This window comes from Chiloscyllium plagiosum, unplaced genomic scaffold, assembly GCF_037043375.1.
Source record: "Chiloscyllium plagiosum isolate Xiang-an unplaced genomic scaffold, Cpla_swu_hap1 HiC_scaffold_40, whole genome shotgun sequence".
Taxonomy (NCBI): domain Eukaryota; kingdom Metazoa; phylum Chordata; class Chondrichthyes; order Orectolobiformes; family Hemiscylliidae; genus Chiloscyllium; species Chiloscyllium plagiosum.
Genome location: NW_028270178.1, coordinates 29,042,991 through 29,115,079, shown reverse-complemented (window position 1 = coordinate 29,115,079; position 72,089 = coordinate 29,042,991). Strand labels below are relative to the sequence as shown.

The 72,089-nt window shown below is 44.0% G+C and overlaps 2 pseudogenes; both read left to right on the top strand.

The window, feature by feature from the left end:
• Positions 1 to 36,272: 36,272 nt before the first annotated feature.
• Positions 36,273 to 42,710, top strand: LOC148138431 (putative G protein-coupled receptor 139; annotated as a pseudogene).
• Positions 42,711 to 43,419: 709 nt separating this feature from the next.
• LOC148138430 (uncharacterized) lies at positions 43,420 to 47,812 on the top strand (annotated as a pseudogene).
• Positions 47,813 to 72,089: the final 24,277 nt, after the last annotated feature.

The window sequence follows — 72,089 nt, the reverse complement described above, 5'->3', positions numbered from 1 at the left end:
CCCAGTCCAGTGCTCAGTAAGTCAAGGATTAATTGTATTTATCGTGCAGAGCACTGGATCACACAGCACTCGACATCAGTGAGGAGTACCCTTTGGGGAATTAAAAACAGAACTTCAAGAGAAGAACAAAAAAAACTCCAAAAAGCAGCGAATGACGGAATGCTCATGCTACAAAACACTCTGCCGTCTCAAAAAAATACTGAAAGAACTGCGGATGCTGGAAATCAGAAACAGAACTGGAAATTTCTGGAAAATGTCAGCAGGCCTGGTGACATCTGTGGAGAGAAATCACAGTAAACCCGTTACTGGATCTGAAACATTAACTCTGATTTCTCTCCACAGATGCTGCCAGACCTGCTGACCTTTCCCAGCAGTATCTGTTTTGTTGTTGTTATTGTTGTTGACTGAGTTTTCTGTATTGCATTAACCTCTGGCACTATGGCAGTCATGTTCTCTCATTCTTACAGTCTTATCGGCTAGCATATGAAATTCATTTGATATTTTTCTACCCAACGTTCCAACATTAACATTTTCCCCCAGGTGAACTATTGTGAAATTGAAGAAACAGGACATTATTGCATCAAATATTTTGATCCACTGTGTCACTTCCCTGAGGTAAAACATGGTGTGCCATCTAGACTACACCTCCTCCACCCCACCTCATATAAAAATGTCAGCCCTTGTTCTCAAATCCTCCGCCTCCACCACATCTGTTCCCAGGATGATCAATTTCACCTCAGAAAGAGCCAGATGGCCTCCTTCTTCCACGATCGTAACTTCCCTTTCCAGCGCATCTCCTCCACTTCACGCACCACTGCCTTTGAACCCCACCCTTCCCAACGCAACAAGACCAGAACCCTCTGGTCCTTAACTTCCACCCCAGCAACCTCCGCATACAACGCATCATCCTCTGCATTTCCGCCATATCCAAACAGACCCCATAACCAGAGATATATTCACTACCCACCACTATCAGTGTTCCAAAAAGACCGTTCTCTCAGCGACTGCCTCATCAGGTCCACACTCCCCACCAGCTCACACCACACTCCTGGCACCTTTCCCTGCCACTGTAGGAAGTACAAAAACTGTGCCCACACCACTCCCCTCACTTCCATCAACTGTCCTAAGGGATCCTTCCATATCTGCCAGAAGTTTACTTGCACCTATACCAATGTCATCGACTCACTCCGTTGCACCCGGTGTGGTCTCCTTTCCATTGGGGAGATAGGACGCCTTCTTGCAGATCATTTCAGAGAACATTTATGAGACACGTGCACCCCACCAACCCCAGTGCCCTGTGGCTGAACACTTCAATTCCCCCCCCCCGACTGCATCAAGGACATGCAGGTCCTGCAGCTCCTCCACTACCAAATCGTTACCATCCGATGCTTGGAGGAGGAACGACTCATATTCAACCTTGGGACCCTGTCACCACATGAGATAAATGTAGATTCCAACAGCTTACTCATTTCCCCTCCACCGACATTACCCCAGTCCCAAGTCTCGAACATGGCACCGCCCTCCAAACCTATCAACCTCCCCCTCACCTTCATCCATCTACCGATTTCTCAGCCAACTTTCCCCAAACCCCATGCCCTCCCATTTATCTCTCAGCCCTGCCTCACAAGCCTCATTTCTGATGAATGGCATATCCCCGAAATGTCGATTCTCCTACTCCTCAGATACTGCCTGACCTGCTGTGGTTTTTGAGCACTACACTGTCGACTGTGCCAGCTATGCCCCAGCCAGCAGTATTGATGCAGAAGCCCTGACATTTACAATGTGCTGTGGGAGTGAACATCTCAGTGTTATCGTTACTGTAAACATTTATGAACATCTAGGCGCTGGAGGGTTGTTTTTCATACTGTGACCAGTGGAGTGCCATAAGGATCAGTGGTGTATCCACTACTTTTCATCATTTAAATAAATGATTTGGATGCGAGCTTAAGAGATACAGTTAGTAAGTTTGCAGATGACACCAAAATTAGAGGTGTAGTGGATAGCGAAAAACGTTACCTTAGGATCTTGACCAGATGGGCTAATGGACTGAGAAGTGGCAGATGGGGTTTAATTCAGATAAATGCTGCATTTAGGAAAACAAATCTTAGCAGGAATTATACACTTAATGGTACGGTCCTAGGGAGTGTTGCTGAGCAAAGTGACCTTGGAGTGTAGGTTCATAGCTCCTTGAAAGTGGAGTCGCAGGTGGATAGGAAAGTGGGGAAGGCGTTTGGTGTGCTTTCCTTTATTGGTCAGAGTGTTGAGTAAAGGAGTTGGCGGGGGGGGGGGGGGGGTGTCATGTTGCGGCTGTGCAGGATATTGGTTAGGCCGCTGTTGGACTGTTGCGTGCAATTTCCTATCCGAAAGATGTTTTGAAATGTGAAGGGGTTCAGAGATGATTTGCAAGGATGTTGCCGGGGTTGGAGGATTTAAGCTATTGGGAGAGGCTGAACAGGCTGGGGCTGTTTTCCCTGGAGCGTTGGAGGCTGAGGGGTGACCTTATAGAGGTTTACAACATTATGAGGGGCATGGATAGGATAAATAGGCAAAGTCTTTTCCCTGGGGTGGGGGAGTCCAGAATTGGAGGGCATAGGTTTAGGGTGAGAGGGGAAAGATAAAACTGACCTAAGGGGAAACCTTTTCACACAAAGGGTGGTACATGCATGGAATGAGCTGCCAGAGGATGAGGCTGTACAATTACTACATTTTCGAGGCATTTGGATGGCTATATGAAAAGGAAGGGTTTGGAGGGATATGGGCCGGGTGCTGGCTGGTGGGACTAGATTGGGTTGGGATATCTAGTCGGCATGGACAGGTTGGACCGAATGGTCTGTTTCCATGCTGTACACCTCTATGACTCTATGACTCTATGACTCTAAGTTCGAGTTGGCAATAACAAGTCCCTTCAATACTAACTCACTCCCACCCTCAACTCAATTTGCATTCCTCGATAGCCACAAAACATTCTGGGTTTACATAGCACCTAAATGTGACCTCCAATAAACCACCCCACCTTGTAAACCACAATCACTGTTTGGACAGACATCCCATGTGACAATTCGTGCAATGATGTCCCATTCTATTGGGCAAAGAACGTCATGCAAACCAGGGTCTACAGGCAGTACAACGCACATGTCTTTTTGACAATTAAAGTATTTAACAACACACATCACAATTCATATTCTCTTACCAGTGTGCTACTGATGGACATGTATCAACTGGTGACCCAGATATATTATCCAACTCAACAAGTCCCCGAGTCCTGAACATCAGGTCAACTGAAAATCCCAACAGAAGGGCTAACTGTCAGTCCATATGGCCGGATGTTTTTGATCCCGATTGGACCCTCAGAGCAACACAACAATATAAATATCATAAATTACACATCAATCACCCCAAACCAACTTGTCTTTCATCAGTGAAAAATCCTGGTGAACTACCCAGTCACCACCGTTCTGAGCTCAGTGGACCAGGTAGAAGAACAGAGATTTCACAAAGTTGACGGGGCACTGCACTCCATGGTGTAACACTATAGCCTCATGGTGAATCAGTTTTAAAATATATTCTGAGGATTCATTTGTCAGTATCAACAAAATAGCAATAACAAGAAGCAAAATAATAGTAAAACGCATCCATATTGGTAACCAAAGACTAAATAACAATCCCAAAGAAATGTAAATGGGAGCCCCTTCACATGGACAGTATTGTTCCAGGAACATCAAAGGGTAACAGCAACAAAGGACAATATGGGAAATGTCCTGTTGGACAAAGTTGTTTGATCCTCTGTGTAGAGGTGCTCCCACGATACCCCAGATCTCAGTTTTTAAACTAATAAACTCCACACCACAGTACTGTCCAACGTTTACAAGTGGCACAACTCACTCATTTTTCTGTCAATCAAATAGTTCAACATTACGCATCATAATTAGAATCCTGTACTCAATGCCTCTCCCAGTGACCTGTCCTCTCAAATATAATGCTCCCATACATCCACTGACTGAAAAAAAGACAAGATGGTCAAAGTTGTTCATGGTAACATTCACTTCTCACTCTGTAATGACTTGCTCAACTCAAACGTTGTATTTGGGCTCCGATCTGGAGCGAGCTGCCTGAGCAAGACCCACCAACACAATCCCATCACCTCAATGAATGGGAAACATCAGGTATCACTAACAGGTGCTGAAAATATGTTGCTGGAAAAGCGCAGCAGGTCAGGCAGCATCCAGGGACCAGGAGAATCGACGTTTTGGGCATAAGCCCTTCTTCAGGCTTATGCCCGAAATGTCGATTCTCCTGTTCCCTGGATGCTGCCTGACCTGCTGCGCTTTTCCAGCAACACATTTTCAGCTCTGATCTCCAGCATCTGCAGACCTCACTTTCTCCTCCATCACTAACAGGTGGGTTGTTACAAAAGCCAACTGACAAATACTAAGCTTTGAACTCCCACAGAGAGAGTGTGGTCTTGTTAAACACTTTCTAGACCAGCCAAACCCCATCACTGTGGCATCAGGGCAAACCCATTCTGCACAGTATAGAGATACAGACAATGCTGCACATTACTGGTGAACCTCTTAATCAAACAACTATTGTCAGTAGACTCAGTAAGTGAGGATACTGGCATCTGGCATCAGTATTTGCCTTGCTAAATGGAAATAAAATGATTAAGAGCCAAAGTGTGGAAATAGACTGATTTAATGCAGAAATGTATACAACTTAAGTTGCTACAAGACTTACCAGGAATACCAACAACAACAAGGAAGGTGTAGTATACTTTGGCGACCTTTTGTTCTGGGCGATGCATTTTGTTGTTTGTGAAACAATCTCTCTCTGCTGCTGGCAAACTGTCGGAATAAGAGAATCCTTTCGAAATTGGAACTGACACAGATCCAGTGATGCTTTCTTTATACTGCATGTCATCTCCACTGGGAAACTGTGATTATATCTTCAAATGTTTTTATATTATTTCGAACGAACAAATTATGGCAACAGGTTTATTTTAATGATGTGGCAGTTTTCAGATTTCCCTCTGGAATTGAATGCCCCAAAGACTGGATTAATCTGATCCTCTTAGGCATCAAAGTTCAATTCAATTTGTCTTCAAACAAAAAAAAACTTTTATTCTTTCACATGGCATAAATATCTAAATATCTTCTGATATTCTTTTCAGTGATGCCCTTCATTTTGCTGAGGTTATTCAGTCATTCAGTCCCTCATGCTGTCGAGCTCCTTGAGAGCTGTTCTACTGCACCCTGTTATCCAATTGTTGTTCTTCTTCATTCAGTTTTACAACTCATTTGGGAAAGTCTATCTGTGAACGATTACTCTAATACAGAACTTGATGCTGATACTGATCACAACAAGAATTGGAACTAATACTCAGACAAATACGAGAAAAGAAACTAATTCAAAACCTTACCTACAGAATTATAGAATGACAGAATCACATAGAAAAGAAGAAACTGGGCGGTCCATCATGTTTGTCCCACCAAAATTATACTGAATCTACATTCATCCCATTTTCCAACACTTAGCCCAGAGCCTTGAATGTTAGACATTTCAAGGTTTCATTTAGTATTGTTTAAAGGTTGTGAGGTTTCCCGTCTCAACTACCCTCCTGGTCAGTGTATTGCATGCCACTTCCATCCTCAAGGTGAGAAGAGTTTTCCTCATGTCCCCTCCTAAGGCTTTCAGCTTAAAATTATGCGGCCTTGTTATTGGCCCTTCGACAAAGGGGAATCAACTACTGTTTAACCGCATTGTCCTTGTTCTTCCTGGTGTTATACACCCTGATTCCTGCTCTAAGGAAAACAACCTGAGCTTATGGGCCACCCTCTTCACAGCTGCATTGCGACATCCCCAGCAACATTCAGGGAGAATCTCCTATGCACTCCTTCCAGTCCAATCACATCCATCCTCTGGTGCAGTGACCAGAACTGCACACATTTCTCCAAATCTCGCCAAAACAAAGTCCTGATTGATTCAGTTGTTTTGAAGTGGGAACCAAGACGGTAGATGAGGGCTGTGCAATAACTATTGTCTACATGGACTTTAGCAAGATCTTTGACAAGGTATCGCCTGGGGAAGTTGTTGAGTAAGGTTAAATCTCATGGGATTCAGGAGAGCTAGTGAACTGAATCCAAAATTGGCTTGATAGTAGAAAGTGTTATGAAGGTGTAGAGGTACTGTACAAGCTAGCAAAACTGCCTGATACAGCACAAAGTGTTCTGAACAACGTGACAATGTAACACGTGGTTGGTACAAATAGAGCAGCCAGAGTGCCATGAGACAAAAGAAAATTCAAATTCAGCCAATCAGTTTAAAGTACGCTCCAAGATACCAAACTCCATTCAAATTTGAATTTCGCATTTTGGTAATATGATAACCAATGGAAACGATCTGATGTTTTAGGATATACAACCAGACACTTTTGAACACTTGAGAGAGAACTGCCATAGAGACTGTTACCTCAAGAGCTATCTGAAAGGTATCTGTCTGGGAAAGGTGTTTGCACAGCAGAACATCGAGGCTGATCTGGAAAGAATCTGCAGAGGAAAATCTACAAAGGAGATGCAGCAAAGCTGACTGGGTTTGTAACATGTTTTTTTTTTGTAAATCTTAATTGGGATTTTTTTGTCGGACTAGTATTGTAGAGTGTGAACTAAAAGATAGGTTTAAGAGAAAAGTGTTAATATTCTCTGTTGGACTTAAAGAATAAAATTGTTAAAGTTTACTCTAAATAATGACCTCTTGGATAGTTCTTTGCCTCTTGAATTTTAACAGATTACAGCACAAGGTGAATCTTTTCTGTGTTGAAGAGGGGTTTGACCCATGCCATAACAGTTTAGGGGCTATCATCTGCAATTTGAATAGGTTTAGACAGATCCACTCTGACATTTGGACAGATTTGAATAGATTCGGGGTACTAGAAAGCCCAGTAAATTGAAATACTTGCAGGTTAGTGTCCAACATCTTTAAATTAAGCGTACATGACACAATTTGTTTAATTTAGGAGACTTGTGGTTAGTTAAATTGAAAGCGAGAGAAATGGCTCTTAAAATTGCCAAATAGAATCTTGGATTTGAAGATGATTCTCAAATTTGCCAAGAAAGTTTAGACAGAAAGAAAAAGGCCATACTTGTGGAATTAGCGAAGACATTAGATTTGGGTTTGACCCTGTCAGCTTAATCCTGTCAAAGCCAGATAGGTCCAGCAGGAGTTGGAGGCCATACTCAATGAGGATATCATCGAACCAAGCCACAGCGAGTGGCGTTCTCTGATTGTCTTAGTTCCAAATCCGTATGGGACTCAATAATTTTGCATGGATTATCGGGAAGCCAATGCCATTACAAAATTGGACTCAAACGCTATTGCAAGATTGGAGGACTGTATCGAAAAGGTCAGACAAGCCAATTACATAACCAATGGACTTACTGAGTGGTTACTGGCAGGTACTTATATCAGAGAAGGTGAAAGACATTTCTGCGTTTGTAACACCAATTGGGCTATATCAATTCAAAGTGATGACCTTTGGAATGAAGAACACTCCCACCACATTCCAAAGACTCATGAATAGAGTTGTGGCTTGGTTAAATAACTATGCAGTCTATTTGGACAATGTAGCAATCTTTAATAAGCCCTGGAAAGATCACATGGAGCAGTTGGCAGAGCTGTTTGAATGACTACTAGAAGCAAAATAGGTAATAAACGTAAACAAAACTGAATTTGCGAAAGCAGAGGTGACATTCTTGGGACATTCTTGAGGTGACAGTCATGGAAGGTTCATCACACGGAACACCAAAACGAAAGCCATCAAGGATTTTCCTTGACCAACCTCGAAGAAAGAGGTTCTTCGATTTCTGGGGCTAAGCAGATTATATCGAAAATTTGTTCCAAACTTCAGCAGTGTAGTGGCACCGTTCACCAATTTTCTGAAGAAGAACACAGAGTTTCGGTGGACAGAACAATGCCAGGAAGCATCCGACCATCTGAATGTAATATTAACCAGTTTTTGCTACACCAAACTTTTCAAACACCTTCAAAGTTGCCATCGATCCTAATGACATAGGATTTGGAGATGAATTGCTACAGGATGATGTGAATTGGATTGACCTGCCAGTTGGTTACTTTTTGAAGAAACTCAGCATCCACCAGAGGAAATACTCCACAATTGAAAAATAAGAATTAAGTTTGGTACTGGCCTTACAACATTTTAATATGTAAGCCACAAATAAAGTGTCAGAGGCAGTTGTGTTCACGGATCATCATCCTCTTAGATTCTTGTAATGCTTTAAAGACAAAAGTATGAGACTATTTCACTGGAGTATTATGCTACAGACTTTCAATTTACAAATCAGACATGTTGTGGTTCGTAAGATGCATTATAGCGAATTTAGCGAATAAAGTATAGAGGAAGCAGTTAATAAGAATTTAGATTAAAGTCATATGTATGTTATGGTAACGTGGTTAAGGATTAGAGGGGAAAGAATGAAGCCACCTTTCATTATGATGGCTCATTTTACTTAAGGGGGATGATGTTATGAAGATGTAGGTGTGTGCTGTACACTTGAGAGAAATAGGAAGCTGGCAAAGACGGACTGAAAGCGCAAAGTGTGCAGAACAATTTAAAAATGGACCATTTGCTTGAAACAAATAGCTGGAGTTGTGTTGCCAGGGAACAAAAACAAATTCAAATTCAAACAATCATCTTAAATTATGCCAATCAAAATCCAATTGAATTTGAATTTTACTGTTTGTGATGACATCAAATCAATGAATGATCTGATGCTTAGGGGCATAAAACCACATATTTTGCACAGTTGGGGGAGAACTGCAAAGAGCACCCACAAGTGAAGACTGCAAACTGAATAACTCTTTGAAAGGTACCTGTCCATAATAAACGTTGTGCAGCAGAAGACCGAAGAAAAGATGACCCAGGAAAATACAAAGGAAATTACAGATGAACTACGGATCATTCGGGAGGCTGAGGGGGTAGTAGAGAGGAGTTACCGGGAGTTGGTCACTCCTAAGGCTCAGGACAAGGATAGATGGGTTACAGTTAGGGGGAGGAAAGGGGACAGACAGACAGTGCAGAGATCCCCTGTGGGCATTCCTCTCAACAATAAGTATACCGTTTTGGATACTGCTGGGGGTGGGGGGGTGGGTGTGGATGACCTACCAGAGGGAAGCCATAGTGATCAGTTCTCTGGCACTGATCCTGACACTGTGACAAAGAAGGGAAGGGGGCAGAATAGAAAAGTACTCGTGGTAGGGGACTCGATAGTTAGGGGAATCAACAGGAGATTTTGTGGTCAGTATCTGGATTTCCGGAAGGTATGTTGCCTCCCTGGTGCCAAGGTCCGGGACGTCTTCAATCGGGTGTATAAGGTTCTAAAAGGGGAGGGCGAACAGCCAGAAATCATGTTACATATTGGCACTAATGATATAGCCAGGAAAAGGATCGAGGATATAAAAAGTGATTTCAGGGAGTTAGGATGGAAGTTGCAACGCAGGACGTCGTGTTCTCTAGTTTACTACCGGTGCCACAAGATAGCGAGGTGAGGAACAGGGAGCGGGCGCAGCTTAACATGTGGCTGTGCAGCTGGTGTAGGAGGGAGGGATTCAGATATGTAGATAATTGGGATGCCTTCTGGGGAAGGTGGGACCTGTACTAGAAGGATGGGTTGCATTTGGTCTGGAAGGGGACCAATGTCCTGGGTGGAAGGTTTGCTCATGTAGTTCGTGAGGGATTAAACTAGTATGGCAGGAGGGTGGGAACCTGAGCTGTATACCGGAGGTGAGAGTTGATGCAGATGAGGCAATAGCAAGAGGTAGACCAGCTAGTGGGAAGGATTTTTCTGGGAAGGAACCAAGGCATTAGTTAAAATGTGTTTGCTTTAACGCAAGGAGTATCAGGAATAAAAGTGATGAACTTAGATCATGGGTCAGTACTTGGTGTTATGATGTTGTGGCCATATTAGAGACATGGGTTTCTCAGGGGCAGGAATAGTTGCTGGATGTTCCAGGGTTTAGACAATTTAAAAAGAATTGGGAGGGGGGAAAAGAGGAGGAGGTGTAGCACGACTAACCAGAGAGGGTATCACAGCTACAGAAGCTTCCATTGTTGAGGAAGATATGCCTACCGAGTCAGTATGGGTGGAAATTAGGAACAGCAAAGGAGCAGTCATCTCGTTAGGGGTTTACTACAGCCCCCCCCCCCCCCCCCCCCCCAATAGCAGCAGGGAGATGGTTGGCAGATTTTGGAAAAGTGTGGACGTTGTAGGCTTGTTGTAATGGGTGACGTTAACTTTCCCAATATTGATTTGAACCTCGTTCGAGCAAAAGATTTGAATGGAGCTGTTTTTGTAAGGTGTGTTTCAGGAGGGTTTCCTAACTCAGTACGTTGACAGGCCGACGAGGGGAGAGGCCATTCCAGACTTGGTGCTCGGAAACGTGCCGGGGCAGGTATCAGATCTTGTGGTGGGAGAGCATTTTGGTGATAGTGACCACAACTGCCTCACATTCTACATTCCTATGGGGAAGGAGAGGATTAGTCAAAATGAGTGAATATTTAATTGGGGAAGAGGAAATTATGATGCGATTAGACATGAGTTAGGAAGCATGGATTGGGAGCAATTGTTCCATGGTAAATGCACTATAGACACGTGGGGACTGTTTAAGGAACAGTTGTTGCAAGTGATGAATACATATGTCCCTCTGAGACAGGCAAGAAGTTGTAACATAAAGGAACCTTGGATGATGAGAGCGGTGGAGCTTCTCGTCAAAAGGAATAAGGTAGCTAACAAAAGGTGGAGGAAGTTAGGGTCAAGCTCAGCTCTAGAGGATTACAGGCAGGCGAGGAAGGAGCTCAAAAATGGTCTGAGGAGAGCCAGGAGGGGGCACGAGAAAGGCTTGGCAGAACGGATTAGGGAGAACACAAAGGCATTTTACACTTATGTGAGGAATAAGAGAATGGTCAAAGAAAGAGTAGGGCCGATCAGGGATAGCATAGGGAATTTGTGTGTGGAGTCTGAGGAGGTCGGGGAAGCCCTAAATGAGTTTTTTGCTTCTGTCTTTATGACAGAAACGAACTTTGTAGTGAATGAAGCCTTTGAAGAGCAGGTGTGCATGCTGGAATGGATAGAGATAGAGGAAGCTGATGTGCTGAAAATTTTGTCAAAGATTAAGACTGACACGTCGCCAGGCCCAGACCAGATTGGCCTCGTCTGCTTTGGGAAATGAGAAATGCAATTGCTTGCGAAGATCTTTGCATCCTCGTTCTCCACTGGAGTCGTACCTGAGGACTGGAGAGAGGCAAATGTAATTCCTCTCTTCAAGAAAGAAAATAGGGAAATCCCCGGCAATTACAGACCAGTAAGTCTCACGTGTGTCATCTGCAAGATGTTAGAAAGGATTCTGAGGGAGAGGATTTATGACCATTTGGAAGAGCATGGCTTGATAAAATGCAGTCATGCCTCACAAAACTTATTGAGTTCTTTGAGGATGTGACTAGAAATGTTGATGAGGGTAGAGCTGCGGATGTGGTGCATATGGACTTCAGCAAGGCATTTGATAGGGTTCCCCATGGTAGGCTCATTCAGAAGGTCAGGAGGAATGGGATACAGGGGAACTTAGCTGTCTGGATACAGAATTGGCTGGCCAACAGAAGACAGCGAGTGGTAGTAGAAGGAAAATATTCTGCCTGGACGTCTGTGGTAAATGGGGTTCCACAGGGATCTGTCCTTGGGCCTCTACTGTTTGTAATTTTTATTGATGACTTGGATAAGGGGATTGAAGGATGGGTCAGCATGTTTGCAGATGACACAAAGGTTGTTGGTGTCGTTGACAGTATAGAGGGCTGTTGTAGGCTGCAGCGGGACATTGACAGGATGCAGAGATGGGCTGAGAGGTGGCAGATGGAGTTCAACCTGAATAAAGGCGAGGTGATGCATTTTGGAAGGTCGAAGTTGAAAGCTGAGTACAGGATTAAGGATAAAATTCTTGGGACTGTGGAGGAACAGGATCTTGGTGTACAGGTACATAGATCCCTTAAAATGGCCACCCAAATGGACACGGTTGTTAAGAAAGCATATGTGTTTTGGCTTTCATTAACAGGGGGATTGAGTTTAAGAGTCCTTAATCGTGTTGCAGCTCTATAAAACTTTGGTTCGACCACACTTGGAATATTGCGTTCAGTTCTGGTCGCCCCATTGTCGAAAAGATGTGGATGCTTTCGAGAAAGTTCAGAGGAGGTTTACCAGGATGCTGCCTGGTCTGGAGGGCTTATCTTATGAAGAGAGGTTGACTGAGATCGGACTTTTTTCATTGGCGAAAAGGAGGAGGAGAGCGGACCTAATTGAGGTATACAAGATAATGAGAGGCATAGATAGAGTCGACAGCCAGAGACTATTTCCCAGGGCAGAAATGATTAACACGAGGGGTCATAGTTTTCAGCTGGTTGAAGGAAAGTATAGAGGGGATGTCAGAGGTGGGTTCTTTATACAGGGAGTTGTGAGAGTATGGAAAGCGTTGCCAGCAGCAGTTGTGGAAGCAAGGTCATTGGGGACATTTAATAGACTACTGGACATGCATATGGTCACAGAAACTTGAGGGTGCATACATGAGGATCAATGGTCGACACAACATCGTGGGCTGAAGGGCCTGTTCTGTGCTGTACTGTTCTATGTTCTATGTACAGAGGAAAATCTACAATGATGGCTGGTTTTGAATCATGATTTCTTTTGTAAATCTTAATTGAGTTTTATTTTTACTGGACCAGTATTGGAGAGTGGAGATAAAAGTTAGGTTTAAGAGAAAAGAGTTGGAAATAGCTGTTGTTTTAATGTTCTCCATTGGACTTAATAAATAAAAATGTTAGATTATACTTTAAATAGTTAATCTGGGGTAAATCTTTGCCTTTCAAATTTCAACAGTTTATGGCACGAGGTGAGCTTCTCTGTGTGTCGGGTTTAAATTTGAAGAGTGGTTTTCCCCATATCATAACAACTTATCATTTTCAACCCTGTCTCATGTTCATTGATCCATAGGTTTGATGCCACAGGGAATTTGGTGGCACCGGGATCACTAATTGGCAATCCAATTGTCTTGAGTCACAGGCTCTTCACAGAGTCATAGATTTCATGGAGGTTGATAACATGGAAATGGGCTCTTCAGTCTAACTCCTCTGTGCCCCTTTCTCTTAGACTTTCCTGTCCTGGGGAAAAGCTGTTGGCTATCAACTTTCTCCCTGCCTCTCATGATTTTACTCGATTAATATTTCGAATGATTGACCTCTGATTTGGGGATAAGTGACTTGTTTGTGTTGGAGTTTAGATGAGTTAAGGATATCCTGATCAAAGTACATAAGGTCGCGAATGAATGTGACATGGTGGATGGGCAATGGATATTTCTCTTTGTGGGTGAGTTTAGACTGGGGGCATGGTTCTAAAATTAGTGGAGGGTGAGGGGGAGGTGGAGGGTCACCCTTTTTGGACAGAGATGAGAATTTTGTTTTTAGGGCTGTGTAACTTTGGAACTGGCTGTCGCAGAAAGTGATAGGCATGGGGACAAAGAATATTTATAAGTAGCAGGTAGATTTATTCCCTTGCATATCACGAATCTAAGGTTACTCTGGGTAGATGGGAATGTGTAGCTGTAAATGTCAACTCACCAGCTATAATCTTCCCAAGTGGTTTAGTAGGTTCCAGTGAGCAAGTGACCTATTTCAGTTCCAGGTTCATGTGTTTCTGTGTAATAACTCCATATCAGAATCTTTATTATTATGCTTTATAGCGTAAATGTTGAACACGCTTGCATTGCACGCGCGCGCGTGTGTGTCTGTGTGTGTCTGTGTGTGTGTGAAAGAGAGATAGAGTGTTTCTAATTGTGTTCCTGAGTATGTTGATGTGAGACTGTGCCTGTCTGCCTTGCATGTGTCCATCTGAGTGCCAAGTCTGAGAGTAGATGATCCCATGGTGTAACTGTCTATAAACCCCAACCTGTCTCTGCCCCAGTAATAATTCACAAAATATACAGAACCCCGCATACTCACTCTCACGGTCTCTCACACTCGATACCAAACACCCACTGACCTCACAGTATCTTACACGGTCACCGACTCTGACAGACCCATGTACTCTCTCAAACTAAATTTTCCGCTCTCAGTCTCTCACACGTTGCAGCAAGCACCCTCACACTGACCCCCTCACTCTTAGTCAGTCACTCTCATTAAGTCACACTGTGCACTGCAAGCACACACAGACACACACACCATGCACATTCATGTCCTTGCACACTCAGTCATTCACACAGGTGTAGTCACATGCTGTTACACACTGTCACAAAACCTTGTGCAGAGGCACATTGTCACACATTCACACAATTTCATCTGTTCTACCATAAGGTTAAATACCTTGCCTGAAGGGTCAATTACAAGGGGCAGACTGTTAAAGTGAGAGGCAGGAGGTTTCAAAGTGAATTTGAGGATTTGTTTCCCATCAGAGAGTGGCGGGAACCTGGAATTCACAGTGTGAGAGGGTAATTGAGACGGGAAGCTCAATTAAAAAGCACCTGGATGAGCACATGTTATATTCAAGGCTCTCGGCCTAGTGTGGAAAGTGGGATTAGTGTCGGGATGAGTTTTTTTGGTGGCAGAATTGATGGGTAGAGTGGCCTCTCCTGTACGGTATTAATCGATGATTCTGTGATATCACCTTCCCAACATTCCCAACAGGATGGAAGCAAACAAAAATTCACTGCAAATTTCCTTGTTTGGTTCTCTCCATTCTGTTTTGTTAGATTCCTGGTTCGAAACATGAACAGCTTCCATTATCTGGGAAGGGAATCTTGAGCCTGACCAAGCTAGGTGATTTTTTTGTGTTAATCTGACACACAGGGATTACAACATAAATATAAAGAGGTTAGGATTAGTGTTAGAGTTAGGGGTAGGATTAGCATTAGGATTAGGGTTCAAGTTACGGTCAGGATAGGGCTAGAGTTAGGGTTCAGGTTAGGGTCAGGATTAGGGTTAGGATTAGGGTTGGGGTCAGGATCAGGGTTAGGGGTAGGGTTAGAATTCAGATTAAGGTTCGGTTTAAGGTTAGGGTTCGAGTCAGGATTAGGATTAGGGTTGGGGTAGTGTTGGGGTTCGTATTCAGATTGGGGTTAAGGTTAGGGTTAGGGTCAGGATTAGGGTTAGGGTTAGGGTTAGCGTAAACAACTCACATTGCTCTGACTTTCTCTGTGTCTTTTCCCCTCACTGTGATATGACACTCCATTGATTGGCAGCTGCAGTGATACATGGTTACTGTCAGGATATAACATAGCATAGAAACAGAGGATAAGCAGATGTAAAGGACTGAGGATGTCTGTGTAAAATGAGAGCAGTGAGGGACCATGATGCATCAGTTGATAAAATAGCTGAAAGGTAAGTGCCCTGTCAATTGGTTATCACTGAGCCAATTACAGTTGGACTACAGCATGATGCAATCTCTATCATGGTAGATGTGGGGCTATAGTGATGGGGTGGTGTGGCTGGGTTTAGATGGGATGCCGTTTGGAGGGTTAGGTTAGATTCAATGGTCTCCTTTGTCAATCTAGCGATTGTATGATTTAAATTTGGCAGACAGAATGAATAATACTTCATAAAGAGTATCCACAAGAATAGTAACTGAACAGAATTTCACACCGGATTTCCAGCATCTGAAATAATTTATTTGTATCAGAACCAGTTTTGTAACTTTCTTCATATCCAGAGGCTTCGAATGATCAAATGGAGGATCAATGGTGGGTATTCTACTCCTGGTGGCAGAAGGTATAGTGCAACAAAACCCTTACAACAACCACGGACTCTACTTCAAAGCTCAGCTCCTGCCCTTGGTCTTTACCCTTTGTCTTATGTAGGTTTCTATTAGGTTACTGCCCATGTTCTAAGACCCCACTTCCCTTTGCCTGCTGCTCATTGACACGTCTGTAGCATCGGTCCTCTGACTGATTTCCAGCTTTTGCTTATCCTTCAGATCTATTCGCCATGACCTCTGTCTCGGCAATTATTTCTGGGTGTGCTGTTGCCTCGTTACAATAACTTGTTGTCATTTTACAAGTCTTCTTGTCAAAACAAAATGCTTCCCTGATTGAATCACAATTACTTTATTTTCTACACTGCTACCTGCATTCCCCAACACCCTCAGGCTCCCACTCCCCTCCTCAGCAGCACTGATTCACTTGGCTCTCAAAGGGCCACTGGAGACATTTATAAATATTGTCTCATCGATTCATGGAGTCTTAGAATACTACAACATGGAGACAGGTCCTTTGGCCCAAACTGGTCCATGCTGAACAAAACGTCCGTCTATGCTAACCCTATTTCCCCTCCACTTGGCCCATATCCTTCGAATCTTTTCCTATCTATGTATTTGTCCAAATATACCCACCTCAACCACTTCTCCTGGCATCTCATTCCATATCTGTACCACCTTCTGTGTGAAAAAGTTGCCCCTCAGGTTCCCTTTTATTCTTTCCCTTCACACCCTAAACTGATGCCCTCTAGTCCTCGATTCCCCAACTCGGGGAAAAAAATGAGTGCATTCACCCTATCCAAGCCTCTCACGATCTTCTACACCTCAGTAAGATTCCCCCTCAGTCTCCTACGCTATAAAGAAAAAAATAGTCCTAGCTTGTCCAATATCTCTGTATAACTCAGACCATTGTGTCCCGGCAACATCCTTGCAAATTTCTTTCTCACTCTTACTAGTTTAGTAACATTCTTCCTAAAGCAACCTGACCAAAACTGACCACAATACTCCACGTGCGACCTCACCACCATCCTATAATAAATATTTCTACAGTTAATCTTCAGACAGAAATGCTGATGCATTGATCCATCATTGCGTGTTCTAGTGGGTAAAGGCTGGGAACTTGACAACATCCCAGCAATGGGACAGATGACATGTGCTCCAGAACATTCTGTACCCCTGGGCAAGCAGTTCCTCCTGAGCTACAGCACTGACATCTAACTGAGAGAGTCGAAATGTACACAAGTATGTGCTGTTCATAAAACACAGGACAAAGCTAACCCGGTGAATTCCCAACCCATCAATATGATATCGATCATGAAAATGTGAATTAAAACTTCATCAACAGTGCTATAATGCAGCACCTACATACTAACAACCTGCTCAGTGACACCACTCAGCTCCTGACCTCATTCAAGTCTTAATCCAAACACGGACAGACAGAGCTGAATTTCAGAGGTGGGGTGAGGCTGACTTTACTTCACATCAAGGCTGTGTTTGGCCTGGTGTGGCTTCAAGGAGCTCGAGCAAAACGGGAGACAATGGAAATCGGGGGAAACTCACCACTGGGTGGATTCATCCCTGGCAGAAAAGAAGGAAGTTGTGCTTCTTTGAGGTCAGTCATCACAGCTGCAGGACATCTCTGCAGGAGTTCCTCAAAGAAATGTCTTAGGCCTGAGCATCTTCAGTAATTTTATCAATTCCTTCCGTCATCGGGTCAGACATGGGGATATTAACTAAAGATTGTGCTGTGTTCAGCAGCATTTGCGACTACTCAGGTACTGAAGCACTCCTTATCCAAAAGCAGTGAGACCTGGAAATTATGCAGGCTTGGGGTGAAAAGTGACAAATAAGATACATGACTCATAAATGCCAGAAAATGATTAACTTTAACAACAGAGAATCAAACAATCACCCTTTGATGTTCTCTGGGGTCACCGTTGCTGATTCCTCCACTATCACCATCATGAGATTACCATCGACGAGAAACTGAACTGGACTATCCATTTAAATACAGTGGTGATAAGATAGGGCAGAAGCTAGGAATACTGCAGGGAATAACTCATTCCTGACTTCCATCTGTCCGGCATCCGCAGGGACCAAGTCAGAAGTGTGGTGGAACACTCCCTTTTTGCCGAGATGAGAGAGGCAGCAACACCATCCGGGATAAAACAGTTCACTTGATGGTCACCCAAACCATCTTACTTCCAACACTGACTCTCAGTAGCAGCAATATGTACCAACTACCAGATGCATTGCAGAAACTCACCAAAGTTCCTCAAACAAAACCTTCCAAACCCACAATCATCAAGAAGGACACGAGCTGCAGATACATGGGATCACCATGCACTAAAAATTCCCTCCAAATCCATCATCATCCTGATTTGGAAATATATCACCATTCTGTCAGTATTTCTGCTTTACAGCCCTTCATTAGAGGCAAAACGACATTGACATCTCCACCTCCTGTTAGCCCAGACCTGAGGAAGGGTTACATCTGAAACATCGACTTCTCCACTTCCGGATGCTACCTGGCTTGCTGTGTTCTTCCAGCCCCTTCGGCAAAAGTGAGGACTGCAGATGCTGCAGATAACAGTCAAGATTGGAGTGGTTCTGGAAAATCACAACAGGTCAGGCAGTATTCAAGGAGCAGGAACATCGACGTTTCATGAACTAGCCCTTCATCAGGAAATCCTTGTGTTCCTAATGGAGGGCTCCTGCCGAAATGTCGATTTTTCTGCGCCTCAGATGCTGCCTGACCTGCTGAGCTTTTCCAGACTCTAATCTTCTACCCTCCTGCCTGTCTATTTGAAAGCCCTTCATAATAGGATTGCAAGTCTATGTACAACACAAAGACAACTACATTTGAAGAAAGCAGCTCACCAACATATTGTCAACAGCCATTAGATATGAGCAATAAATGTTGGTCCAGCCAGAGATGCCCATAAATGGATTAGAATTCATTAAACATGTTGTCCAATCATGACTCATGGTGGACACTGGGTTTAAGGTTTTGTGAGTCTAAGCCGGTTGGATGCAGGCAGTCTCTTGCTTGTTGTGCAGAGCTGAAGAGATATGCTGTTTGGAACAATCTGTCAGTCTTTCAGAGGCACGACCTACAGACAGAGCATCACACAGACACTGAGATTCATATCCCAGATTACTCTCATGTGAGATAGATAGAACCAATTTAATATGTCCTTTTAGCTAGAATATTTGGAAACATAATACAATGATTGCCATGAAAACAATCTGGTGTGAAATATTCGTATTTGGGGGAAAAATAATTGGATATTTTCAAAGTGCTTGATCGAAACAATAATTTGATCCTGGAAGCGATATCCTGACTCATAATTTGGGCTCTATGTTTTAATTTGATTTCTGTCTTAACATTAATTGAACGAAGCAAATGGGTGTATTTGTTTATTGGACATGCAAGTGGCTATGATCAAAGGATTTATGATCTTCAATAATGACACTTTCCTCTTAATGATCAATACGATATTGAAAACATTTTCATAAAATTTCAAGTTTGAGTCACACTCAATAATGTTAGTTGGAATTATGCTGACCATCAATGTAGATACACAATTCTTTTTGGACACTGGGAGCTGACATGCACTGGATATTGTTGATGTGGCATTCAATGCAAGATGCCTTGTAATCCACCACTTTTCTAACACCTTCAATAAGGATCTCTTCAAAGACGAGGATTATGAAACTTACATGCCACACTAGATGTCATCAACATGGATGAATTTATATGACATGGTCATTGGCAGCTCATTTGTACAAATGGTGAAAATTACACTGAGTCTTTTATTAGTCCATTGGCCAATCTGCTCCATGCACTTCCTCCTTGTTCAAGGGTGAGTCGAAATTGTCTGTTGTGATGAAACGTTTGAATAACTGTCCAGATCCAGTTTGGGAGCGAGCTGGAGATATTTGGGAGCTAGTCCCTCTTTAGTGGAGGTGTCAGTGTTGTCCAGCAAGACTATATTTAGATTCAGGCCTTTTCAATCGTATCTTTGATGTAAATGGCATTGCAAAGATCATGTATTTACTCATCTGAACATGAATCAGCTGTTTACTGTGGTTATTGAACTAAGCAATAATAAGCTGGTTACTAAAGGTACTAAATTTAGCAATAATTAGGTGTGCATTCTGATTACTAAAGTGAATCATTTTTAACTGAAAAAAAAACATTTAGTTTAGTTTGATTGTAAAATCCAAAGAAATAAAGTGAGGTTAACTCTTTGTTGTTTAAAACTTAAACCGGACCTGCAGTATGTTTTTTACAGATTAATCCAGCAACAATTGAACATAGTCACGCTCACAGAATCTCCCTTTCCAGACAATGCCCCAGACAGCACTATGATCATCTCAGGGCAGGCCCTTCCCCACTAGCAGGACAGAGCCAGAGAAGGAGCAGCCCTGTGGAATGCAGTCAAGGGGGTGAGGGTACACAGGAAGTGCTCAGTATTGATGCCTGTCCCCATGAAGCTTCGTGGCATTAGGTTAAGCAGAGACACAGCAACATTCTGCTGATTATCAATTGCCACATCCCTTGAGTTTCCCTGTTTGAACACCACATTGAAGGTAGAAAGGACAGAGAATGGGTTATGTGTGGGTGGCTTCAGTGTCCATCACCAAATCAGGCTCAGCAGCACCACCTGCTGACTGACCTGGGACAATACAAAAGGCATTGTCACCAATCTGCCTGCCACACATTTTATAGACACTGCATCATGTAGTGTGACACTGTTTTTGTGTGAAATGGGGCAGACTTCAACAGATCGACCAGCTCATGACGAGGTGTCCATGAAGTTCAGTGGGCCATCCGCAACATTAGTATTATACCTTGCATACACAATCATAGACTATCTGCCTGATATATCTGACTGGAAAGTTTAACTTACGGGGCAAGATTGGATAGCCTGATTTTTGTTTACTCTTGTGTATCAGAGACTGAGGAAAGAATTCATAGAGGTTCATAAAATCATGAGGGACATGGATAGGGTGAACAGATAAGGTCTTCCCCAGGAAAACCGAGCCCAAACCTAAAGGGCATGGATTTACACTGAGAGGGGAAAGATTTCAATGCGACCTGAAGGGCAATTCCTTCATGCAGAGGGTGATGCATGCGTGGAACAAAGTCATTTGGATGGATAGATGAATAGGAAGGGTTTGGAGGGATATGGGTCAGGGGCAGTGGGTGGGACCAGTTTAATTTGGGAGTATGTTCAGCTTGAACTGGATGCATCGAAGGTCTGTTTCCATGCTGTATGACCATATGACTCTATGGTGGAAGCTGGTACAGTTACAACATTGAAAATACATCTGGGTGAGTATACGAATAGGAAGTCTTCAGACTGGTTCAATTAAGATTACAACAGGACATACAAACAGCAGCACTGAAAACTAATATTAGAGGTTCCAACCTGGTGAAACTACAAAACATAACGACATTTGCATGTAAAAAGTGACGGACAGTGCTTACTGATCACATAACCAATAAGACTCGGCTTTCTCCCCAATGATGTTGCAAGACCTGCTGTGTTCCATCAGTAATTTCTGTTTTTACATTCCACCTAAATTCTGCAGGTTTAAATTCTGGCACATTTAGTCATAATTCATAGTTTGATTTTCCCTTTTGTACCAAGGAGTGTTTATGGGGATTGTTGCAAGTATTGGAACAGTATCATTAAGTTGGGATGATCTGAGTTTTCCAATACTTTAATTTATTCTGTATTCTGTTCTCTTTTGTCTGTGTTTTATTTGTTAATCTTATAAATAAATTCAGTTTTGTTTCAAACCAAGTGGTGAGGCCAGCTGCATGTCTCGTGGAATATCTGCTATGCACCTGCAACACTAAAATTATAGGACAAGCCAAACAGAGAACAGCGAGGGAATTCCTAGAGGCATGGCACTCATCCACAGATTCTATAAACAAACACATCGACCTGGACCCAATATATCGGCCATTGCAGCGGACAGCTGGAATTGACAACCGGAAGCGGCAGAGACAATCCACTCTAAATGCCGGAGGAAACAACACAGACGCGCTTCACAGGAGGTTCCTAAGCACTGAGGATGTCACCGAGACAGGGGACAAAACGTCTGCAACACAAATTCCCGGCTCGGCAAACAGAACCACAACAGATATGTCCTTGGAAGAACTATTACCAGAAAAGGTGTTAGTAACGGGAACTCGCAGTTAGACAAGAAGCACTCAATTATGCGAAGTGAAGTTAGACTGTCCAGTGTAGAGTGGCGAAATCGTGATAGGAATACTGGACAAACTCTCAGCTCCAGGAATTCAAGTTTGAACTTGCTAATGACGCAGCTGGTTCACAGGTAGGAGTGCTACCTACTGTGGTTGAAAAGCCAGTAGACACCCAGGCAACTGAACTATTGCAGGAAACATATCCTGGAATTTTTCCTGACGAGCTCACAGTCAGCAGTTGAAACAGGAGAGATCAAAAAGGCACCAATAAGAGAGTTGAAGTGAAATTGGCAGAGCCCCTGTTTGATCAGGTGGCTGAGACAAATCAGACAAATGACATGAGAGACATCTTTACTCAGATAAATTAACTGATTTACAGCAAAAAAAGAAACTTTAAAGCAATTGCATCAAAAGGGTTTCACAAACAAAAAAATCTAACTAAGTCCCTGAACATTACTGTCTTAAAAATGAGCAGAAATTGGCAGATGTTCATCAAGTCATATTGCCAGTGGGTTATAGAATGGAGGTGTTGCAAGTGGCGCATGAGCTACCACAAGGGGGCATTTAGGAGTGAGGAAACCACAAGCTAAAATACAAAACCATTTTGACTGGCCCAGACTGCACAAGGATGCAGATTAATTTTACCAGGCATGTCATACATGTCAAGTAATTGAAAACCACAGGCATTAATAAACCTGCACCTTTAATACCTATTGTTGCATTTGGGGAAAAGAAAGAGCGAAGGAGTGGAGAGAGAAAAGCAGGGGAGAGCGTGAGGGAGACAGGGTGGCAGACAAGGAGGGAGAGCGAGAGACACAGGGTGAGAGAGATGTGTGCGGAGAGGGAGCAAGCGGAGGGACAGAGAAAATGGGAGAGAGGGGCGTGGAGAGAGAGAGGTAAAGAGAGAGATAGGACAGAGAGAGAGGGAGGTGGAGGTTGACAGAGAGGGGAGTGAGAGAAGGGATGAAACAGAGTGGGACAGAAAGACGGGAGAGAAAGAGTGTGGTGGAGGAAAGGGGAGAGAGTGGTAGAGATAAAATGGGGAGATAGAGAGAAAGGGGTCACTGAGAAAGAGAAGAAGAGAAAAGAGTGTGGTAGGGAGAGAAAGAGAGAGAGAGCGAGGTGGAGTGAAAGACAACGCCAGCCAGAATTAGGGAGAACAGCAAGAGACAGGCAAGGGTGAGAGATGTTGGAGAGAGATATTGAGAGAGATTGAGGGAGAGACGGGGTGATAGAGAGATTGTAGCAGACAGAGAGAGAGAGAGGGTGAGACAGAGAGAGATGTGGGGCAGACAGAAAGCAAGAGGGGTGGACTGCAGCTGTTCGAGAAGGTGCTTCACCACCACCTTCTCAAGGGGAACAAGGAATGGGCAATAAATGCTGAGCCCAGACAGCGTTGCCCACATCCCACAAATGGATCAATAACAGAAAGGGGCACAGGGGAAGTCAACAAACTACCAAGCTGTTGGTTGAGATCAACAGTGGGAAAACTAATGGAATCCAAAGCATGAGAGAAGTTCAATATACACGTCGTGAAAAATAAGTTTATACTGGACGGCCAAATGGGCTGAATGGTCTCCTTTTGTTCCTAGTGCTTATGTTCTTATGGTCACTTCACAGGAACATCAGTTAGCTCTGCTTTCTCTCCCCACAAATGCTGCCAGACCTGCTGAGATTCTCCAACTATTTCTTTTTTTTTGTATATTACTTTGAGGTGTTACATTCGATCGTGACATTGAAACAATTTATCAGTTTCATTACTTTCATATCCTCTCTGGGGGCTCACCGATTTATCAAAGTACATCTTACAAACGCGACCCCACAGAGGGGGATAATTTGAAAGACACGCCGTATGAACATTACCCACGCTTATGAACAGCAACTTCACATTGTCCTGCATTGTGGTGCAATTGGGAATGGAATCCAGAATGGAACACATTCACTGCCTGGGGACTGTCTGTCTTTTAAGAGCTGAATACTACAAAACACCAAACTCTAGAATAGTTCAATAAATGTTCACTGTTAAATAATTATCGAGTGAAGGGCACTACTGAAGCAATATGAAATCTGGAACTTTGTTTGAAGGTGTTTGAGTGAACAACATCATTACTGGCAGAATATACCTTCCATTGTCTGTTGTTTCGATGTTATGATTCGATTGTACACTGACGTTTCGGAGACCAATTTATTCAATACCAGGAGAGATTTATTTTCAGATCATTCTTCAGTGATTAACATACCCCTGCAAAACAACATCAGCCTGTCCTGCTGAAGGTGCAATTTAAAGTCGAGAAATGTGAGACATATCAGTGGGAAAATGGAAAGACTGGGTTTTGGCGTGTTAAATGTTGACAAGTTGTGAACATTTGCAACATCGAATTGGAAAAAGAACAGCAAGGCAGGTGTGAATTTCTGTTCGCTGCAGAGATTTCCAAATCAGGTCAGCCACGTTCCCTGGCCAGTCTACACTCTCAGACCAGTGACATTGTTCCCCTGTGGTGAGGGCAGTTTTCTGACTGGATATTGCAACATGAAAGTACTAACTGTAACAATGTTTGCTACCTCCCATCATATCATTTACTTTGTTGTCTGTATGATGTGAATTAGATTTAAAACAGTCACTAATGGCATGTAAAGTGGTGAATTGTGGCAGAGTGATAGAATCTCTCCCTCTAGCCTTCGAGGGCCGGGACTCCATCCCGTATGCTCCAGAAATGTGGAGAGTCACCGAATGTTAGAGATGTGCAGCACAGAAACTGACCTTTCGATCCAGATAATCGAAATTAATCTAGTCCCACTCAGTCGAATTTGGCCAATATCCCTCTAAACCCGTCCTATTCCGATACCCATTCAGATGACTTTTATAAAGTGTAATGTACCCGCCTTCCCCACTTCCTCTGACACCTTGTTCCATACATGAACACTCTCTGGGTAAAAACGTTGCCCCTCAGTTCCCTTTTATATTTTCCCCTCCCACCTTAAAGATGTGCCCTCTAGTTTTGGACGCCCTTACTTTGGGAAAAAGACGTTGGCTCTTCATCTGCTCCATGCTCCTCATGGTTTAATAAGTCTCTATAAGGCTCCCCTTCAGCATCCAGTACTCCAGAGAAAATCGCCTACAACCAATTCAGGCTCTCCCTATTGCTCAAACCCACCAGACCTGGCAACATGCGAGTAAATCTTTTCTGAACTCTTTCAAGTTTCATAACATCCTTCCTATAGAAGGGAGAACAGAATTGAATGTCGTATTCCAAAAGTGGCCTAACCAATGTCCTGGACAGCTGCAACATGACGTTCCAACTCTTGTATTCAATACAATTATTCAATACAATAAAGGCAAGGGTGCCAAATGACTTCTTCACTATCCTGTCTACCTTTGACTTCATTTTCAAGGAACTATGAAGCTGCACGCCAAAATCTCTTTATTTGGCATCCCTCCCCAGGACCTTATCATTAAATGTATAAGTTCTCCCCTGATTTACCTTACAAAAATGGATCACCTCACATCTATCCGAATTAAACTCCAAATGCCACTCCTCAGTCCAACGGTACATCTGATCAAAGTCCATTGGAATCTGAGGCAAAATTGTTCACTGTCAGGTTCACGTCCAATTTTGGTATCATTTGCAAATGTACTAAGCATCCCTCTGATGATGACATCCAAGTCACAAAAGGGTTTGCAGGAGCAGGAGTGCATAGGTACACATGGACTGGGGCATCGATGGACAGGTTTAGAGAACATCTCATTAAGAACACTAGCTCCTGCATCTTGTTCATTCTGACAGAGACTGCGAGAGCAATGATGTGTTCTCATTGATACTTCATGAAGAACGCTGTCTCCAGGATCTTGTTCAAGTAACAGAATCTGTGAGAGCAATGAGATGCTCTGTATGGGGTTAGAGAGGGTTGTGGGAGAAAGCAGCAGGTCAATGGTTTAGCCCAGGGCTGTCTCAGTCTGACCCTATCCATTCCCCTACCCCCAGTGGACCCAGATTTGGAATGCACACAGACACAAAGCTACAGTTTCAAATACAGAGCAGCCACAACACACGGTTACAACACGAATTCACATATGACATTTGCACAAATTAACACAAGGTCTTTGCACAAATTAATGCAAATTTGTCCCAAAAATTAACACAAGATGTTTGAACAAATGTTTATTCCGCAATTGAACACTATATTATGACACCCTGCTCTGTTTGAAAAACATCTCCTTCTATTTTCAGTATGAGTCTCAGAGATAATGAACAATGTGCCTTTCTACTGTATAACAAAGTCAAGCTACTATACTGAGACTTGGTGGGTCGTATTGGATTGGCTTGATACGGCTTTGACCTCTTTACTACCACTCGTCATAATTCTGTTGCTCAATGCTCGGACAGTCCGACACATTTTAATGCCCAGTCGACTCAAGAAGAGACTGAAGGGTGAGATCAAAAGAGGGAATCATGGAGATCCGGAGATGGAGAGCAGAAGGAAGGCTGTGAGTTTTCTCTTGACCATCTCTGGGAGCTTCATCCTCCTGTGGTCAATCTTTGTTGTAATTTTTTTTTTATATTACGTCATTCAAGGAAACAATACTGTTGATTTCCCACCTTTTCAGCGTCACTTCAGGAAAGTTGGTCACATGCTGCAGCTCCTAAGTTGTTGCACAAACACATTTATTCACGCAGCAACATTGTCTGGGTTCAGAGCGAAGATCAGTTACACAGTAAAATACCTGGTTACACGATTTCTTTGCCTTTTGAATAAATAAAACTTCACAGTAAGACCCACAAGAGGGTCCCATCGTTTCCAGATGATGGCATGTTTGTTTTTATAAATTCTCTCATGGGATGTGGGCATCACTGACTGGGTCAGTGTTTATGGCCAATTCATAGTCGCACCTTCACAATGTTAGTGATGAGCTGCCTTCTTGAACTGCTTCAGTCCATGTGCTGTAGGTAGACCCACAATGTTGTGAAGAATGGCAATCCACGGGTTTGACCACGTCAGGACAGTGAAAGGATTGGAGGGGAACTTGCAGAGGATAGTGTTTCCATGTATCTGCTGCCCTTGTCTTTCTAGATAGAAATGGCCACAGGTTTGGAAGGTGCTGTCTGATGATGTTTAGTGAATTTCTGCAGTGCACCTTGTAGAGAGTACACACTTGTGTTACTGTGTCTCGGTGGTGGAGGAAGTGGATGTTTGTGGATGTGGTTGCTTTGTCCTGAATGGTGTTGAGCTTCTTGAGTGTTGTTGGAGTTGCATCCATCCAGGCAAACGGGGAGTATTCTCTCACATTCCTGACAGAGATTCCTTATCCCAGTGCAGGAAGAGAGTTAAATTGGGAAACTGAAGATTTCCCATCGCAGTACAATCCAAAGGAATTCTCCAGGGAAATGTAATATCCTACTGGGAAATTCCTATCAGATTGCAGCGATCTGTAAGTCTCAATCACAATCAGATCCATCAGAAGTTTCTGATGAAATTAAACTGAATAGTTAAACAGAAATTTTTCCACTATTAAAGATATGGCCACACAGCTCTGTAACAATTCAACAGACCGCCTACTTGCGGAGCGTTTCAGAGAACACCTCTGGGACACCTGGACCAACCAACCCAACCACCCTGTGGCTCAACACTTCAACTCCCCCTCCCACTCCACCAAGGATATGCAGGTCTTTGGACCCCTCCATCACCAGACCACAACAACACAACAGTTGGAGGAAGAGCGCCTCATCTTCCGCCTAGGAACCCTCCAACCACAAGGGATGAACTTGGATTTCACCAGCTTCCTCATTTCCCCTCCCCCCACCTTGTCTCAGTCAAATCCATCGAATTCAGCACCGCATTCCTAACCTGCAATCTTCTTCCTGACCTCTCCGCCCCCACCCCAGTCTGACCTATCACCCTCACCTTGACCTCTTTCCACCTATGACATTTCCGACGCCTCTCCCCCAAGTCCCTCCTCCCTACTTTTTATCTTAGCCTGCTGGACAAACTTTCCTCATTCCTGAAGAAGGGCTTGTGCCCGAAACATCGATTCTCCTGTTCCCTGGATGCTGCCTGACCTGCTGCGCTTTTCCAGCAACACATTTTCAACAATTCAACAGACCCAAAACTAACGTCACAAAAGCCATCTATGAATTCTTTTGATGTTAGAAATTGTGGCAGGTGATTACATGACGTTATCAGAACCCACCGAATCCAACAAATATAACAAATGGCTGAGTTCCCTATTTTTCAGCATCAAGCTGTTCTATTCTAATAGGATGCCACTGCAATGCCGTATAATCAGACATCTCCTGTGATGGGAGCAGAGTCAAAATAGTACGACTGAACTCCCTCGTGGTGAAAGTGATACAATTCCACGTTCTGCTGGCCTCCCCACACCATTGCATGGCTGTGGTGAAGGGTGAAACTGTCAAGGAATCAGTCAGAGAGGGAGAGATGGAGGGCAGCAGCTCACAGCACCATCCAAACTGACAGCACAATAAACACACAGGCACACACAAGACTGGTGTTGAAAGGGTCATAGTTGGACTGAGGTGGAACATGCTCATGTGGAGAAATGTTGGGCTCTCTCTGGAATGTGGAAATGATTTGACTTTGAGCAGTATTCCTGACAGTACACATATTAAAGGAGAATTGGCTTAGGTCAGTTGGGTATATTATTGGTTTGCAGAGTAGTGGAATGCTAACAGCGTGAGTTTAATTCCCATCATCGTTTTGAGGTTACCATGAAGGACTCTCCCTCTCAACTTCTCTTCCCTCGTCTGAGATCTCGTGGCCCTCAGGTTAAATCACCATCAGTCACTTCTCCCGAATGAGAGAGCAGCCCCTATGATCTGGTAAGATTATGGTGACACAACAGCACATTAAGTAAAGTGTTTCCACTGCAGTTGTATCCAGGCACCTCAAAAAAGAATTTTTAATGTTTTCTGATATACTCTCACGAATTTCAAGTGAAAAATGAGGACATTGGAACAGCACTGGGCACGTTAACGTCCTTCTCCTAATACCTCTGGTTCAACATCGCAAAGAAATGGGCAAATCTGCTCCGTGTCTCTAAAGGCATTCTTTGAACAACAAAACAAATATTTAATGTAGAGATTCCCAGACTTCGATGCTGTCTCTGAAAGAAATCTGCTGCTTGTGCAGTGGAATGGGCAGCCCAGCAGAGGTAGCATTGTATCCCTTTGAACAATAGGGGGGTGGACAGAGATGGAAGAGAGAAGGTGTGGAGAGGGAGGGGATTCACCCTCTAAAACAACAGAGACCCCATTAGACAGAGACACATTGACACATTCCCAGGTTGAAGCAAACACCAGGAGCTGGGTCGGTCCCTCATGGGAAAGTGGGAGTATGAGAAACCATCGACAAAGCTGGGACCAACTGGAATACTGAAGATCACCCTTTCAGTCTGTCCATGTCTTAACCACAGTTTGTCTCTGTCTGACTTTTCCCCTTCCGTCTCTCATTCTCTGTCCCTCTCTCTCTCTCACTCTGTCCTTCTCTCTGCCTATCTTTCTGTCTCTCGCTGTGTCTTTTTCTCTGTCCTTCTATCTCCCTCACTTTCTGTCCTTCTCTCTCCTCCCCATCACGCGTCCTTCTCTCTCTCTCTGACTTCTCTCTGTCCTTCTCTCTCCCTGTCCCTCTTTCTCTATTCCCATTCTCTCTCTCTTTATCTCTCTCACTCTCCTTTTCTCCCTCTTTAACCCTTTCAGACCTGAAAGTGCCGACAATATTTTGCATCACCCAACAACATTTTGCGCCCCATTTTCACTTACATCCCAAATTTATGGCCTTCTCCAAAGGTATTGCCTTCCCAAATATTGGCCTCACCAAATATGCCTCCCCCAAATATTTTACTCTCCCAATGTTGTGCTGAACCCCATTCCCTGGGGCAGAGGTAAATGAGTCTGTGTGAATTGACTGCCCTGTGACTGACCACTTCACTGCACAGCAAGGTCCCAGTCTGCAGCCATCTCTGGCCACACACTCAATGAGATTGAAGATAAATGAGACAGTGTGTGATTGCAGTACAAGCACTGTGCTCATGAAACTATAAAAGGATATTTAGGTCTTCTTTAAATGGGGAAAACAGAAGGGGACGGTGCTCAAAGTAGGCAAGTGGGGATTCACTAAAATCGTGTTGTTTATGACTTCAACACATCAAGGATCATAGAAGTTTGACATTTGTTTGATCAGAAGAAAATTGACCACATATCAGTTTTATGTTTCAGTGCAGATTTACAATAATCTGATGCCTTTTCCTCATTATCCGACTTCAATCCCAAGTAAAGTCTGGGAACACATCATTTATCCTTCCAAATCTTCCCTGAATGAGCAGCTTAACTTCTTGTGATTTGTCGTCTTTCCAATTTCCCTTCCAAGCTCTCGCTGCTGATGGCCATTTTGAAATCCAAATCTCCTTCAGTTCCTTACTCAATGTTGGTCACTGGGGGAGTGTCTGCTTGATTCTCTCGCATCTTCCATACAGTAGTGGTCAGTCTCGTTTTTGGGTTGGTGCATGCTGGGTACATTCTCCCTTTATTTTCTCCCCTCCCATATCTGGTTGCTCTGTATCTAAATCATCCACTCCCCGAATTAGATTCCAGTTTATACTGAGTTATGGACGAAATCACATTGATGATCTGAGCGAGTTTACGTCTTGTATAACACACCGGGGAGTGAGTATCAGGCTAAAATCTAATTGAGGGATAAGGGGAGTAATATACAGACTAACATATACGAGAGTGGTACCTGAGGAACGTTTCGGGGAGATGTCAGAGATAGATTCTTTACACAGAGAGTGGTGGGTGCGTGTGGCAGTCCCAAAATTTCCTTACCACCCCTTCCCCTCCCTGTCATTGTTCCCCTCCCTGCCACCAACCAGATCCATTCCTCCCATTGACCAATGAGGTCGTAGCCTCCGACTGTCTTCAACTACCCCTACTTCACTACCCTGTCCCAGCTTTCTCCTTTATATGCAGCTCCCCCACACTCAAATCCAGTCCTAAAGAAAGGTTATATCTTTGGGCGGCACGGTGGCACAGTGGCTAGCACTGCTGCCTCACAGTGCCAGAGATCCGGGTTCATTTCCCGCCTCAGGCGACTCTCTGTGTGGAGTTTTCACGTTCTCCCTGTGCCTGCGTGGGTTTCCTCCCACAATCCAAAAATGTGCAGGTTAGGTGAATTGGCCATGCTAAATTGCCCGTAGTGTTCAGTGAAGGGGTAAATGTAGGGGAATGGGTCTGGGTGGGTTACGCTTCGGCGGGTCGGGGTGGACTTGTTGGGCAGAAGGGCCTGTTTCCACACTGTAAGTAATCTAGTCTAATTTTAAACATCGACTACTCCACCTGTCGATGCGACCTGTGTTCTTTCAGCCTCCTGCCTGTCTACAGCATGGTAGTTGAGTCAGATACATGAAGGAGATTTAAGTGACTCTTGGATAGGCACATGGATGACGACAAAATTAAGGGATAGTCGGCTAGTTTGACCTTCTAGTAGGATAAAAGGTCGGCACAACATTGAGGGCCGAAGTGTCTGTACTGTTCTGTGTTCTCTGTAACCCAATCCTGCGGCTGTGGTATTCTCTGTATAAATGCTCGTGATTACGTCGATTAGAATCCAGTCAATATCTCACTCCCGGATATCTGTTATTCTATATCTAAACTACCCTGAAACCCTCGATTAGATTCCAAAATGTATCTCACTCCCGGCATCTATTATTCTATACACAACCTACCCTGAACCCTTCCATTAGATTTTAGTCTGTAGCTCACTCCCACTATCTCATTCTATAAATAAACTACTCTGAACCCTTCGATTAGGTTCCTGCCTGTATCTGGCTCTCTGTATCTGTTATTCTATGCATAAGATACCCTGAACCCTTTGATTTGATTCCAGTCAGTATCTCACTCCTGGGTATCTGCTATTCTATATATAAACTATCCTGAAGCTTTTGATTAGATTCCAGCCTATAACTCACTCCTGAGTGTCCGTTATTTTATAAATAAATGCTCCAATCCCATAGATAAAATTCCAATCTGTAACCTATTTTTCATTTACCTGTTACTCCACACATAACACCAGCCCCTGAAACTTTCCATTAGATTCCAGCCGATACCTTATTCTTGAGTATCTGTGGTTCCAAAGATAAACGCCCGAAACACCTCAGTTACATTTCAGTCTGTATCTCACTTCCCAGTATTGTTTACTAAGTTATGAACCACATCATATCCTTCCACGATACTTTTATCCGAAACTCACTCCCTGGTACCTATTACTCTGTATATTAATCCCCAATCCATCAAGTAGATTTCAGACTGAAACTCCCTCCGCGGTGTCTTACAATACATAAACTCACTGCGACCATCGATGAGATTCCAGTCACTAATTCAATATAAACTAAATGGTTGAATATTAAATTGGGAGCAGAAACACAGAAAGTAGAATTTCACTGAAAGTAGAATTTCACTTCTGCCTCATTTTGTTGCCCCAAAAAATATTAGTTTCTTGGAGTGCAGTGGTTTAAGAAGACCTCTGATGTGAGATGGATGTGCAGAGGGATTGCACATCCATGGTGAAGAGGAGGCAGCTAGGACCAAGGAAGAAAAATCTACAAAGTTTGCAACTAACTGAAAGCTTCAGAAGAATCATGGATATGAATGCTTTTTCAATTGTTTTCCATTTCAGTAAGTCACAGCACTCCCATGCAATAATTTCCCACTGTACCTCGCATCTTTATTTTCTGCCATGACCTTTGATGTGTCAATTTATTTTTAAGAAATGAAGCTTTTTCACCATCATCATTGGCACATGTTCCACCCTCAAATAAATGCAATAAAATCACAAAACAATGTTGACTCTGCCAGATTATCTTGACCTCCTCCATGTGGCCTGTTGAATAATATCTTCCCACAGTTTCACTTTGACATGTTAAGCTAACTGGTGTATGCTTTCTGCCTCCTGACTGCCTTTTAAATACAGGACTTCCAATTGCGATCTTCCTATAGACTGGGACTGAATCATGAATCATCAGGAAGAGCATTAGTTTGAAGAAATCATAGTAAGACTCTTTCACTCGCAGGGTAGCGGTTTCCCCATTCTCCATCAGAATGGATTTTTTTTGAGGAGATTAATGATTCTGACAGGTGTATTACCAAAGCAATGGAAGTGAATCTGCATTGTTGCAAACATGTTAGTTTTGAAATTTGCTGAATTCCCTTGCAGATATGCTCATGCCCGTTCCCGTACAAAAACCACACACCCACAAACACGCACACAGATGCACATACACAGAGACGCACACAGACAGACAGATGCACACGCACACACCCACACACTGACAGGCATACACACACAGTCGCGCACACACAAACAGATGTGCGTGCACACACACAGACAGACATGCACACATGCTCATGCGTTCGCACAGAAAAACACAAGTGTGTGCACACACAGACACCCGCACATGTGCATAGACACGCAAACACACATACACACACACACACACACACACACACACACACACACACACACACACACACACACACACACACACACACACACACACACACACACACACACACACACACACACACACACACACACACACACACACACACACACACACACACTCGCAATCCAAGGGAGAAAATATTCCAAGTGTTTACATACCAATTTATTTATACATTTGCCTGAACTTTTTTTAGCAATCAAATTCTTGGCTGTCTGTTAAATGTTATATCCAGACGTATTTCATCAATTAATTAAGGGGACCTGGTTTCGATGGCTGGACAAGAGTTTATTGCCCTTGATAATGTCGTGGGAATTGCTTTCCTCTGCCCCTGCACTCCTGACAGTGTAGGAACAGTCAGTGGTGTGCTGGGGAAGTAAAGACGGATTGTCCAGGATTTTGACAGAGGGACACCGAAGGAGTCACCCTAGTTCCAGAGAGCTGTTATAGAGTCATATAGATGTACAGCACAGAAACAGACCCTTCGGTCCAACTAATACATTCCGGCCAGATATCCCAACCCAATCTAGTCCCATCTGCCAGCACCTGGCCCATATCCCTCTCAACCCTTCCTATTCATACACCCATCCAGATGCCTTTTAGATGATGCAATTGTACTAGCCTCCGCCACTTCCTCTAGCAGCACATTTCACACACATCTCACCCTGTGAGTGAAAAAGTTGCCCCTTAAGTCTCTTTTATATCTTTTCCCTCTCACACTAAACCTACGCCCTTTAGTTCTGGACTCCCCTATCCCATGGAAAATTCTTTTCATTGCGATGGCGGAATCCAGAACTAGAGGGCATAGGTTAAGCTGTTCTGTCACACAAAGAGAGAGAGAGAGAGAGAGAACTGGCGGTGAGTTTAAATTGAGGATCACGTCGCCTGTCTGCATCTCACACCAGCCGTCCAGCCAATTGTGCTAACTGACCCCCTGCAGCAGTGTTGGCTTGACGGCTGGTTTGTGATATAGAGTGATACCAACAGCACAGGTTCAATTCCCACACAGACTGAGATCACCAGGAAGGTCCCACTTTCTCAATTACACCGTTCCCGTGGAGTACAATGATCCTCAGGTTAAAATAATGACCAGTCATGTCTCATTGATGAGAAAGTAACTCTACGGTCCTCTGGGACTATGTGGATTTTACTGAATGAATACATATCCAAGTCAGGACGGTGAGTGGATTGGAAGGGAAAATACAGGTCGTGGTGTGCCCATGCATCTACTGCCCTTGTCTTTAGGAAAGCAGTGGTCTTGAATTTGGAAGATGCTTTCTAAGGTGCACTGCTGAACATCTGCAGCCTACGTTGTCAACGAGACACAATGCTGCGACTGAACACCAGTGTTGGATTCACTGCATGTTTGTAAATGTGGTGCAAATCAACCTGATTACTTAGTCTTAAAACAAAGTCCTGGAAAACTCAGTAGACATGATATAACCATGAAGAGTGAAAGAGAATGAATGTTTCTGGTGGAATTAATGACTTCTCTCCAGAACTGTTCTGCAGAACAGTTACATTGAACTCAAAAGTTTAACTCTTTATTTCTGTCTATAGATGCTGCCAGGTTTGCTGAAAATCTCCAGCACTTCATGTTTCCATGTTACATTTCAAGTGTACGCAACATAGTGTTTTTATATGATTGCTTGCTCATGCTTGTATCCCATTTGGTGAGGATTGTTGGGTATACACGTGTCCAGACAAGTGGGGAGTAGTCCATCACTTTCCCAATGAGAGCCATGTAGATGGGTGCTGGAAAAGCACAGCAGTTCAGTCAGCATCTGAGGAGCAGGAAAATCGACGTTTCAGGTAAAAGCGCTTCATCAGGAATAGAGGCAGAGTGCCTGTAGGGTGGAGAGATGAATGAGAGGGGGGTGGGGGTGGGGAGAATGTAGCATAGAGTACAATAGGTGAATGGGGGTGGGGATGGAGGTGATAGGTCAGAGTGTAGGGTGGGAGAGGGCAGCAAAGTGTACAATGGGTGAATGCGGTTGGGTTTAAGGTGATAGGTCAGAGAGGAGGATGGAGTGGATAGGTGGAAAGGAAGATAGGCAGTAGGACAAGTCTTGGGGACGGCTGAGCTGGAAGTTTGGAACTGGGGTGAGGTGGGGAAGGGGAAATAAGGAAACTGGTCAAGTCCACATTGATGCCCTAGGGTTGAAGTGTTCCGAGGCAGAAGATGAGGCGTTCTTTCTCCAGGCGTCAGGTGGTGAGGGAGCGGCGGTGAAGGAGGCCCAGGACCTCCATGACCTCCATTTCCCAAATGTGCTGTAAAACTGAATTAACAAGAACAGCACTGGGATAGCAGTGTGCAGTAGATCAGCTCTCAAGAATCTGTACAATATGAGGGATTGAATGACTGAATAACCGCAACAATATGAAGATCAATCACTTAAAATAATATCAAAAGGTATTTGATTGAGACTGGTAGTGAGTGAAATAGTATTGCTATTTGACGACAAGTTGAAAGTCACATTTGTCACCTTATAGGATCCGATTAATCCAGTCTTTGGGGGAACCAAGTACAGATTTAAATTTCAATGATATCATATCATTAAAATAAGCCTGTTGTCACAATTTGTTTGCTTTTTTTAAAAAAAAATGAAGATGTAATCACAGATTCCCAGTGGAAATATTACACAATATAAAGTGTCTGGAACTGTGTCAGCTCCAACTTCGAGAGAATTCACCAATTCCAAGAGATTGACAGCAGCAGGGAGGGAGAGGTTGTTTCACAAACAACACAATGAATCTGACAAGGGAAATGGTCGCTAAAGTATATTACACCATCTTTGCTATTGTTGGTGTTCCTGGTAAGTCTTCTTACAATTTAGTTTGTATAAATCTCTGCATTACATCAGACTCTTTTCAGCTTAATGACTAATAATTATTTTATTTCCACTCAGTAAGACAAATCCCGATGCCTGATAATAGTGTTCTCACTGTGTTTAAAACAAACAGTTTGTCAATTATGAGGCTCCTCAGTAGTGTCCAGTATTGTCTGTTTCTCTATACTGTGCAGAATTTCCTGAGGTCACATTGATTGGGTTTGGCTGAGCACGGGCCCAGGCTGGTCGAGAAAGTGTTTAGCAAAACCACTCTCTCTCTCTGTGGGAGTTCAAAGCCTGCTATTGGTCAGAAGGGTTTTGTAACAACTCACCTCTTAGTGATACCTGGTGTTTTCCATTCCTTGATCTGAAGGGATTATGTTGATGGGTTTTGCACAGGTCGCTCGCTCCAAATGGGAGCCCAGATTCATCAGGTGGGTAACGGGTGCATTGCGCAGGTCATTATGGAATGATAAACAAAGGGCAGATGACCTTAATGATCTTGTGTGCTTTCCTTAGTCAGTGGATGTGTGGAGGAATGATTTTGAGGGCAGGTAATTATGTTAATATGAGTTCCAAGTGTGTGATAGAAATGTAGATAGTTAACATTTCTAAACTAACTCTGTGGTGTAATTCCTCAACTGAGAAAATAAAATCTCTATCTGTAGTTCATACACACTTGACATTATCCAGAGATAGATTAGATAGTAGTGGACTGTTTATCAAGATTTCCAGAAATCATTCTGAATGAAGATATTCCTGATCATGGAGTTGTACTGAGTGGGGATTAACCTCTTATTACTGTTGCCTCATGTTTCTCAGAGTATGTGTCATTGTAGAATTGTACTGAGTATGGATAACCGCTCAGATGTGAACTTCTGACCAAGTATTGTTGCATTTCTCGGGTATCTGTAAACACAGCATTGCTGTCAGTGTGTGGCACGAAGGGAGGAATATCCATGACCTTAATTGTAAATATTATTGGGAATATCTTTCAGTGGAGAGAGCTGTATAAAATGTGGGTCAATAACATGAAGGCAACATCCGATTCCCGTGGCAATGTGATGCAGTGAGCAGCTTTCTGTAAAATTCTAACTGGGTCTGGGACCTTAGCAAAAGGAGGACAACAAGCCCAGTCTCCAAGTGTTACTGGGAATAGCTGTCAAAATACAATTACACTGAGAATGAGTTACCAACTATTCGGAAACAATTCACCCCAGTGGTCTTGCAAAAGAAGGAGTATCTCTGAGGTTAGAATATAACTCACGGGGAACTGAATGAAAGGGAATACTTGAATGTAATTATAATTAGGAACATAATTTGTCTGAAACCATGCGATGCTTCTTTTATGCTACATTTCTCATTTCACATTTCTGGTCTGTTCACTGATTGAGCTATCAACGTAGTTTGGAAATATGAAGGCGTACAAGTGGGAAAATCTTTGGTTGGTACATTTGATACTTAGTTTGCAGTGTTCTATTGGAGATGAATAGTTGTGACCTCTTGCAAAAAATGAAAATAAGCAAATCACAGTGTGAATTCAATCAGTTGCTCCAAGGACATATAATGTTTCCGCAAATAATATTTTTGGGAGCGATTAATCTTCCAGCAATGTTAGGATAGACTCTGGGACATGACTATTCTCATTGATTATCCATATGTTAATGAGGATGGATATCACCTCGGCTGGTTACCACTATTTCACCTCTGTGTCTGATTAGATCTATTGTTTATTAGATCTACAATAAACTGTAGATCTAGCCACAGTTAATGTTACAGTGATCGCTGCTTCACGATTCATGTTCTCCTTGGGAGGATGAGGATTTGATGAGGGCCATGCAAAAATCAGTCATAAGGCAATGCAGAAAAATAAAGAAAATGTGCATGAATACGTTGTTTCATCAAATAACTGACTAGTACCTGCAATATTATGACTGTGGTGAATAATTGTGTTGGACAGCATTACAGAGAATTAACAGTGCAGCATACAGAACATGTTACATTAAATACAGAAACTGTGAATGAGACATTGACCTGATTCGGTTATACCCACCATCCGTACACACTATGTCAATAACAGAGCTCACATAAGTCATTTCCAGAACTGTGAGAGCTTTTCTGTTCTTTTTTGTGCTAATGACAAACAGGCTGACTCTGAAGGGTATCCAACCTCAATCACACATTGTACAGTTTTGTTCCATCGCCTCTGACATTCCAGTACAACCACATGTTCACTCTAAATCGTGACGAACTCAGGATTGTCTTGCATTTACAGAAACATTGATTACCTGTTCCTCAATTACATTTGCCTACTTTTATAGTTATATTTTAATGACTGAAAAGAAATATTCAGCTCTTAAGCATATTAATTATGAACCCATATTCACAAGAGCAAGGCCTCAACGACCTGAACTCAGTGAGATTACAGCTTGTTTCGGTTTCAATTCTGAATGCAGGACGGGATGGTATGGCTGATGAAGGTCAATAACCTCAGCCATGGGACATCTCTGCAGGAATTCTTCAGGATTGTATCCTCGACCACAGATTAAAAAAATGCCTCATCTCATCCATTCCCTCCATAATCATTTCTGAAGTAAAGAGGTTTGCACATGGTCATGCAATATGCAGCACCATTTACAACTCCTTAGGTAATGAAGACATCTGTATCCATATACAGTGACATAACACCGAATTTTGGCTGACAATTGGAAAGTAACATTACCGTCCCACAAGTACCAGCTAACAACTGTCTCGAAAAATGAGAATGTACCAATCTCCCATTAGCTTACTATGTCGTTACCGTCACTGAATGCATGACCTGGGCCAACCATGGACAAGAAAATGAACTTGTCTGGCCATAAAATTGTTATATATCAGACATATATTATACATGAATCCTGTAGTAATACGCTGCCCGCCTCCCTCTCCAATCCATCTCCTACGTCCAGAAAGCCGAGCTCAGGGATGGGATGGAATGCTCTCTCATGGATCTGGCTGAGTGCATCATTCACAGAACTCCTTATTGGTTGTTTGTAATGCATAATCACCACATTTCGTCCTCACACTCTTCACCATCCATGACCAAAAATGGGTACCACCTACAAGATGCAAACGAGGAACTCCCCAACTCTCTTTCAACAGCACCTCATAAACACATGACCCATGGCCAAGGGCTGCAGGTGATCAGAAACACTGTCCCATACAAGTTCTCTCTCAAAACAGATTTCATTCCGACTTGGAAATGCAGTATATGGTTGTATCATCACTATTGCCGGGTAATATTTATGGAACTCCCTTCTGAAAACTCTGTGGAATTTCCTGCATCCCTGGCATTACAGATATTCAAAAAGCCAGATATCCAACAGCATCAAAATGGCGATTAGAGCTGGGCAATCAACACTGGCCTGGCCAAAACTTACATTGCATGAGCACATTTAAAAATGATCACGATTACTATCTCTTCAAGAAAACATCTGTGAATCCAAAGGGGATTTGTGTCGATGGGAATTTCCTGTACAATAAAGGACAGGAGAATCATTCAAAGTGAAAGGTTGGATGCTTTGTGCTGAGGTATTGCTAAATTCAGAGCGTCTATTATCCCAGAGGACAGTTCGTGTTATGTCTCAATTGGTTGATTCCAATGGGTTACTGAACTCTTGTGAGTATCAAAGCCAAGAGACAAATCCTTTTCCCTCAGTTGTCTGTGCTGGCACCTGGCCTATGTGTTACTGTGATGAATCGAGTGAACGATCTCTTATCTTCAAAAGTGGATCGATTTTGGGAGTTGCATGTTTGTCACAATAAACTTAGATTCGGAATATTCATTTCAATGGGATGCTGTAAAAAGGGGAGGAGTTGTCTATACTGGAGAGTTAGGTATGTGTGGGGAACTCCATTTCCTGTTATATATTCAATGCATGTGGGTGTCACTGCCTCAGCCAGTAATGACCGCCCATCCCTAATTGCCCAGACAGCACGGAAGAGTCACCAGTTTGTCATGTGTTTGGAGTCATCTATAGGCCAGTCCATGTTAGGATGAAAGATTATCTTCAAATGGAGATGTATTTTGTTTTCATGACAATTGACAACAGTTTAATGTCACCATTAAACTGTTACGTCCAGATTTTGATTGAACTCAAATTTCATTGTCTGCCACAGCAGACATTGAGGCGAGAGAGTGATGCTGGAAAAGCACAGCAGGTCAGGCAGTATCCGAGGAGCAGGAGAATCGACGTTTCAGGCATCAACCCTTCATCAGTAATGCTGTACTTTTCTCCCACCACACTCTCGACTCTGATCTTCTGCATTTGCAGTCCTCACTTTCTTCTCTCATCTCCCTAAATGCTTGACATTGGACTGAATCCACAAAAAAACAGTCTCTGATACCAAGCAATCATGCAATGTATGGGTCGCCAGAACAAGCTGGGATACAATTCCGGTGACCTCCATAGAGGTTGCTGCTTACACTATGGGGATTGCTAGCCCCAGCTTCTGCTCTGAGTCTGGGAGGGGAAACTCTGTTCACAAGGCGAACTGCAGGAGCCTGGAAATCAGGCAGGAAGCTTTGCGTCATCTCATGATTTCCAAACTGGAAATTTGCAATGACCAAAGTTGCATCAATTCAGATTTTGCTTGAGTGGGGGCAGTGGTATAAAATCATTAACATTGTGGGAGGAGTCTATATGAACTATTAACATTCTTCTGATTGCAGTGGGTACCCAACTTGGGACATGGTGGTTGGATTCCATGCTGAAAACTTCCATGTTTCAGATTGTCGTTACTTTCGATACTGTACAAGTGGGATTGTGGGGGTGGGGTGGAAATGTGAAGGGTGGCAGTTCGATGACCAGTCATTTCTTCATTCACGTTGTAGAGAGCATCCATTCCCGAACACTGGAAAGATTCCCTGCCCTGTACCATAGTTATACAGTGTGAATGTGCAATCCTGGAAGCAATCTGAGCTTTGGAGACTCCACAACGAAGTGCAGGAAGTTTGGAATCAATGTCCGTCTTCTGTATCTGCCATTGCTCCTGGGTGATTTTGTTTGGACTTTGTGGTCTTAAGAGCATCTCCAGCGAGTCAGAGTCACCTGCAAATCAGAAGAAATTAATTGTTTAGATCAGAGTGGTGCTGGAAAAGCACAGCAGATCAGGCAGCATCCGAGGTGCAGGAAAATGGATGATTTGGGCAAAAGCCCTTCATCAGGAATAGAGGCAGGGAGCCTCTGGGAGTCTTTTGCCTAGAAGAAATTAATTACTGACCATTTCAAAAATATTGAGAATGTATCATGTTCCTGGGAGTTATTTGATCCTCATGTAATTCCCTACAAATTAAAAAGTGAAAATAATCCATTTGACAGTGAGAACTGTAATGGTTCAGGTGATCTGACATACAAACATCTTTGTGTTAAAACCATCTGGCACGGAGAATATTCGATCAGTTAACTTCAAATCTTTTTTTCTTTCTCTTGCAGTTAGTCTAGCGGCGATTGTGTTCTTGTCTGGTGACAAGTGTGGACTTTCGACATGCACCACTCGCTATCTGGTCGCGATGGCTGTATCTGATCTACTGTTCATTATTTTTGAGGTCATACTTATTCAGTTTAAATACTATTATTATCCACGGTGTTTCCTGGACATCACTCCTGTTTGTAGTGTAAACTGGGTCCTGACTGACTTCACAGTTGATTGTTCTGTCTGGTTCACTGTTGCTTTTTCTTTTGATCGATTTGTCGCCATTTGTTTTCATCAGATGAAATCTCAATATTGTACAGAGAAAACTGCGAAGAGAGTTCTGGCAACTATCTGTATTTTTTTTTTCTGTAAAGAACATTCCCAACTATTTTCGACTTGAACCTGGAAGGATCATCGACAATGTTCCGTGGTATTGTTACACCAGTTACGATTACTTTAATGATCATTTGTGGGTGACTTATAGATATATTGAATCATTTATAACACCACTTCTTCCATTCATTTTGATTCTCTTTCTCAATGTTCTGACAGTCAGACACATCTTTGAGGCCAATAAGGCGCGTAAGGGACTGAGGGGTCAGACAAAAACAGAGAATGACCCAGAGATAGTGAGCAGAAATAAATCTGTGACTTTACTGTTTGCTATCTCTGCCAGCTTCATACTGCTCTGGTTGGTGTATATTATATATTTATATGGTATTGGTTATTACGTGGATGATTTTTATCTCTTTGAAAAAGTTGCATATAAACTGCGGAACCTCAGTTGCTGCACCAATGCAGTGATTTATGTGGTGACACAGAATAGTTTCAGAGACCAGTTAAAGAATGCAGTGAAATATCCAGCTATAAAAATAATTCAATTGGTGAATAAATCCAAGTAACTGAGTGACAACATTCGCTGTAGCAGCTAATGGAATGAGGAGTCTACATGAAAAATGGCCCGAAAGGAGAAGGAGGAGCAGTAGCATGAAAACACTCCTTTTCTCAGGGGCAAGGACTTACTCCATCTGAGGAACAACATGAGATACCCTGCAGGAGTGAAGCCAGAGTAAAGGAGCAACCGTTACAAAGGAGCAATAGTCAGGAGAAAGCTGAACAACAAAAGCATAACCAAAAGTGGAATTATGTGTGCCTTCCAAAAAAGTCGTCCCTAGTATTCAGTTCACAGCAAGTGACAAGGATACAATAAACAGAACTGGAGGAAAGGATCAGCCTTCATTGCAGGGTGAACAGCAATGACAGGCTCCTGTCCACTCTTCCTCATGGAATACTCAGGTCTGTATAAAAGTAAAAAAAAAGAGAAGTTTGACCTCCATCTGGAGTTTCATTCAGCTGCCCCCGGTTTAATGCTAATATCACTCCCTTTCTTTATTTGTTTTTTTTTCCACCAATCAGCTGCTGTGTTGATGGAGAACCCAAGGCCCAATCAGAGGTCTCGGGGGTAGTTGGGAACTGAAGCTCGGGAATGGGATGTGGGGGATGAGCCGATATCCTCCGTGCTTCTATGAAAAGGTTGTGTGGCTCTCACTGACTCCACCCAACTCAAGGGGAATTCACTCTGAATGAAGCCTGTTCGTTTGTGGCTTCATAATGGAGTATGAGATTAGTTCAACCCACATCACCTCCAAGATGGCTGTTTCCATCTGTCAACCAGCTCCTAAACACATCCATTGCCTCACAGCTCATCATCGCAGAAACAGTCATTCATTCCATTGTGTCCATGTGTAACACAGCTCCTAAACCCATCTCCCTGCCTCACAGCTCATCATCGGGGAAACAGTCATTCATTCCAATGTTTACATCTGTAAACCAGATCCTAAACCAAGCCCACTGTCTCACAGCTTATCATCGGGTAAGCAGTCATTCAGTCCGTTGCCTCCATCTGTAACACAGCTCCTAAACCCATCCCCTGCCTCACAGCTCATCAGCAGGGAAACGGTCATTCATTCCATTGTTTTCATATGTAACACAGATCCTAAACCAATTCCCGTGCCAATTTTGGTTTCCTTCCTATCGGAAAGATGTTGTGAAACTTGAAAGGGTTCAGAAAAGATTTACAAGGATGTCACCAGGGTTGGAGGATTTGAGTTGAAAAATGTGGTGCTGGAAAAACACAGCAAGCCATGTAGCATCCGAGGAGCAGGAGAATCGACGTTTCGGGCATTCAGCTTTGTCCTGAATTTCTTCAGTCATGTCCTGAAACAGACTCGCTACCACAGCCACATCTCCTTCCTCAGCACCTGCCTACGGAACCGACTGACCCCTCATGGACTCTTTTCAAAAGATTCCTGAAGAAGGGCTTATGTCTGAAGCGTTAATTCACCTGCTCTTCGGATGCTTCCTGGCCTGCTGTGTTTTTCCAGCACTACATTTTTCAACTCTGGTACTCCAACATCTCTGGTACTCCAGCATCCTCACTTCTCCTTGGAGGATTTGAGCTATAGGGAGAGGCTGAACAGACTGGACCAGTTTTCCCTGAAGCGCCGAGGCTGAGGGATGACCTTACAGAGGTTTACAAAACCATGAGGGGCATAGATAGGATAAATAGAGTCTTTTCCCTGGGGTGGAATAGTCCAGAACTAGAGGACATAGGTTTAGGGTGAGAGGGGAAAGGTATCAAAGAGACCAAGGGACAACATTTTCAAACAGAGGGTGGCATGTGAATGGAATGAGCTGCCAGAGGAAATGGTGGAGGCTCGTACAATCACAACATTTAAGAGGAATTTGGATCGGGAAAAGAATGGGAAGGGTTTGGAGGGATATGGGCTGGGTGCTGGAATTTGGGACTAATTCGGTTGGGATATCTGGTCGGCATGGACGGGTTGGACCGAAAAATCTGTTTCCATGCTGTACACCTCGATGACTCTATAAATCTATGATTATACACTGACTACAGTGACCTATACAGGCATGTTGTCCTCCACATTCTCAATTTTAACTTCTCATTCATCTATTCAAAATGTTCCAAAGTCATCCATTGATTTACTTGATTTTTTGGAGTGGTTTAAATCATGTTTTGTAAAATCTCTATGAAAGTGTTAAATATTCTGCAGTAGTGTAATATTTCCAGCTGGTGTGATAGTCAAAGATATGACAGATTTCATAGAATTTCGGTTTCGAGTCATATAGTCAAAGAGATATACACCACGGAAACAAGCCCTTTGGTCCAAAACAGTCCATGCCGACCAGATATCCTATCCTACTTGAGGCTCTTTTGCCAGCATTTGTTTCATATCCCTTTGAATCCTTCATGTTCATATACCCACCCAAGTGTCTTTTAAATGTTGGAATTATATCACCTTCCACCATTTCCTCTGGCAGCTCATTCCATACACACACCACCCTCTGTGTAAAAACGTTGCCCGGTAGATCCCTTTTAAATTTTTCCCCTCACCCTAAACCTATGCCCTCCAGTTCTGGTCTTCCTCCACCCAAGAGAAATTACCTTGCATATTCACCCTATCTATACCCCTCAGGATTTTCTAAATCTCTATAAGGTCACCTTCAGCCTCTGACATTCCAGGGAAAACAGCCCCAGCCTATTCAGCCTCTCCTTATAGCTCAAATCTTCCAACCATGGCAACACACTTAGAAGTCTTTTCTGAACCCTTTCACGTTTCACAATGTTCTTCCGAAAGGAAGGATATTAGAATTGCAAGAAATATCCCAAATAATGCCCTAACCAATGTCCTGTACAGACGCAACATGATCTCCCAACTTCTGTACTCAGACCAAAAAAGGAAAGCATACCAAAGGTCTTTTTTACTATCCTATTTACCTGCAACTCCTCCTTCTAGGAACTGTGAACCTGCACTCCAAGGTGTCTTTGTTCAGCAACACTCCCGAGAACTCAACATTAAGTGTAGAAGTCCTGCTTTGATTTGTTTTTTTTTTAATGCAGCACCTTGCTTTATCGAAATTAAACTCCACTCCTCAGTCTATTGGCCCACCTGATTAAGATTCCATTGTAATCTGAGGCAAACTTCTTTGCTGTCCACTACAACTCTAAGTTTGGTGTCAGCTGCAAAATTACTAACTATAGCTCCAAAGTTCAGGCTTATTTATGATGAAGGGCTTTTGCACAGAACGTCGATTCTCCAGCTCCTCGGATGCTGCCTGACCTGCTGTGTTTTGCAGCATCACACTCTCAACTCCTATGTTCACATCCAAATCATGCAAGGCCAGAATGAAATGGCAGGGAAGAATGCCAGAAACAACACTAACTCTGACAATGGGAACAATCTTGCGCGACTGAGCTGTGTTCGCTTCTGGATCCCAACTCTCAGTTCTTCCGATTACCCAGCTCCCTCTCTGAATTATAATACTCCTTGAAATTTACCTCCTCGACCAAATTATTGCCAAATGACCTAATATCACCTTCTGTGGGTCAGTGTAAGTTGCCATGATATACGTTTTTTTAAGTACATTTCCAGAGACAGAGTTTTATACTGTGGAAACAGGCCCTTTGGTCCAACTCATCCATGCCAACCAGATATCCTGATTTGATCTGATATCTTTTGCCAGCAGTCGGCCCATATCCCTGGAAACCCTTTTTGAAATATACACCCATCCAAATGTTTTTAAATGCTGTAATTGTACCAGCATCCACCACTTCCTCTGGCAGTTCATTCCATGCACGCACAGCACTCTATGTGAGAAAGTTCCCCCTCAGGTCATGTTAAACATTTCCTCTCTCAGCTTAAATCTGTCTAGCTTTGGACTCCTCTTCACTGAACAAATTTTGTCTATTTACTTTACCTATATCCCTTATAATTTTATAAAGCTCTGTAAGGTCAACTAATCCCCCACCCCTCCCCCACTCCAGTCTCCGACACTGCAGAAAAACAGCCCCAGCCCATTCAACCTCTCCGTGTAGCTCAAATCCTCCAATCCCAGCAACATCCTTGTAATTTTTTTCTGAACCCTTACAAGTTTAATAGCATCCTACCTATAATAGGGAGACCAGAATTGAACGCAACTCACATTTATCAAAATTAAACTCCATTTAAAAAAAAATACCGTTAGCGGGCAGCAGTATTTTCTCTTTCACAGAAGGAGCGGGAGCAGCGGAGGAAGTGACGCGGACCAGAGGGGCAGCCGGGAAGGAAGGCAGTGACCATATATATCAGCAAGGAAGTGCACCCAACTCCAACTCCGTGAAAACCGTTTTAGGGAATTGGAGCTGGAGCTGGATGAACTACGGATCATTCGGGAGACTGGGGGGGTAACTGAGAGGAGTTACCAGGAGTTGGTCATTCCTAAGGCTCAGGACAAGGATAGATGGGTTACAGTTAGGGGGAGGAAAGGGGACAGGCAGGCAGTGCAGAGATCCCCTGTGGACATTCCCTTCAGCAATAAGTATACAGTTTTGGATACTGCTGGGGGGGATGACCTCCAGAGGAAAGCCATAGTGGTCAGTTCTCTGGCACTGAGCCTGATACTGTGGCAAAGCAGGGAAGGGGGCAGAATAGAAAAGTAGTCGTGATAGGGGACTCAATAGTTAGGGGAATCGACAGGAGATTTTGTGGTCAGGATCAAGATTCCCAGAAGGTATTTTGCATCCCTGGTGCCAGGGTTTGAGACGTCTCCGATCGTGTGTATAAGGCCAAAAATGGGGAGGGCGAACTGCCAGAAATCGTGTTACATATTGGCACTAATGACATAGCCAAAAAAAAGGACTGAGGATATAATAAGTGATTTCAGGGAGTTAGGATGGAAGCTGCAAAGCTAGACGAATAGAATAGTGTTATCTAGATTACTACCGGTGCCACGAGATAACGAGGCAAGGAACAGGGAACGGGCGCAGTCTAATGCGTGGCTGTACAGCTGGTGTAGGAGGGAAGGCTTCAGATATGTAGATAATTGGGATGCCTTCTGGGGAAGGTGGGGCCTGTACATGGAGAATGGGTTGCATCTGAACTGGAAGGAGACCAATGTCCTGAGTGGAAGGTTTGCTCAAGTAGTTCGAGAAGGTTTAAACTAGTATGGCTGGGGGGTGGTAACCTGAGCGGTATACCAGAGGTGAGAGTTGATGCAGATGAGGCAATATCAAGAAATAGAGCAGCTAGTGGGAAGGATATTCCTGGAAAGGAAGAAAGGGACCAGTTAAAGTGTGTTTGCTTTAACGCAAGGAGTATCAGGAATAAAAGTGATGAACTTAGAGCATGGATCAGTACCTGGTGCTATGATGTTGTGGTCATATCAGAGATATGGGTTTCTCAGGGACAGGAGTGGTTGCTGGATGTTCCAGGGTTTAGAACATTTGAAAAGAATAGGGAGGGGGGAAAAAGAGGAGGGGGTGTATCACTACTAATCAGAGAGGCTATCACAGATATATAAACTTCCATTGTCAAGGAAGATCTTCCTACCGAGTCAGTATGGGTGGAAATTAGGAACAGCAAGGGAACAGTTACCTCGTTAGGGATTTACTACAGGCCCACAATAGCAGCAGGGAGATTAAAGAAAGCATAGGTCGACAGATTTTGGAAAAGTGTGGACGTAGTAGGGTTGTTGTAATGGGTGACTTTAACTTTCATAATATTGATTGGAACCTCCTTCGAGCAGAAGATTTGAATGTAAGGTCTGTTTCTGGAGGGTTTCCTAACTCAGTACGTTGACAGACCGACAAGGGATGAGGCCATTCTAGACTTGGTGCTCGGAAAGGAGCCGGGGCAGATATCTGATCCTGTGGTGGGAGAGCATTTTGGTGATAATGACCACAACTGCCTCACATTCTACATATCTATAGAGAATGAGAGGATTAGGAGGATCCTAATGGGAGGATATTTAATTGGGGAAGAGGAATCTATGATGCGATTAGTCATGATTTAGGAAGCATGGAATAAGAGCAATTGTTCAATGGTAAAGGCACTATAGACATGTGGAGACTGTTTAAGGAACAGTTGTTGCGAGTGATGAATAAATATGTCCCTCTGAGACAGGCAAGAAGGGGTAAGAGAGTGGTGGAGCTTCTCGTCCAAAGGAAGAAGGTAGCTTACATAAGGTGGAGGAAGTTAGGGTCAAGCTCATCACTAGAGGATTACAGGCAGGCGAGGAAGGAGCTCAAAAATGGTCTGAGGAGAGCCAAGAGGGGGCACGAGAAAGGCTTGGCAGAACGGATTAGGGAGAACACAAAGGCATTTTACACTTATGTGAGGAATAAGAGAATGGTCAAAGAAAGAGTAGGGCCGATCAGAGATAGCATAGAGAACTTGTGTGTGGAGTCTGAGGAGGTCGGGAAAGCCCTAAATGAGTTTTTTGCTTCTGTCTTTACGAAAGAAATGAACTTTGCAATGAATGAAACCTTTGAAGAGCAGGTGAGCAGACTGGAATGGATAGAGATAGAGGAAGCTGATGTGCTGAAAATTTTGTCAAACGTTAAGATTGACAAGTCGCCAAGCCCGGACGAGATTTGTCCTCGGCTGCTTTGGGAAACGAGAAATGTGATTGCTTCGCCAGTTGCGAAGATATTTGCATCCTCACTCTCCACTGGAGTCGTACCTGAGGACTGGAGAGAGGCAAATGTAATTCCTCTCTGCAAGGAAGGAAATAGGCAAATATCCGGCAATTAAAGACCAGTAAGTCTCAGGTCTGTTGTCTGCAAAGTTTTAGAAAGGATTCTGAGGGATAGGAGTTATAACCATCTGGAAGAGCATGGATTGATTGAATGCAGTCAACATGGCTTTGTGAGGGGCAGATCATACCTAACAAATCTTACCGAGTTCTTTGAGGATGTGACTAGAAAAGTTGATGAGGGTCGAGCTGTGGTTGTGGTGTATATGACATTTGATAAGGTTCCCCATGGTAGGCTCATTCAGAAGGTCAGGAGGAATGGGATACAGGGGAACTTAGCTGTTTGGATACAGAATTGGCTGGCCAACAGAAGACAGCGAGTGGTAGTTGAAGGAAAATATTCGGCCTGGAAGTCTGTGGTGAGTGGTGTTCCACACGGATCTGTTCTTGTACCTCTACTGTTTGTAATTTTCTATTGATGACTTGGATAAGGGGATTGAAGAATGGGTCAGCAAGTTTGCAGACGACACAAAGGTTAAAAATCACACAACACCAGGTTATAGTCCAACAGGTTTAATTGGAAGCACACTAGCTTTCTGAGCGACGCTCCTTCATCAGGTGATTGTGGAGGGCTCGATTGTAACACAGAATTTATAGCAAAAATTTGCAGTGTGATGTAACTGAAATTATACATTGAAGAATTGATTTTCTGTTAAGCCTTTCATCTGTTAGAATACAGTGATAGTTTCACTTCTTTCATGTGTAAATCACAAACTTTTTTTAAAATTGTATTCTCGAGTTAGCTGTTAACAATGGTGATAGCTAGACAATGTGTTGAAGGTGTTAGCCCCCTGTGTTCTCTGTCGATGACCTGATGTTTAGATTGATTCCAATCTAAAAAGTGAAATAACAGAGTTTTACATAAATTCATGCAGTCTTTGAGCTCAGAGTTCGACATGAATCTATGTGTTTTTTGAGCAAAGTACAATGTAACTTTGCACCAAAAAAATTCACCACACACAATATATATGTGTGCATGTGTGTCTTTGTCTGCCTGTGTGTGTGTGTCTGTCTGGGGTGGGGGTTGTGAGTGTGAGAAAGTGTGTGTGTGTGTGTGTGTAGTGAGTACAGAGTGTCTTAAGTCTGTGAGGGGGTGTATGTGTGGGAGTCTGTGTGTGGATGTCTGTGTGCGCGTCTGTGTGTATCTGTGTCCGTGTGCATATGAGAGTGTGTGTGTGTGTGTGTCGGAATATCTGTGTGTGTGTAGTGCAATGGTGATCACCTGTAATGTGACATGAACCCAAGGTCCTGGTTGAGGCCCTCCCTATGGGTACCGAACCTAGCTATCAGCCTCTGCTCAGCCACTTTCCTCTGCTGCCTGTCCCGAAGTCCACCTTGGAGGATGGTCACCCGAATGTCCGAGGCTGAATGTCCTGGGCCACTGAAGTGTTCCCCAACTGGGAGGGAACCCTCCTGTCTGTTGATTGTTGTGCGGTGTCGTAGCCTTTGCTCAGTTTCCCCAATGTACCATGCCTCTGGGCATCCCTGCCTGCAACGTATAAGATAGACAATGTTGGCTGAGTCAGATGAGTACCTGCCATGTACACGGTGGGAGGTGTTCCCACGCGTAATAGTGGTATCTATGTCCACAATCTGACACGTTTTGCAGCGTCCACCGTGACAGGGTTGTATGGAGTTGTCCTGAGACCCGGGCAGTTTGCTACGAACAATGATCTGTATGAGGTTTGGCGGTTGTTTGAAGGCAAGTAGTGGAGGTGTGGGGAAGGTCTTGGTGAGGTGCTCATCTCCATTGATAATGTGTTGTAGGTCACGAAGAACATGGCGTAATTTTTCAGCCCCTGGGAAGTACTGAACAACGAAGGGTACCCTGTCAATTGCAGCCCATGTCTGTCTCCTGAGGAGATCATTACGGTTCCTTGCTGTGGCACGTCGGAACTGGCGGTCGATGAGTTGAACATTGTACCCCGTTCTTGTGTGGGCTTCCTTGAGTACTTCCAGGTGTCCGTCACGTTCCTCCTCATCTGAGCAGAACCGGTGTTTGCGTAGGGCTTGTCCATAGGGAATGGCTGTTTTAATATGTTTTGGGTGGAAGCTGGAGAAGTGTAGCATTGTGAGGTTGCCTGTGTGTTTGCGGTATAGTGTGGTGCTGAGGTGTCCGTCCTTGATGGAGACTCACGTGTCCAAGAATGAGACAGACAGTCGAAAGTAGTCCATGGTGAGTTTGATGGTGGGATGAAAATTGTTGATGTCACTGTGTAGTTTTATCAGTGACTCCTCGCCATGGGTCCAGAGGAAGAAAATGTCATCAATGTACCTGGTGTACAATGTCGGTTGGAGATCCTGCATAGAGAAGAAATCTTGTTCGAACCTGTGCATAAAAATGTTGGCATATTGGGGTGCAAATCTGGTCCCCATGGCTGTTCCGTGTGTCTGGTTGAAGAATTGCTTGTCAAAAGTGAAGACGTTATGATCGAGGATAAAGCGAATGAGTTGTAGGATGGTGTTTGGAGACTGGCAGTTGTTGGTGTTGAGTACTGAGGCTGTTGCCGCGATGCCATCATTGTGGGGGATGCTGGTGTAGAGTGCGGAAACATCCATTGTGACGAGGAATGTTCCTGGTTCGACTGGTCCATGGGCACTGAGTTTCTGTAAGAAATCCGTAGTGTCGCGACAGAAGCTGTGGATCCCCTGTACAATAGGTTTCAAGATGCCTTCCACATAGCCAGAGAGATTCTCACATAGGGTCCCATTTCCCGACACGATGGGACGTCCCGGTGTGTTGGCTTTGTGTACCTTTGGAAGGCAGTAGAAGTCGCCTACACGAAAAGTACGTGGGATGAGTGCGTGTAGGGAGCTCTGAAGGACTGGATCCAAAGTTCTGATCAGTGTGTTTAATTCTCGGATATGTTCTTTGGTCGGATCAGCTGGTAGTTGCCTGTCGTATTCCTGGTGGTTCAGTTGTCGGTACACTTCCTTGCCGTAACCTATTCTATTCTGAATGACAACGGCTCCTCCTTTATCTGCTGGTTTGATGACAATGGTGTGATTGGTTTTCAGAGCCTGGATGGCATTGCGTTGGGAACGGGTGGTGTTTTGCTCTACCTTATGGGTACGGATGATGAATCTGGCATTTATATATTTCCTGACAGTTTGAGCATACATGTCAAGCCCAGGGCAGCGGCCCTCCGGTGGGGTCCATGTTGACACCTTCTTTGGTCGCTCCTCTACAGATCCCTGTGATGACTGTTCTAGTTCATCAGTGGGCTCAGTTGGATCAATGCCGGCACCTTGAAAGAATTCCCGGAGTCTCATTCGTCTGACGAACTCCTCTGTGTCTGCTGCCAAAACCAACGGGTCCATTTTGGTGGTGGGGCAGAAGTTGAGACCCCTACTCAGGACCTCAATCTCTTCCGGTCGAAGGGTGTGGTCCAATAAGTTGACAATAGACTTCCCCGCAGTGATAATTTTGTCACACAATGTTGTCCCACAATGATGGCATCGCGGCAATAGGCTCAGTACTCAACACCAACAACTGCCAGTCTCCAAACACCATCCTACAACTCATTCGCTTTATCCTCGATCATAACGTCTTCACCTTTGACAAGCAATTCTTCATCCAGACACACGGAACAGCCATGGGGACCAAATTTGCACCCCAATATGCCAACATTTTTATGCACAGGTTCGAACAAGATTTCTTCTCTATGCAGGATCTCCAACCGACATTGTACACCAGGTACATTGATGACATTTTCTTCCTCTGGACCCATGGCGAGGAGTCACTGATAAAACTACACAGTGACATCAACAATTTTCATCCCACCATCAAACTCACCATGGACTACTTTCGACTGTCTGTCTCATTCTTGGACACGTGAGTCTCCATCAAGGACGGACACCTCAGCACCACACTATACCGCAAACACACAGACAACCTCACAATGCTACACTTCTTCAGCTTCCACCCAAAACATATTAAAACAGCCATTCCCTATGGACAAGCCCTACGCAAACACCGGTTCTGCTCAGATGAGGAGGAACGTGACGGATACCTGGAAGTACTCAAGGATGCCCTCACAAGGACCCGGTACAATGTTCAACTCATCGACCGCCAGTTCCGACGTGCCACAGCAAGGAACCGTAATGACCTCCTCAGGAGACAGACATGGGCTGCAATTGACAGGGTACCTTTCGTTGTTCAGTACTTCCCAGGGGCTGAAAAATTACGCCATGTTCTTCGTGACCTACAACACATTATCAATGGAGATGAGCACCTCACCAAGACCTTCCCCACACCTCCACTACTTGCCTTCAAACAACCGCCAAATCTCAAACAGATCATTGTTCGTAGCAAACTGCCTGGCTCTCAGGACAACTCCATACAACCCTGTCACGGTGGACGCTGCAAAACGTGTCAGATTGTGGACAGAGATACCACTATTACGCGTGGGAATACCTCCCACCGTGTACATGGCAGGTACTCATGTGACTCAGCCAACATTGTCTATCTTATACGTTGCAGGCAGGGTTGCCCAGAGGCATGGTACATTGGGGAAACTGAGCAAAGGCTACGACACCGCACAACAATCAAAAGATAGGAGGCTTCCCTCCCAGTTGGGGAACACTTCAGTGGTCCAGGACACTTTGCCTCGACCCTTCGGGTGACCATCCTCCAAGGTGGACTTCGGGATAGGCAGCAGAGGAAAGTGGCTGAGCAGAGGCTGATAGCTAAGTTCGGTACCCATAGGGAGGGCCTCAACCGGGACCTTGGGTTCATGTCACATTACAGGTGATCACCATTGCACTACACACACACACACACACACACACACACAGATATTTCTACACACGCACACACTCTCACATGCACACGGACACAGATACACACAGACGTGCACACAGACATCCACACACTATCTTATAGACACACAGACTCCCACACATACACCCCCTTACAGTCTTAAGACACTCTGCACTCACTACACACACACACACACACTTTTTCACACTCACAACCCCCACCCCAGACAGACAGACAGACACACAGGCAGACAAAGACCCACATGCACACATATATATTGTGTGTGGTGAAACTTTTGGTACAAAGTTACATTGCACTTTGCTCAAACACCACATAGATTCTTGTCGAATTCTGAGCTCAAAAACTGCATGAATTTATGTAAAACTCTGTTATTTCACTTTTTAGATTGGAATCAATCTAAACATCAGGTCATCGACAGAGAACACAGGGGGCTAACACCTTCAACATATTGTCTAGCTATCACCATTGTTAACAGCTAACCCGAGAATGCAACTTTTAAAAAAACGATTTTGTGATTTACACATGAAAGAAGTGAAACTATCACTGTATTCTAACAGATAAAAGGCTTAACAGACAATCAATTCTTCAATGTATAATTTCAGTTGCATCACACTGCAAATTTTTGCTATAAATTCTGTGTTGCGATCGAGCCCTCCACAATCACCTGACGAAGGAGCGTCGCTCCCGAAAGCTAGTGTGCTTCCAATTAAACCTGTTGGACTATAACCTGGTGTTGTGTGATTTTTAAGTTTGGACACCCCAGTCCAACACCGGCATCTCCGAATCATGGCACAAAGGTTAGAAGTGTCGTTGACAGTATAGAGGGCTGTTGTAGGCTGCAGCGTGACATTGGCAGGATGCAGAGATGGGCTGAGAGGTAGCAGATGGAGTTCAACCTGGATAAATGCGAGGTGATGCATTTTGGAAGGTGAAATTTAAAGCTGAGCACAGGATTAAGGATAGGATTCTTGACAGTGTGGAGGAACAGAGGGATCTTGGTGTGCAGGTACATCGATCCCTTAAAATGGCCACCCGAGTGGACATGGTTGTTTAGAAAACATATGGTGTTTTAGCTTTCATTAGCAGGAGGATTGAGTTTAAGAGACCTTGTTGCAACTCTATAAAACTTTGGTTAGATCACACTTGGAATATTGCTCCAGTTCTGGACGCCCTATTATAGGAAAGGTGTGGATGTTTTGGAGAGGGTTCAGAGGAGGTTTACCAAGATGCTGCCTGGACTGGAGGGCTTACCTTATGAAGAGAGCGTGACTGAGCATGTACGTTTTTTATTGGAGAAAAGGAGGAGGAGAGGGGTCTTAAATGAGGTATACAAGATAATGAAAGGCATAGATTGAGTCGAAAGTTATAGTCTATTTCCCAGCTCAGAAATGGCTATCACGCGGTGTCAATATTTAAGCTGACTGGGGGAAAGTATAGAGAGGATGTCAGAGGCGGGTTCTTTACACAGAGAGTTGTGAGAGCATGGAATGCGTTGCCAGCAGCAGTTGTGGAAGCAAGGTCATTGGGGACATTTAAGAAACTGCTGGACATGCATATGGCCACAGAAATTTGAGGGTGCATGCATGAGGATCAATGGTCGGTACAACATTATGAGCTGAAGGGCCTGTTCTGTGCTGTACTGTTCTATGTTCTAACTCCTAAACCCACTGGTCCATCTGATCAAGGTCCCATTGTAATCTGGTATAACCTTCTTCACCCACTTTTCCTTTGGTTCTTCACTCGTGTTGGCAGATGATACAAGCATTTCTACTTGGGGCCTTGCAATTTCCTCCCTAAATTCCTACAATATTCTCGGATACACTTGATCCTTTATTTTTTCTAAGGCCTCTAGCATGTCTTTTTCCGTCATGTAAACTGTTGTCGAAACATCAATCTTTATTTCCCTGCGATATCTAAAGCCCACTTCTTTCTCAAAAGTTATAACTGGCACAAAATATTCATTTAATAACCATCCCATCTCCTCAACTTCAACGCAAATAAAACCTCACTGATTATAAGAGGGGCCTACTCTGACTCAAATTGTTCTTTTGCTCTTAATGGATTTGTAGAATCTTGTTTTTAAAATTAACTTTAACCTTATGTGGGAATGATATTTCATCATGTCTTTATCTTCCTGATTTCCTTCTTAAGAGAACTGCGACACATTTTAAACTCGTCAAGAGTTTCAGTTTATCCCAATTGTCTGTAGTCAATATGATTCCTGCTTTATTCCTGACGACAACTTTAATTCCTGTGTTCATCCATTGTTTCCTAATCTTACCAGCCTTGCCTTTCACTCTGACAGGAACATCATGCTACTGAACTCTCATTATCACACAATTGAAGTTCTCCCATTTGCGAACAGTTTATTCCAATCAACATTTCAAAGCTCAGTTTTATATCCTTAAAATATCTCTTACTCCAATTAAGAGCTTAACGTTTGTGCAAGGCTTATCCAATTCCGTAACTGTTTTAAAACTGATAGTATTATGATCAATCGTGCCAAAGTGTTCCATGACTAACACTTCAGAAACTTGCCTTGGTATAATTGTTAAAAGCTGCCTTAGTAGGTCAGTGACTCAATGGTTAACACTGTTGCCTCAAAGCAGGAGAGACCCACTTCCGATCCTCCCCTGCAGTGATGGAGCTTCTGTGGGGTTTACAAAAGCTCCCTGAGTCTGTGTGGGTTTCCTCCAGATGCTCTGATTCTCTTCCACAGTCGAAAGATGTGCAAGTTAGGTTGGTTGGCCATTACATCACAGTATCCAGGGATGTGCAAGTTAGATTGGTTGGCCATTATGCCATAGTATCCAAGGATGTGCAGATTAGGTATGCTACCCCATGTGAAATATAAGATAAGGGTATTGGTCCAGGTGGGATCCTCTTCCAAGGTGTATTGTGGATTTGTGAGGCTGAACGACCTGCTTCCACATCGCAGGGATCTAAGACATTCAAGTTTTGCTCTTTCTCCAGCTGGAACAATAAAGTATTGGTAAAGAACTTTTCTTGAACACATTTTGGAAGTTCTTCATGATCCAAGCCTTTAACACTGTGGCAGTCCCAGTCAGCGTTCGGAAAATTAAAATCCCCTACTTTTACAAATTTAATAGTCTTACATATATTTAAGAGCTCGAAAGATTTGCTTCTGTATTTCCTTCTGATTGTTGGGGATGCCTGTAGTCCAATCCCATGAGGATGACCATCCCTTTCTTATTTCTAATTTCAAACCATAGATTTTCACTAAATGTCCTTTCAGTCACAGCTACGCTCAGTGTAGTAGGAATGATTTCCGGAAACAAAAATGCTACTCCCCCACCTTGTCTTGTCTCTCTTCCTATCCTTCCCATAACGTCTAAAACCTAGAACATTGAGCAGCCTGTCTTGTCCTGCCCACAACCAGTTTTCTGTAATAAATACAACAGCACACTCCCATGTTCCTAAACATGCCCTGAGTTCATCTGCCTGATCTGTAAGACCTCTGACTGCAATAAACACAAAAAATGCCCCAGAATTATTTGGTTCTCTGACTTGCTCCTGACTGTTTTTTTTTCGAATTAACTTGTTCTTATCTGATTCACAACCATCCTCATTTTTCTTTCTACTTTCATTGTTATTAAGGAAGTCCCCAATCCAACCCTAACAACTTACAGGCATTCGAATTAGAACTATTAGATTTTCCCACCAGGATATCGGTCCCTTTCCAGTTCAGGTGAAATCCACCTTTCTTAAACATGTTTGTTCTGTCCCAGACAATATCCCGGATGATCCAAGAAACGGAATCCCTGCACATTGCAACTGCTCTTCAGCCATTGATTTATCTGTACACTCTTTTTATTCCTTCCCTCATCCGAATTGGCATCAGAAGCAAATCCGAGATTATTACTTGTGCTGTACTTTAATCTTCTACCTAACCTCTTAGACTCACTCTGCAAAGTCTCAACACATTCCCTGAATATGCCACTCCTCCCAATGTATACAATAACTTCCAGTTTCTCACTCTCCCCTTTGACAACCTGCTTCACACGTTTTGATAATTCATTTACCCTGGCACCAGAAAGGCAACACAATCTCCTAGACTCACAATCACTGCTGCCGAATCTCCTGCCTGTGCCCCTGTCAAAAGAGGACCAAATCCAATACCGAACAACCCCAGATGGCCTCCTTCTTCAAAGACCGCAATTTCCCCTCAGAGGTGGTTGACGATGCTCTCCACCGCATCTCCTATACTTCCCGCTCCCCGCCCCTCCAATCACTACCAGGATTGAACCCCACTGGTCCTCACCTACTACCCCACCAACCTCCAGATACATCGGTTCATCCTTCGTCATTTCCGCCACCTCCAAATAGCCCCCACCACCAACGATATATTTCCCTTCCCTCCCCTATTTGTGTTTCGGAAAGACCATTCCCTCCGCGACTCTCTTGTCAGATCCACAACCCCCACCAAACCAACCTCCACTCCTGGCACCTACACCTGCAACCGCAAGAAATGCAAAACTTGCGCTCGCACCTCTCCCTCACTTCCCTCCAAGGCCCGAAGGGATCCTTCTATATCCATCAGAAATTCACCTGCACCTCCAAACACATCATTTACTGCATCTGCTGCACCCGATGTGGCCTCCTATACATTGCGGAGACAGGCCGCCTACTTGCGGAACATTTCAAAGAACACCTCTGGGACACGCGCACCAACCAACCCAATCGCCCCGTGGCTGAACATTTTAACTCTCCCTCCCACTCAGCCAAGGACATGCAGGTCCTTGGCCTCCTCCGTCGCCAGACTATGGCAACATGTCGCCTGGAGGAAGAGCGCCTCATTTTCCATCTTGGAACCCTCCAACCACAAGGGATGAATGTAGATTTCTCCAACTCCCTCATTTCTCCTTCCCCCACCTTTTCTCAGGCCCAACCCTCAGACTCAGCACCGCCTTCTTGACCTGCAATCTTCTTGAAGACCACTCCGCCCCCACCCCCTCTCCAGCCTATCGCCCTCACCTTAACCTCCTTCCACTGAGCGCATTCCCAATGCCCCTCCCCCAAGTCCCTCCTTACTACCTTTTATCTTAGCCTGCTTGGCACACCCTCCTCATTCCTGAAGAAGGGCTTATGCCCGAAACGTCGATTCTCCTGCTCCTTTGATGCTGCCTGACCTGCTGCGCTTTTCCAGCAACACATTTTTAACCCCTTTCAAAAGAACCCAAGATAACAATTATTCTTTTAAATCTTGACAAACCCACTGAACATTAGATTGGTCCTTAGCGCCCAAGGTCTGGTTACTATTTCTATTTACCTTTGAGAGACTCTTTCAGCAGCACCTGAAAAATACAGAGAGAGAAATAGCCGCAGGAGACGTATGTACGACCCTCTTCCCTTTGTTGACAGACAATCATCTATCTGACTGTTCCTGATGTGTAATCCCTTCTCTAAATCTACCCGTCATCCCACTCAGTGTCTACTGTATGGCTTCAATGATATTACATCTGAAATGAAGAAGCTCTCAATAGCATCTTATATCGAAAAATAAATTAATTTTACTTATCCATAGATTTCATATGGAGTATGAAAAAATAGTAAAGAAAAGTAATATTAATAATAAAAATAAATCAAAAATGTAACTGAACAAATGAAAAACAAAACAAATCCTCAAATAATGCAGCATTCAGCTTATGGCTTCTGCATTTTAAAAAAGTTCTCTCCAGTGCTGTCCACGCGTACACCTCTCCACGAGCACTGGGTACAGAAACAATCTCACCAGAGCCGACCACGTGTAGGCCTCTCCACATGCTCCATATATAAACAATCTCTCCAGAACCGTCCACTTGTGGGTCTATTCACAACCTCCGTATATAAACAATGTCTCCAGAACTTTCCACGTGTAGGCCTCTCCACAAGCTCCGTATATAAACAATGTCTCCAGAGCTAGCAACGTGTTGAACTCTCCATAAGCTCTGTATATAAACAATCTCTCCAGAACCGTCGAAGTGTAGGTCTCTCCATAAGCTCCGTATATAAACAATCTCTCCAGTACCGTCCACGTGGAGGTTTCTCCACAAGTTCCGTATATAAAGAGTATCTCCCAAACTGTCCATGAGTAGCCCTCTCTACAAGATCAGTATGTAAACAATCTCTCCAGAACCGTCCACGTGTAGGCCTCTCCATAGGCTCCGTGTATATACAATCTCTCCAGAACTGTCCATGTGTACGTCTCTCCACAAGCTCCGTATATGAACAATCTCTCCAGAGCCAGCAACGTGTCGGCCTCTCCACAAGCTCCGCATATGAACAATCTCTCCAGAGCCATCCACGTGTAGGCCACTCCACAAGTTCCGTATATAAACAATCTCTCCAGAGCGAGCCACATGTCGGCCTCTCTATGAGCTCCATATATAAACAATCTCTTCAGAACAGTCCACGTGTAGGCCTCTCCACAAGCTCCGTATACGAACAATCTCTCCAGAACCGTCCACATGTAGGCCTCTCCCCAAGCTCCAATGTATAAACAATCTCACCAGAGCTGTCCACGTGTAGTCCTCTCCACAAGCTCCATAATTAAACATTCCATCCAGAGCCATCCATGAGTAGGCCTCTACCAAAGCTCCGAGGAGAACGTGAGGACTGCAGATGCTGGAAGAAGGGCTCATGCGCGAAACGTCGATTCTCCTGCTCCTTGGATGCTGCCTGACCTGCTGCACTTTTCCAGCAACACATTTTCAGCTCTCCAAAAGCTCCACATATAATCAATCTCTCCAGAGCTGCCCATGTGTAAGCCTCTCCACAAGCTCCGCATATAAACAATCTCTCCAGAGCCGTCCACGTGTAGGCCTTTCCACAAGCTCCGAATATAAACATTCGCTCCAGAGCTGTCCACCAGTAGGCCTCTCCACAAGCTCCACATGTATCAAACGTATATCCAGAACGATCCACGTGTAGGCCTCTCCACAAGCTCCGTATATAAACAATATCTGAAGAGCCTTCCACATATTGGCCTCTCTACAAGCTCCGCATTTAAACAATTACTCTGGAGCCGTTCACATGTAGACTTCTTCACAAGCTCTATAAATAAACAATGTCTCCAGATCCGTCCATGTGTAGGGCTCTCCACAAGCTCTGTATATAAACAATCTTTGAAGAGCTTTCACATGTAGGCCTCTCCACAAGCTCCATACAGAAACAATCTCTCTAGAACTTCCCACATGTAGCCCTCGCCACAAGTTGCATGTATAAACAATCACTCTGGAGCCGTCGACATGTAGGCCTCTCCACAAGCTGAGTATATAAACAATCGCTCCAGAGCTGTCCACATGCAGGCCTCTCCACAAGCTCCGTGTATGAACAATCTCTCCAGAGCCATCCACGTGTAGGCCTCTCCACAAGCTCTGTATATAAACAATCTCTGAAGAGCCTTCCAAATGTAGGCCTCCCCACAATCTCCGTATATAAAGAATGTCTCCAGAGCCGTCCACGTGTAGGCCTCTCCACAAGCTCCATATATAAACAATCTCACCAGAACTATCCACGTGTTGGCCTCTTCTGTATTTAAACAATTTCACCAGAGCCATCCACATGTAGGTCTCTCCACATGCTCCATATATAAACAATGTGTCCACATGTAGGCCTCTCCCCAAGCTCCACATGTATAAACAATCTCTCCAGAGCAGTCCACGTGTCGGCCGCTTCATAAACTCCGTACATAAACAATCTCCGCTTCTCTGCGTATTTGTTGATGTTACTTTATTTCTGTACCCACCAATGCTGACAAACTCATTGGTTCAGAGTTCCCCAGGAGGAAGTGAGGACTGCAGATGCTGGAGATCAGAGCTTAAAAATGTGTTGCTGGAAAAGTGCAGCAGGTCAGGCAGCATCAAAGGAGCAGAAGAATCGACGTTTCGGGCATATGCCCTTCTTCAGGAATGAGGAGGGTGTGCCAAGCAGGCTAAGATAAAAGGTAGGGAGGAGGGACTTGGGGGAGGGGCGTTGGGTATGCGATAGGTTGAAGGAGGTTAAGGTAAGGGTGATAGGCCGGAGAGGGGGTGGGGGTGGAGAGGTCGTGAAAAAGGTCAAGAAGGCGGTGCTGAATCTGAGGGTTGGGACTGAGAAAAGGTGGGCCCTTGTGGTTGGGGGGTTCCTAGGCGGAAGATGAGGCACTCTTCCTCCACGCGTTATGTTGCCTCATCTTCTGCCTAGGAACTCTCCAACCACAAGGGATGAATGCAGATTTCTCTAGCTTCCTCATTTCCCCTCCCCCCACCTTTTCTCAGTCCCAACCCTCAGACTCAGCACTGCCTTCTTGACCAACAATCTTCATCCCGACCTCTCCGCCCCCACACCCTCTCCGGCCTATCACCCTCACTTTAACCTTCTTCCACCTATCGCATTCCCAACGCCCCTCCCCCAAGTTCCTGCTCCCTTCCTTTTATCTTCGCCTGCTTGGCACACCCTCCTCATTCCTGAAGAAGAGCTTATGCCCGAAACGTCGATTCCCCTGCTCCTTTGATGCTGCGTGACCTGCTGCGCTTTTCCAGCAACGAATTTTTAAGCTCTACAGTTCCCCAGCCTTTCCTTACTAATATTCACAAGTAATGGCACCACGTCAGCCACCCTCCAGTCTCTGCTGCCCACCCGTGGTTGTTAGTAGGAACATTTCATCGAGGCAGAGAGTCATTGAGCCATCGAGAAGTACAGCATGGAAACAGACCCTTCGGTCCATCTCGTCCATGCAAACAGATCTCCCAACCTATTCTAGTCCCAATAGCCACCATTGGCCTAGCAATCTATTCCCTCGCTTCCTCACAGTCCGACATTTTTGAAGATCAGAGAATTGTTTTCTTCCGTATTGTATGGAGTGATGTCCACAAAGAGCATGGCCTCACATCCACTCCCAATCTACATCACGGAGACCACGGACAATGATACATGGGAGGGGCTAGACAAATCACGAACTTTGGAGAGTCCTTTCAGAAGAATAGCACTGCCAGAAGCAATGATCCAATGACTTATATTTGTCTCTGTGGGACTTGACCAGCCATGATTCTCCCGTGGTATGTGAGAGCATGACTTGGAGCGTGTCTGAATCCGTGAGAAAAGGTATCATCAAGTCCACAAGTGGAAGGGGGAAGGAGAGGGGAATGATGTTACTGTGCCCATATCATTTATCCCTGGGGACATTAGACTGACCCCTCTGTGTCTCTGTCACTGACCCCTGAGGGTATTAGACCGATCCCACTGTGTCTCTGTCACTGACCCAGTCACTATTGCCCTGGAGTGTCCCTCTCTCACTGTGGACAGGCAACTGGTGGTGGGTTTAATTTGGGGGCCCCACAGGGAAGGCAGGACCTTCGGGTGACCTCAGCTGGTATGGGGTAACACAGCCCCTGCTGTTAGCTCTGTATCACAAACAGCTATTCAGCTAACTGAGAATCAGAGAATCTCTGCAATGCAGGTGGAAACCTCTTGACCCATTGAGACTGCACTGCTCCTCCGAGGATCATCCACTAAACCTACCTCCCTACCCTGTCCCTGTAACCTGTATTTCCCATTGCCAACCCACACCAGCCCACACCTCCCTGGACACTAAGGATATTTATGTTAATCGTTTTCATCCTTCTGTAGGTCCTAATAGGTACATTGCCTTGTATTATCGCATCATTGTTATGGTTTGGAGGTGCTGGCGTTGGACTGGGGTGCACAAAGTTAAAAATCCCACAACATTAGTTTGTAACCTGGTATGGTGTGTTCTTCAACTTTATTGTATTGAAGTAAATCATGTTGGTATTTCAGGGCGTGGTTGCAATCTTGCTACAGAATGATGAAAGGAGAATAGAGTGACCCCGTGGGACATTTCTGTTTTAAAAAAAACTAGTTTCATTCATTCAGACAGTAGCTGCTGATTCCTCCTCCTGGCCGCTAGAGGCAGCCACTCTGCATCCCCTCACGGTACACTACCTTCTTGTCAGTCTTTCCCTGGAAGGGCAGCCATCTCGTGGTGACGTCACCGCGCAGCCCCTTGCGCCGTTGCGTCATTTAGGTCATTGTGAGACTGTCAGAAATAACAAAATGAACAGGGACGGGCGCAAATTGTCCCAGAAACAAAGACATGCTGCGTGTGCAGTGACGCGAGGAGGCGAGCAGAGGGTGGCATTGCATCACTTTAAACACAAGAGAGACACAGAGAAAGAGAGAAAGTCAGGGAGGCTAATTCATCAGGTTTTAATTAATTAATTGATTCAAGCTTCTCTCCAGGACAAACTGTGTCCCATTGCAGATAGAGGAGGGAACAAAGACCCATTAGCATTGTATCACTTTAATCACAAGAAAAACAGAGAGACAGAGAGAAGGAGGTTGAGGTTGAGAGTGTGTTGCTGGAAAAGCACAGCAGGTCAGTCAGCATCCGAGGAGGAGGATAATCAAGGAAACGTCCTGATCTCCAGCATCTGCATACCTCACTGTCTCCTAGAAGGAGGTTGAAACCCATTTCAATGGATACAGCCCCCAAAACAGCAGAAAGCCTATTGCACAGAGACACAGGTACACAGAGATACACGAACACACACAAGCAGTTAGACTGATACAGAAACAGAAACACAGACAACGTCCGCTAATATCGTCTATGTAGAGGTTGATCTTTTTAATTTGTGTTCATTTTATTCAATAGACTGCTGTCAATTTGAAAAATAGCCCTGTATAATCACTTGTCCATTTTTTTATAATTCACAATAGACAATAGACAACAGGTGCAGGAGTAGGCAATTCTACCCTTCGAGCCTGCACCACCATTCAATATGATCATGGCTGATCATCCTTAATCAGTATCCTGTTCCTGTCTTATCTCCATAACCCTTGATTCCACTATCCTTGAGAGCTCTATCCAACTCTTTCTTAAATGAATCCAGAGACTGGGCCTCCACTGCCCTCTGGGGCAGACCATTCCATACAGCCACCACTCTCTGGGTGAAGATGTTTCTCCTCATCTCTGTCCTAAATGATCTACCCCATATTTTAAAGCTGTATTGTATTATTGAAGCATTTAATGAGGAAATGTTTAAAAAATTTGGCATAGTCATGTGATACCCCTCATTACATGACACCAGGATACAGTCTGACAGGTTTATTTAAAATCACAAGCTTTCAGAGCACTGCTCCTTTTCCAGATCGGGGGAGGCGATCGATGAGATGAGGGATTGATCAACCCCCCACCCCCCACCCCCGTCCGCGGACGACAGGGCGATCGATGAGATGGAGGATTGATCAACCCCTCTGGAGGAGTGGGCGAACGATGTGATGGGGACTTGATCCAGCCCCCTGGAGGACTGGTCACTCGAATGCGCCTTCTTCTTCTGCTGCTCTGGGTTTCAGGGCAGTTCCACACAACTAAAGTTTCTCAAGCTGTCAGCGTAACCCGCTGGAGGTGGGATAGTCAGAGACATAAATTCATCACTCTTTGATTCATTCATTCATTCAGACATCCATCCGGGACAAACTGTGCCCCATTGCAGACAGGGATAGACTCACACCCACATACTCACACATGGAAGCTCACATCAACATGACCATCAGCATTGTATCACTTTGAATACCAGAAGGACTGACGGGGTGAAGGGGTTAACCACATCCAAATGTATACAGCCACCAAAAACAACAGAGACCCCATTGGACAGAGACACAGACATAGAGAGAGACACACACACATTGATATATACTAATACACACAAAAAAGATCATCAGACAGTGAAAAAGATGCAGGCACATACACGTACGGACAAACACACACATGCAGACTGGCATACACATACACACTGATGCACACATATTGACTGACAAAAACAGAGACACACATACACAGTCCGACACACGGAGAAACGCATATACTGATTGATATATACACATATACAGACGCACACACGCAGAGACCAACTCAGACCAAACACACATATACACAGACCAACACGCACATACAGAGACAGGAACAAATTAAGACATAGGCACATGCACTCATAAACACAAATTCATGAATATATATGTGCAAGGATACACAGACAGGTAGACACAGAAACACATATATAGACAGAGATATACACATACACTGACACACAGAAACACACATCTGCAGATGCACAAGTGCACACAGAAACATATACATACTGATCAAGACACGCAGACAGAAACACATAGAAACGTACACACAAGCACAAAGGCACACATAGAAGAAAGTGAGGACGGCTGGAGATGAGAGTTGAGAGTGTGGTGCTGGAAAAGCACAGCAGGTCATCCAGCAAATGAGGAGCAGAGAATCGACATTTCAGGTATAATCCCTTCATCAGGAATTATTCCTGATGGAAAGGCTTATGCTTGAAATGTCGCTTCTCCTGCTCGTCGGACGTTGCCTGACCTGCTGTGCTTTTCCAGCACCACACTCTGGACAATGAAGACATACAGATACAGAGAGAGAGTTATACACAGACAGACACAAAGACATGCATATATGCAGGCACACACATAAATTCAGAAACACACTGACATACATAGGAAAAGACTGTGTGTAGTAACTGACACTGCCCTGAGTTTAACCATCATTAAGACACATGGGCAAAGATCAATCAAGGGTGAAATTAAATTTGGATGGGACAGACCAGTCACAGGTTGCGAACAGCAGGATTTCAACAGGGTAGACTTCATGAAATAAAAGTGTTGCTTAATAAAATCAAATGTGTCCCAATGCCATGTCAAGGAATATAACCAGTCAATCCACCACTGTCACGTACATCAGGTGATACATTTGAAGAGGCCACTCTTTCTTTGAAATAGAATCACCATTATCAATGTATTAACTGTGGAGCAGAGAAATAGGCAGTGAAAGTTGACATCAGGCTGCCAGGTAGAGCAGGCAGTCTGATTCGGGACACTGAGATTTTCAGATGTTGAACAGTGCCAAAAGAAAGAACTGCATCTATTCAATATGAAAATCCAGGAAAGTAAAGACATAAACAGTGAAGATGAGGATACGGAGGAAGCAGAAGGAGTGAAGCTTTAGTGTTCTATTCTGTCGGGGGATTTTATCTTTTAGCAGAAGAATGACACCTGGGACTTGCCCCCTGGTTTAGGACAGTTCGTACCATCGATGACAGGGTGCAGTGCCTGCACGAGAGTACCAACTTCTGCAGTGAGTAGGAGTTTTGGATGAAGGTTTGAGTGACACTAAAGAACACAGCACTACCGGCAAAAATGCGCATTGATTCTGACGTCTTTCAGCACGGGGAGGCTGAATTGCCCTAGCCCTGAGGCAATCTATAGGATATTCCCTCCAAATGTTACCCAAAGGAACTGCAGAAATAAAATTATATTGCCCAATTGAAATCAACTTTATTCAAACCATCACAGGACAAGATGTGGTTGGACCACCATCTTTGTCAGAGGCATGCGATCAACAATGTTTCTGCCTCGTTTTGGATGAGTTACTCTTTGAAAATGAGTTGATTAGTGACTTCAATGTGAACAAGCTCGGTTTTAATGTTCTATTCTGTCGAGGGATGCTTTTTTTTAACATGTTGTCTTTTAGCAGAAGAATGGCACCTGGGACTTGCTCCCTGGTTTAGGACAGTTCGTACCATCGATGAGAGGGTGCAGTGCCTGCAAGAGAGTACCAACTTCTGCTTCTATCGCCGTCCATGCAGCGCGCCACCATTAGATTTGAGTCTTGGCATGGAACAATCCAAGTGCCAGGTTCAGAATGTGTTCAGAATTGGGACTAGGAGGAGGCCATTTGGCCTCTTCTGACCCTTCGATCATTCAGTAAAATCGTGGCTGACCTGATTGTGACCATGACTCCATTCTGCTGCCAATGTCACACCGCGATTCATAGGGAGGGAGTTAAAAGCAGATGAGCCTCACATCTATTGTTGGGAAAATGCCAGGATCAATTATTAAGGAAGCAAGAGCGACAAATTTGGAAAATAATAATATGATCAAGCAGAGTCAGCATGGCTTCATGAAAAGGAAATCATGTCTGGATAACTTATTACAGATTTCCAAGAAAATATCAACCTGGGTCGAGAGAGGAGAATTAGTTGATAAATTGTATTTGGACTTCAAGAAGGTGTTTGACAAGATATCCCACACATGCTAACCCTTAAGATAAGCCCGCGGCATTAGAGGTAGTATATTGGTCTGGGTAGATAAGGGATTAATGGGCTGGAAACAGCGACTGAGGATAGCGAGTTTCTTTTTCAGGCTGGTGACTGGTGACCAGTGGGGTTCCACAGAATTCAGTTCTGTGATCATAACTGTTTCCAATATATATTACTGACTTGGAGGGGGGGGGGAGGAAATGAGCATGCTACAGGCAAATGTATAGATGACACAAAAATAGATAGGTTGTGAAAGGAATACAAAGAGTTGACAGACAGCCTTTGATTAATAGGTTAACTAACTGTCAAATTAAATAGAATATGTTAAAAATGTTTTTATTAATTTGGGAATTGCGAACAAAAGAGCAAAATATTATTTAAAAAAAGAAAACCTGCAGACGCATGCAACGCAATAAGACTTGGGGGAAGCTGTGCGGAGAACACAGAAAGCTAGCACACAGGTTACAGCAGGTAATCAGGAAGGCTGGTCGAATTTGGGCCCTTACTTCAAGGATGTTGGAGTATAAGAGTAGGGAAGTGTTACAGTAACCATACAAGGTGCTGGTGAACTCATAGCGGGAGTACTGAGTGCAGTTTCGATCACTTCATTTAAGGAAAGATATCAAGATATCATTTCATTGGAGACCGTTAGGGGAAGATTCCTTAGGATAATCCTCGGTATGGAGGGATTGTTTTATGACCAAGGGTTAAACAGGTTGGGACACGACTCACTGAAGTTTAAAAAAAAATGAGTACTGATTTAACTCAAACGTACCAGATTTTTAAGGGGCTGGAGAGAGTAAATACTGAGGGGATGTTTCCCCTCATAGAAGGGTCTTGGACCAGACCGACGAGCCTGAGAATAAATGGGCGCCAGCTTCAGTCTGAGGTGAGGAGAAATTTCTTCTCTCAGGATGAAGAGTCTTTGGAACCCCTTGACTCAGAACGCTGTGGAGTTAGAGACCTCGTGTGTACTTAAGGCTGACAGAGAAAGATTCTGAATCAGTCGGGGAATCGAGGGGAAAGGGCAAAGGACAGGAGCATGGATGTGAGGGATGTCGGATCAGCCATGATTCTATTGAATGTTGCAGCAGCCTCGTGGGACCGAATAGCCAACTCTTGTTCCTGTTCCTTATGGACCTATTAGCCGATATGGTGGGATGTGACCAATGGGATCCCATAAGGATCTGTGTCATGGCTGTGTTCAAATTATTCAAACATTTATAAGCCACTTGGATAATGGCAGAGAAGTCGTATAGAGTCATACAGCATGGAGACCAGATCCTTTGGTCCAATCAGAGAATTATATAAATTAGGCCCACTTTCTCTCAAATTTAGAAGATGAATAGGTGATTACATTGAAGGCTGCAAAATATTATATCCCCAGCCTTACCTTCACACACACACCCAGTCCAGAACTGCATTTATGTGATTGTATTTATGAATGTGCATGCTATTGTATTTATGTGTATATGCGCATTTGTGATTGTGCCAATCATAATCCCAAATTAAATTAGTCCCACATGCAGAATCTAAACTTGCTCATCATTCAATGTTAGGGAGTGTTTTACACAGTGGAGGTGATAGCATAGAGTTACAAAGCGTTATTAACAAAGTAGGTTAATTCACAAAGCTATAGCAGCAAGTAGGAGAAAGTGAATCCTGCAGATGCTGGAAATCAGAGTCGAGAGTGTGGTGCTGGAAAAGCACAGCAGCTCAGGCAGCATCCGAGGAGCAGGGAAGTTAACATTTCGGGCATAAGCCCTTCATCATGAATCCTGCTCCTTGGATGCTGCCTGATTTGCAGTGCTTTTCCAGCACCACAGTATCGACTATGGCAGCAAGGGTAAGGTGCTGGACACTTTGGACAGAAACAGCATGGATCAGGAGACTGCCGGGATGGTATGACGTTAAATAGAGAATATCCAAAGACAACTGGACGCTCAGTGCATCTATCTTTAATTTTTCACAAACAGCTGCAGAAAATGGCAAAAGTGGCTGTTGGAACGCTGGCCTTTATATCTTGAGTATAAGGATGGCGAAGCTATGCTGAAGTTCGACAAAATCCTGATTAAACCCCACTTGTGAGCAGATATATGTGCCACACCTTAGTCAGGATATACAGTACTGACCTTTGGGGAGTTCAACGCACGTGCACAGGAATGATAGCTGGTGTTCGGGCATTAAGTTATGAAAGAGAATTATATAAATTAGGCCCATTTTCTCTCAAATTTAGAAGATGAATAGGTGACTAGATTGAAGACTGCAAAATATTATATCCCCAGCCCTACCTTCACACACACACACCCAGTCCAGAACTGCATTTATGTGATTGTATTTATGAATGTGCATGCTATTTATGTGTATTTATGCGTATATGCGCATTTGTGATTGTGTTTGTCATATTATGTGACTGTATCTATGAATAACTGTGGTTGTATTTATCAGCATGAGCATGTCTATATTTGCGATTGTATGTGTTCACCTCTGTGTGAGACTACCAATGTGTATGTGACTGTATAACTAAGTATATGACTGTATTTATGAGTGCGCTATAAATTTGTATTTGTGAGACATGTTATGACTGTGTCAGGATGTCACTCCTAAGCCCATTGGCACGTCTGATCAAGATCCCATTGTAATCCAAGGTAACCTTCTTCATGGTCCTGTGGTGTCATCTGTAAGCTTACTAATTATATCTCCTATGTTCACATCCAAATAATTTATATAAATGCCAAAAAGTAATGGACCCAGCACCGAACCTAGTGGCAGTCCGCTGGTCACAGGCCTCCATTCTGAAAAACAACCCTCCACCAGTACCATTACCTTCGATCTAGATCTGTACTCAAATAGCTAGTACTCCCTTTATTCCTTGAGATCTAAACTTGCTAACCAGTCTCCCATGGGGAACCTTGTCGAATGCCTTACTGAAGTCCACATAAATCACATCTACCACTCTACCGCATCAGTCCTCTTTGTTACTTCTTCACGTGTGACCGCTTACTCCGAGGTTATGCTGTCTGGTCCTAGACGTTCCCACGAGGGGAAAGAATTTATCTTTTCTTAAAAAAAAAATCTCCTTCCTGATGTGACATTTGAGAGTTTTCCAATCCTCTAGGACGTTTCCAGGCTGACAGGCTCCCTGGAAGGTTCTGACCAGTGCATCCAATATCTCCGCAGTTCCGTAAATGGGTGAAACTATTGACAACAGCAAGACAATCTCCCCATTGCTGTCAACTGTCACCTGGTTGGGCCCTGCCATTACACTTTGCTGGAGGAATAAAACGCTCGAAATTTAAGTTTCATTTCAGTCTGCGAAACAGGAGGTGTGAGACGATTCAGAAATGTTCACCCAGCCGTATGTCAGTGAGAAAGCAAAGGGAGCAGGACTCAATCCTCAAAAGATCCGAGACCGACCAATCCCTTGTCTCAAACGCCAATCCTATGCCTTGGTGACCAAACGCAGTTGCTTTTTTAAATAAAGAAACGAATGCAAAGCATTGCCCAATCGCCTGAGTCCGAATTGAAATAATAATTTCCAATCAGCGTAATGCAACAATAACAATAAAATAGGGGACGGGAGGGAGAGAAGAAGGGCTTTATCTTACAAAGGGGTTAAATTGGTAGATATGGCTCCTGCACCCTTCTAGTGCCCAAAGACATTGAGGGTGTTGGTGGGCCCCACATGCACCCTCTCCAAAGTCAGTCGGACAGGAATGCAGGCAAAGCTGTTAGTTTACTAACTCTTTCCAAGCCACAACCCACAGCAAGTTCAGTGACATTAG